General features: G+C 47.2%; 1 pseudogene; it reads left to right on the top strand.

Annotated features, from left to right (window-relative positions):
* The first annotated feature begins 28010 nt into the window (after positions 1-28010).
* On the top strand, positions 28011-68972 carry LOC123129567 (O-fucosyltransferase 9-like; annotated as a pseudogene).
* The last annotated feature ends 3117 nt before the right edge of the window (positions 68973-72089 follow it).

The raw sequence follows: 72089 nt of genomic DNA, 5'->3' as shown, positions 1-72089 counted from the left end.
TCACTTAGCCATAGAATTCTATAATTTTAAATTTCGGCGAAGCCCCTAGTATTCAGAAGGCCGAACTCGGAGCGCGATACACGCCTTAAGCCGGACAGGGCCAACTCCTCGCTCTAAGCGGCATAAGTCTTTAAGGACTCGAAAACCTCTCGAACAGCGACTAGTCTCTCGCCTTATCATGACAGTCAGTTTTAGCTTTCTCTACCGAGGTGCTTAGCCCAGCAGAACTGGGGTTCAATCGTAGTAGTTCTCCCAGTGCTACCTTAGCCAATATAGTGGAACGTAAGGTACTAAAACATGGGAGCCGGGCAAACCCAACTATTGACCCAAGACATGATTCGGAGCTGATGCATATAATGCTATAAGTTCAGAGTGCCGCACTTGTGAAAGTGTTCGGACTTCTCACGCCGTATTATGGGGTGCTTGAGCCCCTGGTGTATTGGCCGTACCAAAGTGTACGGGTGCTAAATGTCACGAATGAACATATGTATACAAGAAAGAAGAATGCAATAAAAGCCTTAATGCAATGCATTGTTTATTAAAAAATGTGTGTTAGAGCAGAATGATACAGGTAGTGCGATAAGCAAAAAAGTAGGACTATGTCCCCTCCGAGGGCAAGCTGAGGAATAATATTAAAGCAAGTATTTCACTCGTTATCGTAATCCACCTGGTAGTTCCGTGGTGTGATGTAGCTTTCTGCCTCCTTGGTTGCTGCATCATGTGTTCAGCAATCATGCTGCCGGACAGGGTCTCCAGAGATTAATGTCCTGAAAGAGAGAAAAATAACACAGCGGGAAGCCCCTAGTGTGGTTTAAGCCGCGTCTTGGGGCGCACCGTAGTCGTGCCCCCTTCCCTGCCTGTGCCCATGGTATTTTTAATGCGTGATTATGTACGCGTGGCACTGATTTTGCCATTTGGCTGGGACCGGGGTGGGGGCCACATTGCTATGCGAGCTCGGAATGTGCCAGGTGGTCCTGTTGCTGATTACTCTGGGCGCGCTTGAAGGTGTCCGGGTTCTTAAACACCGAACTAGTGGATTGCCTTGAGAGGCTGCTTTGCGCTTCCGCTATGAGGGCCGCAGTGTGCTCCTCTGTTTGGAGAGAGCGCTCTGTGTTTCCATTAACTGTAATGACCCCTTGAGGTCCTGGCATCTTGAGCTTGAGGTATGCATTATGCGGTACCGCATTGAATCTCGCAAATGCGGTTCGCCCGAGCAGTGCATGATAACCACTGCGGGAAAGGGACTATATCGAAGATTAACTCTTCGCTTCGGAAGTTATCCGGGGATCCGAAGACCACTTCCAGTGTGACTGAGGCTGTGTAGTGGGCCTCTACACCTGGTATGACGCCTTTAAAGGTCGTTTTTGTGGGTTTGATCCTTGAGGGGTCTATACCCATTTTGCGCACTGTGTCCTGATAAAGCAGGTTCAGGATGCAACCGCCATCCATAAGGACTCGAGTGAGGTGAAGTCCGTCAATGATTGGGTCTAGGACCAGTGCGGCAAATCCTCCATGACAGATACTAGTGGGGTGGTCCTTGCGATCGAAGGTGATCGGACAGGAGGACCATGGGTTGAACTTTGGGGCGACTGGCTCCAACGCATATACGTCCCTGAGCGCATGCTTCTGCTCCCTCTTGGGGATGTGGGTTGCATATATCATGTTTACCGTCCGCACTTGTGGGGGGGAACCTTTTCTATCCTCCGGTGTTCGGCTGCCGGGGCTCTTCCTCGTCATCACTATGTGGCCCCTTATCTTTGTTTTCGGCAATTAACTTGCCGGCCTGCTTGAACACCCAACAATCCCTATTGGTGTGGTTGGCTGGCTTGTCGGGGGTGCCGTGTATTTGACACGAGCGATCGAGTATACGGTCCAAACTGGACGGGCCCGGAGTGCTTCTTTTGAATGGCTTTTTTGCTGACCAGGTTTAGAGCCTTTGAATCCGGCATTGACTGCCATATCCTCGGTATTGTCGCTGTTAATGCGGCGCTTATGTTTGTTGCGACGTGACCTGCTATTGCCACCTTTGGTATCCGAAGTACCATGTTCCTGTGATATGTTATTACTGCGAGCCAGCCAGCTATCTTCTCCCGCACAAAAGTAGGTCATGAGTGTCATGAGGGCTGCCATAGATTTCGGCTTTTCCTGACCAAGGTGCCGGGCTAGCCACTAGTCGCGGATGTTGTTCTTGAAAGCTGCTAGGGCCTCTGCATCCGGACAGTCGACGATTTGATTTTTCTTTGTTAGGAACCGTGTCCAGAATTGTCTGGCCAATTCCTCTAGCTGCTGAATTATGTGGCTCAAGTCATCGGCATCTAGTGGTCGCACATAAGTGCCCTGAAAGTTGTCGAGGAATGCGGCTTCCAGATCTTCCCAGCAGCCAAAGGACTCTGCTGGCAAGCTATTGAGCCAATGCCGAGCTGGTCCTTTGAGTTTGAGTGGGAGATATTTAATGGCGTGCAGATCATCACCGCGTGCCATGTGAATATGGAGGAGGAAATCCTCGACCCATACCGCAGGATCTGTTGTGTCGTCGTATGATTCTATATTTATGGGTTTGAAACCCTCTGGGATTTGATGATCCATTACTTCGTCTGTGAAGCATAAGGGGTGTGTGGCACCTTTGTACTGGGTTATATTGCAACGCAGCTCCAATGGGTCTTGTGCGCTGCCCTCGGCCCGACCGGATTTATTTTTACTGTATCCGGCGTGACGATTATTGTCTCGCGTAGTGGCGCGCCCTCGTGATCCGTAGATCGATCTTGCATATTTTGCTTTGTCCTCCAATACATCTCACAGGTCTGGCGTATTTCCCCATGCCTTTTATTTGAATGGAGTCGGGGTGCAGGCTGAGCTTTTGGCTGGAATGCCTCTCTGTCGCGGCCACAGGGTGGCCGATCAGCCACATCATACGCTTCTTCCTCCAGTCGGGGTAGCGACCTGCATTTTGGGTAACTCTTGGAGGGGCGTTCGAGTTTATATTCCTCGGCCGCCAAGACTTCAGTCCATTTGTCAGCTAGCAGATCTTGATCAGCTTGAAGCTGCTGCTGCTTTTTCTTAAGGCTATTTGTCGTGGCTATAAGCCGGCGCTTAAAGTGCTCTTGTTCGATGGGATCCTCTGGCATGATGAATTCATCATCGTCGAGGCTTGCCTTGTCTTCGGAGGGAGGCATGTGATTATCATCCTCCTCGGCTGCCGCTCTCTCAGGAGGGCTGGCCTCTCCCTCCTCCTGCCCTAAATCGTGCTGGAGGGGATTATTGCCATCTTCGGCACTATCCGGAGTGCTATTATCTCCTGTGCCGGTATCACCACTTTTGCTTTGGTGGGACTTAGAACGGCGCCGTTGACGTCGACGCTTGGGTCGCTTCTTGGAGGGGTCATCCTCCGCTGTCTTGTCGTCATTGGCTTCTTTGGGTGTGTCCACCATGTATATATCGTATGATGGGGTGGGTGTCCAGTGCCCTGTGGGCAGTGGTTCCTCTTCGTCTCCCGCATCGTCGTCCATACCGTCGATGTCTTCGGAGTCGAAGTCGAGCATGTCGATTAAGTCATCGACAGTGGCTACTAAGTGGGTGGTGGGTGGGCAGCGAATTTCTTCGTCATCCGCATCCCAATCCTGCCGGACATAGTTCGGCCAGGATCCTCCTGACAAGGAGAGAGACCTTAATGAGTTCAGTATGTCGCCAAAGGGCGAGTGCTGAAAAATATCCGCAGAGGTAAACTCCATGATCGGCGCCCAATCGGATTCGCTAGGAGCGGGAGCAGGCGGTTCGGAGTCCGTGGCCGGAGAAGGATCCGGAAGTTTGACAACACGGCTCTCGTGCAGGGTAAGGTCGATGTTCGGCTCGATCGCCGCTGAGGATAAGGCCTCCGTGGCGGGGTCCATCCACCCGTCCATGGGCGGCGCAACTGGCTCCGAATTGAGGGTCGGAGCGGCTGCCGGTGCGATCTCCGGAACACTGTTCGATGGTAGAGCTAAATCATACTCATCGTGACCGTGTGACGCACAAGGCAAGGGCTCGAATCCGTTGAAGATCAAGTCTCCACGGATATCGACCGTGTAGTTTAAGCTTCCAAACCTGACCTGGTGTCCAGGGGCATAACTTTCGATCTACTCCAGATGGCCAAGCGAGTTGGCCCGCAGTGCGAAGTCGCCGAACACAAAGATCTGTCCGGGGAGAAAAGTCTCACCCTAGACTGCATTTCTATCGATGATCGTAGGAGCCATCAAGCCTAACGGCGACGACACAGAGGAACTCTCAATGAAAGCACCAATGTCGGTGTCAAAACCGGCGGATCTCGGGTAGGGGGTCCTGAACTATGAGTCTAGGCGGATGGTAACAGGAGCTAGGGGACATGATGTTTTACCCAGGTTCGGGCCCTCTTGATGGAGGTAAAACCCTACGTCCTGCTTGATTAATATTGATGATATGGGTAGTACAAGAGTTGATCTACCGCAAGATCGAAGAGGCTAAACCCTAGAAGCTAGCCTATGGTATGATTGTCTGTTGTCCTACGGCCTAAAACCCTCTGGTTTATATAGACACCGGAGGGGGCTAGGGTTACACAAGGTCGGTTACAAAGGAAGAGATATACATATCCGTATTACCTAGCTTGCCTTCCACGCCAAGGAGAGTCCCATCCGGACATGGGACGAAGTCTTCAATCTTGTATCTTCATAGTCCAACAGTCTGGCCAAAGGATATAGTCCGGCTGTCCGGAGACCCCCTAATCCAGGACTCCCTCAGGGATGTTACAAACCTACCCCCCTTAAGATGAATCTCGCCCTCGAGATTCAGGTTGGCTAGAAAATAGGTGAGGGTGGTCCTTCAGCAAATCTTCCTCTCATTCCCAGGTGGCTTCATCCTCCGTGTGGTGGCTCCACTGAACTTTGCAAAACTTAATAACCTTGCTATGGGTGACTCGGCTGGCATACTCAAGAATCTTGACTGGTTTCTCCTCATAGGTCAAATCACTGTCCAACTGAATCGCTTCCAGCGGCACTGTGTCTCTCAATGGTATATCAGCCATCTCTGTGTGGCACTTCTTCAACTGGGAAACATGGAACACGTCGTGAAGTCCTGACAAACCTTTGGGCAATTCCAACTTGTAGGCTACTTCTCCCATACGCTCCAAAACTTTGTATGGTCCTACAAAATGTGGCGCTAACTTTCCCTCAACACCAAAACGCTTAACTCCTCGAAGTGGAGATACTTGAAGATATACTCGGTCTCCGACTTCGTAAACTGTCGCCTTACGTTTAGAATCTGCGTAGCTCTTCTGCCTGGATTGGGCTACTTTGAGCCTATCGCGAATCAATTTTACTTTCTGTTCAGACTCCTTAATCAGATTCGGTCCAAACCCCTGGCGGTCTCCAACTTCCTCCCATGACAATGGTGTTCTGCACCTTCTTCCGTACAAGACTTTGAACGGGGCCATCTTCAAACTGGATGATAACTGTTGTTATAAGAGAACTCTGCATATGGCAAATTCTTGTCCCAACTAGATCCGTAATCTAGCGCACAAGCTCTCAGCATATCCTCCAAAATTTGATTGACTCTCTCGGTTTGTCCATCTGTCTGCGATGGAAAGCCGTACTAAACTCCATTCTGGTACCCAAAGTTTCATGCAACTGATTCCAGAACTTTGAGGTAAACTAGGTTCCTCTATCTGATACAATGCTCCTTGGCACTCCATGCAGACATACGATCCTGGTCATGTGTATCTTCGCTAACTTAGCACTAGTATAGGTAGTCTTCACTGGAATGAAATGAGCTACCTTTGTCAAACGATCGACTACAACCCAAATCGAGTCATAGCCTGAACGAGTTCTGGGCAATCCTGTAATAAAATCCATGCCTAACTTATCCCACTTCCATTCAGGTATCGACAATGGCTATAGCAATCCTTCTGGCTTCTGATGCTCTGCCTTTACTCTCTGACATACATCGCAAACTGCTACATACTCCGCAATATCCTTCTTCATTCCGGTCCACCAGAAAGTATCCTTCAAATCCAAACACATCTTGGTATTTCCTGGGTGAATCGAATATGGTGAATCATGGGCCTCTTGTAGAATTAACTTCCTGATCTCCGGATCATTAGGCACATAAACACGATCTTCAAACCATAAGGTATCATGCTCATCCTCACGAAATCCTTTAGCTTTTCCTTTGCTCATTTTCTCCTTAGTAGAAGCGATCTCCTTGTCAGTCTTCTGGGCTTCTCTGATCTTATCCATCAACGTAGACTGAATCTCCAATGCTGCTACATAGCCTCTCAGAACTATCTCCAAACATAGCTCATGAAGATTTTCGGCTAACTCCCTTGGTAAATCTCCCGTTATTACTGTGTTGACATGGCTCTTACGACTCAGCGCATCGGCTACTACGTTAGCCTTTCCGGGGTGATAATGCAATCTCATATCATAATCCTTGATGAGCTCCAACCATCTCCTTTGCCTGAGATTCAACTCCTTCTGCGTGAAAATATACTTCAAACTCTTGTGATCCGTGTACACCTCACAATGATTTCCAATGAGCAAATGTCTCCAAGTCTTCAATTCATGCACTACGGGTGCTAACTCCAAATCATGCGTGGCATAATTTAACTCATGTGGCTTAAGCTGTCGTGAGGCATAGGAAACAACTCTTCCTTCCTGCATAAGCACTGCTCCAAGTCCTCGACATGAAACGTCAAAATACACCTCATAATCCTTGGTCTGATCTGGCAAAATCAACACAGGTGATGTAACCAAACGTTTCTTCAACTCCTGGAAACTGGCCTCACATTCCTCGGTCCATATGAACTTGGTATCCTTCTTCAACAATGTGACGCCCCCGATTCAATCGTACACTAATCATACACGCAAATGTGTACGATCAAGATTAGGGACTCACGGGAAGATATCACAACACAACTCTACAAATAAAATAAGTCATACAAGCATCATATTACAAGCCAGGGGCCTCGAAGGCTTGAATACAAGAGCTCGATCATAGACGAGTCAGTGGAAGCAACAATATCTGAGCACAGACATGAGTTAAACAAGTTTTCCATAAGAAGGCTAGCACAAACTGGGATACATATCGAAAGAGGCGAATGCCTCCTCCCTGGGATCCTCCTAAACTACTCCTGGTCGTCGTCAGTGGGCTGCATGTAGTAGTAGGCACCTCCCGAGTAGTAGTAGTCTTCATCGACGGTGGCGTCTGGCTCCTGGGCTCCAACGTCTGGTCGCAACAATCGGGTATAGAAAAGGGGAAAAGAGGGAGCAAAGCAACCGTGAGTACTCATCCACAATACTCGCAAGCAAGGAGCTACACTACATATGTATGCATTGGTATCAAATGGAATAAGGGTATCATATGTGGACTGAACTACAGAATGCCGGAATAAGAGGGGGATAGCTAGTCCTTTCGAAGACTATGCTTCTAGTAACCTCCATCTTGCAGCCGGAGAAGAGAGTAGATGGTAAGTTCACCAAGTAACATCGTATAGCATAATCCTAACCGATGATCCTCCCCTCGTCGCCCTGTGAGAGAGCGATCATCGGTTGTATCTAGCACTTGGAAGGGTGTGTTTTATTAAGTATCCGGTTCTAGTTGTCATAAGGTCAAGGTACAACTCCGGGTCGTCCTTTTACCGAGGGACATGGCTATTTGAATAGATCAACTTCCCTGCAGGGGTGCACCACATTTCCCAACACGCTCGATCCCCTTTGTCCGGACACACTTTTCTGGGTCATGCACGGCCTCGGAAGATCGTCGCAGCCTTACCTAGGCACAACAGAGAGGTCAGCACGCCGGTCTAAATCCTATGGCGCAGGGGTCTGGGCCCATCGCCCATTGCACACCTACATGTTGCGTACGCGGTCGGAGAGCAGATCTACCAACCTCCATTACAAAGGAAGTTGCGTTACGCGGTCCAACCCGGCGTGCGCCGCTCAGTCGCTGACGTCACGAAGGCTTCGGCTGATACCACGACATCGAGTGCCCATAACTGTCCCCGCGTAGATGGTTAGTGCATATAGGCCAGTAGCCAGACTCAGATCAAATACCAAGATCTCGTTAAGCGTGTTATTTTGATATATCCACAGACACTGACCAGGGCCAGGCCCACCTCTCTCCTAGGTGGTCTCAACCTGCCCTATCGCTCCGCCACAAAGTAACCGTCGGGGGCCTTCGGGAACTTAGGCCCACCTCTACCGGGATGGAGCCACCTGCCCCTTCAGCCCCCAACATCGGAATCACTCGTGGGTACTCCTACGAGCCGACCCGACTTTAATCACCACAAGTATCATATATTATGTATAAGTATATACCCGTGACCACCTCCCAAGTGATCACCGCCCGATAGTATAGCATGGCAGACAGACAAGAATGTAGGGCCACTGATGGTAAACTAGCATCCTATACTAAGCATTTAGGATTGTAGGTAAGGTCTCAATAGCTGAAGCAACAATGACAGGCTATGCATCAAAATAGGATTAACGGAAAGCAGTAACATGCTACACTACTCTAATGCAAGCAGTAGAGAGAAGAGTAGGCGATATCTGGTGATCAAAGGAGGGGCTTGCCTGGTTGCTCTGGCAAGAGAGAGGGGTCGTCAACACCGTAGTCATACTGGGTAGCAGCGGCGCCGGTCTCGGTGTCTAGCGAGAGAAGAGGGGGAAGAAACAATAAATATAATGCAAACAAATGCATGACGATGCATGACAAGACAAAGTGTGGTGCTAGGTGTGCCCTAACACGGTACGAGACGGTACCGGTGAAGGGGGAAAACATCCGGGAAAGTATTCCCGGTGTTTCGCGTTTTCGGACAGATGAATCGGAGGGGCAAAGTTGTGTGTTTGCTATGCTAGGGATGCGTGGCGAACGAACGGGCTGCGTATCCGGATTCGTCTCGTCGTTCTGAGCAACTTTCATGTTGAAAATAATTTAATCCGAGTTTCGGATTAAAAGATATGATTTTCTAAAGATTTTATTAATTTCTGGAATTTAATTAATTATTTAGTTTAATTCGAAATTGGATTTATCACATCAGCATGATGTCATGCTGACGTCAGCAGTCAACAGGGGTTGACTGGGTCAAACTGACACGTGGGTCCAGTGGGACCCACCTGTCATACTCTATTAGGTTAATTAGGGTTTAGTTAAATGATTAGGTTAATCTAATCAGAATTAATTATTTTAATTAACTGTTTAGTTTAATTAATCAAGATTAATTAAGTTAATTAATTAATTATTCATTTTAAACCCTTTTTTAAACGTTCTGGGCATGGGGTCCCACTGTCATAGGCCCCAGGGGGGCTTGCGGGTTACGGGCGGCAGCGGGCGTCGGGCGCCGCCCGTATGGTGCAACGGGTGCCCGCCCGCTGCCACAGGCACGACCAACGGGGGGGAGGCACAGCGATGCTGGGGCGCGCGCTCGCCGGCGGGCGGTGACGTCGCATGGGGGTCCGGCGGCGGAGCAGAGGCTGGCGCAAGAGGAGGGGCGAGCCGCGGAGGTGCGGGGCGGAGCCGGGGCGGCTCGGCAGCAGGTGGACGCGGGGGGCATCGGGGCGACATTGCGGCCAGGGGGCGCCGTCGTGGGCGAGGTCGGCCATCCACAGTGGCCGAGCGTGGTAGTGGGCAGGGGCGGGCGAGGCGCTAGGCGTAGCCAGCGCGCGGGCTGCACACGGCCAGGGGCGGGATGGAGCGGGAGCAGATGTCGAGGCGCGCGGAGGCGGAGCAGCGGGCTCGGCAAGGCTGCGGGGAGCACGGTGGGGCAACAGGCGGTGCGCACGCGTGCGTGCGACGGGGCTGCGCAAGGTCAGGGGAGGAGTGGAGGCCGGCAGGCCGGCGAGGCCGCAGCAGAGCAGGGGAAGGGGATGCGGTGCGCGGGTGGCGCACGGGGCAAGGGCGGCAGGAGTGTGCAGGGCGCGGGGTGAGCGCGTGCGGGGGAGCGGGGGCGCGGTGAGCGGGCGCGGCGATGCGAGCCGCGGCGAGCGGCCAGCTTAGGGAGGCGGATCGCGGCGAGGGAGGCGTGGGTGGTGGCCGCGTCGGGCGCTGGCGCGTGCCTGCGCGGGACGTGGGCGCGATGAGTAAAGCGGCAGAGCGAGGCAAGCTTCGGGTGTGCGCGCGCGGGAGGGGGGAACGCCGGGCGGGATGGGGCGCGGCGATGCAGGGACGAGCGAGAGACTAGGAGAGGGGGGGGGCTCACGAGGGGAAGTAGGGAGCGGGGCAGTGGGGCGTGAGGAGGGCGATGGGGACGACGGTGTCGACGCGGAAGCAGGCCGACGAGGAGGAGGCGCCGGCGAGGTCGAGGACGAGGCGGCAGCGTCGGTGGTCTCCTCCCTCGATCCCGATCCAGTCGGAGGGAGAGGGGGAGATATTTTGGAGAGTGGGGGAGTGTCAGTGGGTTGTGGGGGAGAGTGGGGGGATAAGGGCGCGGCGGGGTGGGCCGGCCGAATCGGTTGTGGCCTGATGGGCCGAAGCCCAAGGGGCTGGGGCGGCTTTCTCCTCCTTTTTTTTCTTTTCTGTTTGTTTTTCCCTTTTGCATTTTCTTTCTTTTATTTATTTTCCTTCTCTTTTGTTTCATTTTAAGTCATTTAGGCATTTTATAAAAATGTGTTTTCTTTACGATAATTACCCTAGCAATGTTTGTCACACACCGAACATTTTTGTTTAATATTTTGAAAACTTTTGTCATTTGACTTATTTAGAATTTAAATTTGAAACGTTTTCGACTCATTGCAAGGTTAGCAACAGTAACCGAGGTGTCATGGCATGATTAGTGTGGGATTACTGTAGCATGATCATCCGGGCGTTACAAATCTCCTCCACTACAAGAAATCTCGTCCCGAGATTTAGGAGGTAGAAGGAAACAGTGTAGGGTATTCATCACGCAGGCGGTCCTCGCGTTCCCAAGTGGCTTCGTCTTCAGAGTGATGCGACCACTGGACTTTGAGGAACTTGATCACCTTCTGACGCGTGCGGCGTCCAGCTTGGTCGAGAATGCGGACCGGATGCTCTTTATAGGAGAGGTCCTGTTGCAATTTGAGCACTTCATGATCCACTGCTCGGATTGGATCCTTGAAGCAACGGTGGAGTTGTGACACGTGGAACACATCGTGAACCTGGGAAAGGTTTGGCGGAAGCTCCAGTTGATATGCCACTTTTCCACGCCTTTGGAGAATAGTGAATGGGCCAATATGGCGAGGAGCTAGCTTGCCCTTGATCCCGAAGCGGTGAGCACCCTTCATTGGTGTAACTCGAAGATAAGCCTTTTTGCCCGGTTGATAGACCATGTCTTTGTGATGACGGTCATACTGACTTTTCTGACGTGACTGAGCAGTCTTGAGATTCTCACGAATAATGCGAACTTGTTCTTCGGCCTGTTGGATAATATCCGGACCGAAGAGTGGACATTCCCCAGTTTCTGACCAGTTCAGAGGGGTTCGACACTTTCGTCCATATAGCACTTCGAAGGGGGACATCTTCAGACTAGCTTGATAGCTATTATTATAAGAGAACTCAGCATATGGAAGAGATTCCTCCCATTTCTTGCCGAAGGAAATTACACAAGCTCGAAGCATGTCTTCGAGAACTTGGTTGACACATTCAACATGTCCTTGCGACTGAGGATGAAACGCCATACTGAACGACAGGTGAGTTCCCATAGCTTCTTGGAAACTTACCCATAATCTTGAAGTGAATAAGCTGCCACGGTCTGAACTGGTAACCAGTGGAATACCGTGAAGTGAAACAATTCTGGACATGTAGAGAGTAGCAAGCTGACTAGCAGTGATTGTCTCTTTGACCGCAAGAAAATGTGCAACTTTAGAAAGCCGGTCAATGACAACAAGAATAGCATCATTACCTTTCTGCGATTTGGGAAATCCAGGGACGAAGTCCATTTCAACATGGTCCCATTTTCATTCAGGAATAGAGATAGGTTGCAGAGTTCCAGCAGGCCTTTGATGCTCTGCTTTGATACGGCGGCAAATGTCACACTCAGCAACATAACGAGCAATGTCGTGCTTCATATTAGACCACCAGAATCTTTGACAAATATCCTGGTACATCTTTGTACTACCAGGATGGATGGACAGAGGCATATCATGAGCTTCTTTCATAACCCTTTTAGTCTTATCCAGGTTTTTCTTCGAACATGGTACCACTAGGCGGCCTTCGAAGTACAAGGCACCATCATCGGCGATAGTGAAGAATGAGGGCTTTCCTTCTGCTAGATGGCGTTTAATCTTATGGACTTCAGAGTCATAACCTTGAATAGTCTTTATACCAGCTACGAGATCTGGTACGACAGCCAGAGTATTTAGATAACCCTTAGTAACAACAAGAAGATTCATCTTGCGGAACTCCGAGGGAGGGGGAGCGAGTGCTCCAGGAGGAACAATATGAAGGTTCAGCTTTCTAAATTCTTCGACAAGCGAGGGCTGAACTTTGTGAACCTGGAGGTGATTGCAGTAAGACTTGCGGCTCAAGGCATCAGCCATTACATTAGCCTTGCCAGGGGTATAGGATATGCCCATGTCAAAGTCTGCAATAGTCTCCATCCATCTCTGCTGACGGAGGTTCAGATCTGGCTGAGTAAACAGGTACTTCAGACTTTGGTGGTCGGTGAAGATTTCGCAACGATTATCGAGAAGGTAATGTCGCCACTGCTTCAGTGCATGAATGGCAGCAACAAGCTCGAGGTCGTGAACTGGGTAGTTTTCTTCATGAGGGCACAGTTAACGAGAGGCATAAGCAATCACTCTGCGCTCTTGCATTAGGATACAGCCTAATCCTTGATGGGAAGCGTCGCAGTAAATGATGAAGTCCTTCTTAGTATCAGGTGGAGCAAGCACTGGGGCAGAAGTCAACTTGTCTTTGAGTGCCTAGAAACATTCCTGACACTTGTCTATCCATTCGAACTTGACACCCTTATGCAACAGATTAGTCAGAGGCCTGGCAATCTTGGAGAAGTTCTCAACAAATCAACGGCAATAGCTGGTGTGACCGAGAAAACATCAGACTTTCTTGACATTCTTCGGAGGAGTCCAATCGAGAATAGCCTTAACTCGTTCAGGGTTGACGGCAATACCATCCTTGGAGATGACATGCCTGAGATAGGTTACTTCAGGGAGCCAGAATTCACACTTGGAATACTTAGCATACAGTTGATGCTCTCGAAGCTTTTTCAGCACAAGACGAAGATGTCCATCATGTTCTTCTTTGTTCTTGGAAAATACCAGGATATCATCCAGATAAACCACGACGAACTTGTCGAGGTAATCCATGAATATATAGTTCATCAGACGAGAGAAGGTGGCGGGAGCATTCGTTAAGCCGAATGACATGACGGTGTACTCGTATGACCCATACCGAGTCACGAAGGCGGTTTTTGGGATATCCTCTTCACGAACACGGATCTGGTGGTAACCCAACCTCAAGTCGAGTTTGGAGAACACTGATGAGCCAGCCAGTTGATCATAAAGATCATTGATCCGAGGAAGAGGATATTTATTCTGAATGGTAGCTTGGTTTATAGGACGGTAGTCTTGGACTAATCGGTTTGTCCCATCCTTCTTTTTAACAAAGAGAGAAGGTGCTCCCCAAGGAGAGCAACTGGGGCGAATGAAACCTTTGACAAGAGATTTGTCGATTTCCTCCTTAAGCTCAATGAGTTCATGTGGCGGCATCTTGTAGGGTCGTTTGGCTATAGGGGTGGTGTCGGGTTTCAAGTCGATGATGAATTCGACAGCCCTAGCAGGGGAAATCCCTGGAAGTTCTTCTAGGAAGACGTCTTGGAATTCAGGAACGACGGGAATGTTTTCAATGCCCTCGAGTGGTGCAGCGTTCAATGCATTCAAGGCATAAAGCCGTGCCTCGGTGTTCTGAACTAGATGAGCTTGGGAAGCAATTATTTCATCAGAAGAGTGTAGCAGATGGACGACCTTAGTGGCGCAAACTATAGAAGCAATATGCGCTTTCAACCAATCCATCCCCAGAATGAGGTCGATGTTAGACGACTTCAGGATAATGGGAGAGGCATAGAATTCCAGCCCTTCGATTTCCACGGGGACGTCGATGCCAACCAGTGAGGTTTGACATTGTCCTATGGGGGTTTTTACCAATACCGAAGTGTTCATCTCCTCACATTTAATGTCATGCTTGTATGCAAAATCTTCTAACATGAATGAATGCGATGCTCCTGAATCGAATAAAACAGATGCAGGTACTGAATTTATGAGGAGTGTACCCATCACGGTAGCAGGCTGGTCTAGAACTTCATTGAGATCAATGTGGTTGGCATGAACACGACCATAAGACTTGGCATTGTTGTTGCGAGGCTGGTTGCTTCCACGGCCAGCTGTGGGAAGGGCCAGTTTGATTCTGGTTCTGATTCTGATAGCAGTTCTTGGCAAGGTGACCAGGTTGGCCACACTTGTAGCACAGACCATTATTGGGAGTGGGGACAGGAGCTTGTGGTGGTGGAGCTGGAAGTCTTGGCTGCCTAGTTGGTGCGGGAGGCAGACACGGTGCAGCATGGGACTGCCTTGGAGCAGGTGCAGTTGGCTGGTACATGCTGTTGGGAATCCATATCCTACGCTTCTGCGAGGACGGGCCCGAAGATGAGCCCATGTCATGGTTGCGCCTATGAGAGCTCTGGTGTTCCTGCAGACCAATTTCGACATTGATGGCCTTGTTCACCAAGGTGGCGAAATCAGTAAAGTCATGCACTAGAAGTGCGAGCTTGATGTCAGCTTGAAGGCCATCACGGAACTTCTCCTGTCTGTGTGCATCAGTTGCAATGTCTTCTTCAGCATAGCGGGACAATCCAGAAACTCCCGTTGATAAGCTTCCACAGTTTTGTTGGCTTGGGTGAGGCTGCGGAACTCGCGCTTCTTACGGTCCATGACTCCCTGAGGAATGAAGCGAGCACGAAAAGCAGCTTGGAAGTCTGGCCAGGTGATGATTGTTCCAACTGGCAGAGTACGCTTGTGGCCGTCCCACCATTGAGCAGCGGGTCCTTTTAGGAAGAAAGAAGCAAAGGTGACATAGCTGGCAGGGGCTACATCAGCAGACTCCATCTCATAGGTGATGTCACGGAGCCAGTCATCAGCATCCAGAGGCTGAGTTGAGCTGCGGTACACAGTTGGGTTCAGGCGCATGAAATTCTGCAGAGTTACTGGGGTTGGCTGCTGGTTCATATTGGGGCGAGGAAACTGAGCCATTATATTCTCCATGAACTGGCGATTCATCTCAAGCTGTTGGATCATACCAGCCATGTACTCAGGCGGTGGTGGGGCGTTGCCACCACGACCACGACCACCTGGTCTAACCATCCTGCTAATATATAACAGGAGTAGTTCAGCATTGAGAATTTGCAAGGGCAAAAATCATTCATGATGAAACATGCATAATGAAAGGAACACGATAGATACTGCATAGTAGTTGGCATATCTTACAAAAGTGATCATGCATAGAGTTCGGCACACAGAGTTCAGTACACAGACTAAGAACAACATAGGCGGCACGCAGGCTCGCGGCGAATGCATCTAATCACTAACAAGCAAGCCTACATCAGTCCCAGGAGGAACTGTGGAGGTTGGTGTAGCCTGAGAGCTGGTAGTGACGCGAAGGGAAGACCTCCATGCGAGTAGCCTGGGGTCCGCGGATACTGTAGTGTGGAACTCGATGCGCAGGTGGCAGGAGAGGACCAAGTGCGAGAGGGTAGCCTCCCACATCTGGCCAGCCGACGCCCTGGGGCGTCACGGTCCTGGCAGGGTAGATCGTAGAATGCGACAGATCACCAGATCAGACAGAGGGGTGCAACAGCGTCAGGGCATGATACAGGTGCTGACGGGCGGTGTACAACTTGTGGCGAAGAGCTCGGTTAGCTCTATCCAGCCCATCAGCATGCAGAACCAGGTTTTGATGGTAGAAGGGCTCTCGGGTGACAGTGGAGTAGGCAGCAGTGTAGTATCCCTCCGCACCAACATCGGATGCGATAGCAATGTGCCTGAAGGGGGAGGTGTCCAACTCCTGATACTCTCCACGAAGACGTGTCAAAGCAGCATAAGAAGCATCATGGACCGCCATGTCGATAGTCACTCCAACACCATGAGCAATGTGCAGCACGGTAGTGGAGTCATACTCCCGAGAGTAGAGGTGGACGATGGCACAGTACTGCTCCTGGTTGAAGTCCTGGTACTCCTCATAGACGGTGTACTCAGGGTGCCAGCGATAACCCAGATAGGTCATCATCTCAACCAACACAACAGGTGATCCTGAGGCACCAATGGCCGTCGTGTGGCGCACGACCTGTCTCGTGGGTTCCATCTGAAAACAAAGATGTTACAAAGGAGTCAACTGACAGTGTGGATAATGTTCAATATACTACTCTAAAGAATAGCTAGGGCTTATCCAACTTTGGGGTGAACGTGGTCACAGGATCCTAATGTTAAAGTTAGTAAAATCATTTAACCTGAGTAGAAGAGAGTTCAGAGTCCGAGAGTAAGGATCGAGGAGTAAAAGATACCAATACCACCCAGATGGCGACGTGGGCCCGTAAGGCACACAACCATGTTAGTAAAAGTTTTAGTAATGTCTAGACTCAACTTCGGCCAAGGAGTGTGAAAGGGGGATTCCTACAGGCAGTCGGCTCTGATACCAACTTGTGACGCCCCCGATTCAATCGTACACTAATCATACACGCAACTGTGTACGATCAATATCAGGGACTCACGGGAAGATATCACAACACAACTCTACAAATAAAATAAGTCATACAAGCATCATATTACAAGCCAGGGGCCTCGAAGGCTCGAATACAAGAGCTCGATCATAGACGAGTCAGCGGAAGCAACAATATCTGAGCACAGACATAAGTTAAACAAGTTTTCTGTAAGAAGGCTAGCACAAACTGGGATACAGATCGAAAGAGGCGCAGGCCTCCTGCCTGGGATCCTCCTAAACTACTCCTGGTCGTCGTCAGCGGGCTGCACGTAGTAGTAGGAACCTCCCGAGTAGTAGTAGTCGTCGTCGACGGTGGCGTCTAGCTCCTGGGCTCCAACGTCTGGTCACAGCAATCGGGTATAGAAAAGGGGAAAAGAGGGAGCAAAGCAACCGTGAGTACTCATCCAAAGTACTCGCAAGCAAGGAGCTACACTACATATGTATGCATTGGTATCAAATGGAATAAGGGTATCATATGTGGACTGAACTGCAGAATGCCGGAATAAGAGGGGGATAGCTAGTCCTTTCGAAGACTACGCTTCTGGTAACCTCCATCTTGCAGCCGGAGAAGAGAGTAGATGGTAAGTTCACCAAGTAACATCACATAGCATAATCCTAACCGATGATCCTCCCCTCGTTGCCCTGTGAGAGAGCGATCATCGGTTGTATATGGCACTTGGAAGGGTGTGTTTTATTAAGTATCCGGTTCTAGTTGTCATAAGGTCAAGGTACAACTCCAGGTCGTCCTTTTACCGAGGGACACGGCTATTCGAATTGATTAACTTCCCTGTAGGGGTGCACCACATTTCCCAACACGCTCGATCCCCTTTGTCCGGACACACTTTTCTGGGTCATGCCCGGCCTCGGAAGATCAACACGTCGCAGCCCTACCTAGGCACAACAGAGAGGTCAGCACGCCGGTCTAAATCCTATGGCGCAGGGGTCTAGTCCCATCGCCCATTGCACACCTGCACGTTGCGTACGCGGCCAGAGAGCAGACCTAGCAACCTCCATTACAAAGGAAGTTGCGTTACGCGGTCCAACCCGGCACGCGCCGCTCAGTCGCTGACGTCACGAAGGCTTCGGCTGATACCACGACGTCGAGTGCCCATAATTGTCCCCGTGTAGATGGTTAGTGCGTATAGGCCAGTAGCCAGACTCAGATCAAATACCAAGATCTCGATAAGCATGTTATTTTGATATATCCACGGACGCCGACCAGGGCCAGGCCCACCTCTCTCCTAGGTGGTCACAACCTACCCTGTCGCTCAGCCACAAAGTAACCGTCGGGGGCCTTTGGGAACTTAGGCCCACCTCTACCAGGATGGAGCCACCTGCCCATTCAGCCCCCAACATCGGAATAACTCGCGGGTACTCCTACGAGCCGACCCGACTTTAATCACCACAAGTATCATATATTATGTATAAGTATATACCCGTGACCACCTCCCAAGTGATCACGGCCCAATAGTATAGCATGGCAGATAGACAAGAATGTAGGGCCACTGATGGTAAACTAGCATCCTACACTAAGCATTTAGGATTGCAGGTAAGGTATCAACAGCTGGAGCAACAATGACAGGCTATGCATCAGAATAGGATTAACGGAAAGCAGTAACATGCTACACTACTTTAATGCAAGCAGTAGAGAGAAGAGTAGGCGATATCTGGTGATCAAAGGGGGGGCTTGCCTGGTTGCTCTGGCAAGAGAGAGGGGTCGTCAACACTATAGTCGTACTGGGTAGCAGCAGCGTCGGTCTCGGTGTCTAGCGAGAGAAGAGGGGGAAGAAACAATAAATATAATGCAAACATATGCATGACGATGCATGACATGACAAAGCGTGGTGCTAGGTGTGCCCTAACGCGGTACGAGATGGTACCGGTGAAGGGGGGAAACATCCGGGAAAGTATTCCCGGTGTTTCACGTTTTCGGACAGATGAACCGGAGGGGGAAAGTTGCGTGTTTGCTATTGTCGGTGTCAAAACCGGCGGATCTCGGGTAGGGGGTCCTGAACTGTGCGTCTAGGCCGGATGGTAACAGGTGGCAAGGAACACGATGTTTTACCCAGGTTCGGGCCCTCTTGATGGAGGTAAAACCCTACGTCTTGCTTGATTAATATTGATGATATGGGTAGTACAAGAGTAGATCTACAACGAGATCAAGGAGGCTAAACCCTAAAAGCTAGCCTATGGTATGATTGTTGTATGATGAAGTTGTCCTACGGACTAAAACCATTCGGTTTATATAGACACCGGAGAGGGTTAGGGTTACACAAAGTCGGTTACAATGGTAGGAGATCTTGAATATCTGTATCGCCAAGATTGCCTTCCACGCCAAGGAAAGTCCCATCCGGACACGGGACGAAGTCTTCAATCTTGTATCTTCATAGTCCTGGAGTCCAGCTGAGGGTATAGTCCGGCTACCCGAACACCCCCTAATCCAGGACTCCCTCAGTAGCCCCTGAACCAGGCTTCTATGATGACGAGTCCGGCGCGTAGATTGTCTTCGGCATTGCAAGGCGGGTTCCTCCTCCAAATTCTTCATAAAAGCTTGTAAACACCAAGAGTAGTGTCCGGCTCTGCAAAATAAGTTTCCACGTATTGCCACAGAGAGAATAATATTAACACAAATCTAATCCGCTGACGTATTCCGTAGCGTGACATCACACTACGACCAAGCCTTTATTCGAATTGTTTTCACTTTTCCACCTCAGCGTGTTTTGCGAGGCGGTTTCCTTGGCACGTCTTGTCAAAGCAGAGATCGTGTCCCCTTTATTTACGGGATTCTCATCAATACGGACGTGGGTAACCCAATCGTGCCCGTTAGCATGTCTTCTCGATTAAAGGCGAGTCCCAAACGATTACGGGAAGAAGTTCGCCCATCGCCTCGAGTTCCAACACCCTAGGCTCCAGATTCCAGGCGCTTCGGATCTTCGACAATGTCCGGTTCCGACCTTCAAGGCCGATGGATGCCCTCCTCCGTCACGGAGGAGGACGTGCTAAAGTTGAGAGAGGCTAAGTTCTTGACCGCGAAATTTTGCATAGGTTGCCTGCTCAAAGGCAGGCTATTCCCAGTCCCCAGCCCGTTGAGAGCGTAGTGTTCATGTCTCACTTCCTTCGGGGGTTAGGCTTCCCGATGGATCCCTTCGTGAGGGGGCTGATGTTCTATTATGGGCTGGAATTTCATGACTTAGCTCCGGAGTCCATCCTCCACATTTCCTCATTCATCGTTGTGTGCGAAGCGTTCCTCCGTGTTACTCCTCACTTCAGATTATGGCTCAAGACTTTTGGAGTGGAGCTGAAGATGATCGAGGGACGGCACGCAGAGTGCGGAGGCACTATCATAAGTAAGAATGCTGATGCTCCATGGCCCGAGGGCTCCTTTCAAGAGGAGCTCGGCTTGTGGCAACGAGAGTGGTTCTATATCACTGCTCCCAGGAGCACCAAGTGGGTGGCGCCTCCTGCCTTTCGCTCGGGTCCCCCACCACGGCTAGCGTCATGAGTCAACAAAGGATTAGATTGGGGGTTATCCAAAGACGTGCCCTTGTTGCAGGGCCGCATTAGGGATCTCTTAGAAAGAGACCTCAACCTGGTCAAGGTGACGCAGGTCATGCTGATTTGCCGAACACTGCCCGGCAAACGTTGCTCCCTTCGTCTGTGGGAGTTTAATCCGGAGGGACCACGAGCTCTCCAGCATTTTATGGGCGCAACGCCCGTGGAGATGTATAAAATGTTCTTCGGATCACAAGCAATGTGTCCGGATTTGACCGAGGACGCAGGTTTAAGCTGCAATCGCCCGGATACTCAAGTAAGTAACCTTGTGCCCGGACTCGCTATCCAGAAAATTGTCATAAATTCGCCCCTAAAATAGTTGTCCTTTTAAACAGGAGTGGATAACGAAGGCAAAGCTGATCAGGTGTCCGGCTCCCCTTCCTGAGACCAGGCCCGATCCCGTGCTAGTCAGGATGTTGAAGATCGTGCCTTTGGAGGGAAGTGAGGGGGAGGACAAGGAAACTATGGCCTCCTCGAAGGAGGCTTCTCCGAAGGGAAGAACCGACAATTCCTCTGACGACCCGGAGACCATGGCCTCAAAGCGGGGGGAAAAGTCCTCGTCAGAGGGTCCAACGCCGGGGAGATCCTCGGCCGAACTACGCCCTCAAAGGGATCAGCCCTCCAGCGAGTCGTAAGTAGAGAAAGATTTTCCTTTAGAGGGATGAGAGAAATCCTTGCTTTTTATCTGAGAAGATTAACCGAAATTTTACTTTGTAGCTCGGACCTCAGCCCTTCTCAGCAGAGCTCGTCTTCGGGGGATCTTCTTCCGGAGATGATGGAGAGTGGAACACCTCCCCGCCTGGCGAGGCGGGCGACCCTGAGGTGTCGTCGCGGAGGGTTTCTCCGAATCCGGCAGGGGTGGAAGGTAGCCATATGTCCCCCCAAGGTTCTCCGTGTCCGGCCTTCGATGGAGGTCATAGAACGAGTCCGGCACCGTCCGATGCGCTGTCGGAGGAGCTGATGATTCTGCCGGGGCGAGCTTCTATCTCAGAGGAGCACCGTGCATTGATGGGTACGGTGATTGGAAGGATTTCGTCCGTGGAAAGCGGATTGCATGAGGCCGTCAGAAGTTTGCTGACAGGTTTTGAGGTATGTTTGATAATGTACTTCTTTGTCAGTTGCGCATAAACAAGATGCGCCCTGTGTAGATAGTAGCCCCTGAGACTCTGTGCGTTGTCAAAATTGACGGCGCGCAGAGGATCATAATCCCAGGTCTAAAATGTCGCCTTTGTATACAGGTGGCGAAGTGTCCGGAATTGAGCCGAACTGATGATTTTGCCAAACTAAAGCGGCAACTTGACGTGGCAGATGTCGACATCGCACTCGTCAACGAGCGGCTTGATGAGGCTCAAGGTATGCAACTCCTCGGGTGGCATCTGGTAAGAGGAGCTTTATGCCAGTATCTTACAATGTGTGTGCTTGACGCAGATGGTGCGGCCGTCGTGGAGAGTCTTCAGGCGGAACTTGCCCGAGCTAAGGAACAAGCCAGGAAAAGTGATGCGGCTGCCGAGAAGGCCCTTAAAGAGCTGAGAGCCGAACAGGCTGCTCACTGCCGAAGCAAGAAGGAGATGGCCGTGAAGTTAAAAAGTGCTACTGACCGTTGCAAGTTTCTTGAGAAAGAAGACCGGGCGAGACAGGCGGACTTGGAGAAGGCCGTTGCTGATGCCAAGGACGCTCGCTCTGCGATGAGAGCTGCGAAGGAGGATCTGCGTCAGGCCGGACAGATTGCGGCTGGAAAGCCCTTTATGCTGCGGAGGAATTTTTGCGATCCGAAGTTTGCTCCGTTGGACCGGATGTGGAGTGCGGAGGACACCTATCTGGATCTGGCAGCGAGTGCTGCTGATGCGACCGAATACTTTCGAGATCAAGAAGATCGCAAAGTGGAAAGGCTTTTCTGGTCGCAGTTCCAGAATCCAGAGCGTCCACTGGCAGTGGACGATTGTCTGGCTCAATGGGCCGAACTGAATAGATTGTCCGGACTCACCATGAAGTATGTCATGGGTCATCTGTGGCCGGGGAGATCGGAGCCGAAGAGTTATTTCAGCTTGGTGCAGCAATTCCTTGACGCGATGCCATGTATCAATGCGATGAAGAGGTCAGCATGCATAGAGGGCGCACGGATGGCTCTTGCCCATGTCAAGACATACTGGGCAGTGATGGAGACCACCGTTGTTGCATCCCGAGATTCAGACAAAAGCCGAGTACCCTCCGAGCACTATTTTCAGGAAGTCCTTGAAGGTGCTCGTGTAATAGAGACGCAGTGCTTGAAGGATGCTATGTTCTGATAGCATATGTAATTATAAAGCAATATTTTGATGAATTGTAGAAGCCTTTTATACTTGTGCCTTCAAGTATTTGGAACACCTCCTGTGCGGCCGTTTTAAGATATATATACAAAATATGAAAGATTGCAGTCGTTGGCTTCAGCCCCCACGCACATAGTGCGGGGGTGCTCACAGAAGGCGCATTTTCACACTTAATCCAACGTCTTGGTCCTACAAAGGAGGTGATAGCGCAGCGAGCTAGGCAACCGGACTATAATGCTTTAACACTTTCACTTAGCCATAGGAGCTTGACAATGGGACTATTTAGGTAGCCCCTGGTGGCGACTGCGCTCGCCCGAATTCGGGGCGCGTATGTGCCTGGCCGGGAAACGGCCCTTTGTTAATGCGGAGGAATCCTACAGATTCCGGAGAGTCATCGAGTGGTTGACCAGTCTCACGCCATATCATGACAGTCGGTTTTCGGCTTTCTCTACTGAGGTGCTCGCCTGGCCGAACCAGGGCACAATCGCAGTAGTTCTCCTGGTGCCGCCTTAGCCGATAGAGCGAAACATAAGGCGGCCGAACACAGGAGACGGGCAACCCAACATTTGACCAAAATCATGACTCGGAGCTGATGCATATAAGGCCAAACTCGCGACACCGAACACTCCCTAAGGTATTCGATCTTTATGAGAGCGGGCGAGGTAACGCTCTGAGGTATAAGCCCCTAGTGTCCAGGTACGCGCAAGAATTCTGACATGGCCACATGCCAAGACGCCAGCCTCCTCCTTGGTCATAGAACCAGGGGATGTGTATCAACAAGAGATAGTAAAAAAGGTTTACGCAGGGTCTTAATCTGAAAAGAATCCTTGGAACGGGTCCCTACTGCACGTCTGCGCCTGTGTCTCTGTTGTGCCGTATCCTGGACGGGCGCAGCACGACGTTCATGTGTGAAGCCCCTAGTGTAGGGGTATATGGCCACTAAGCCTTTATCAACGATACTTTTGTGCCGGACTCGTCTATCCGTGTCCGTGGTCTTAATGACCTGTTCCGATGTTCTGGCTGGTGAAGCCATTGTATTGTGGGGCCGTTAAAGCGGCCGCACAATCCTCCTCTTGGGGGAGGTGTTCTCACTGCTTCCCCTTTAAGGAGATGATGCCGCGTGGACCTGGCATCTTAAGCGTAAGAGTGCATAATGCGGTATTGCGTTAAAGCGAGCGAAAGCTTCGCATCCCAGTAGTGCTTGATAGCGACTTGAGAATGGGACGATGTGGAAAGTCAGCTTTTCGCGACGGAAGTTATCGGCAGAGCCGAAAATAACCTCGAGCCGGAGAAAACCCATGCAATGGGTGTCCGGACCTGGCGTTACTCCTTGAAAGGAGGTTTTGCTGTGGCGAATTCTTTTTGGGTCGATCCCCATGTGGCGGATTGAGTCCTGATATATCAGGTTGAGTCCGCTGCCACCGTCCATAAGGACATTTGAAAACTGGAGTCCGCCAATTATTGGATCGAGTACCAGGGCAGTCCAGCCTGGGTTCCTGACACTTCTAGAATAATCCAGATGATCGAAGATGATTGGTTTTGACAACCAGTGCAGGGATTCCTTTGGGATAGGCTGTGGGGCGCATACCTTTATGGGCGCCGTACGTTTTGTTATGTGGAGTAAGTTTACTGTTTTTACTTCTTGTGGGAAATTCTTTTGTTTCCTGGTACTCTGCTTTTGGGGTTCGTCCTCGTCTTCGCTTGGTGTGTCGAGCCCCTTGTGTTCGGCGTTGAGTCTACCGGATTGTTTGAAAACCCAACAATCTCTGTGGGTATGGTTAGTAGGCTTTCCGGGAGTGCTGCGTATTTGACATATCCTATCCAAGATTTTGTTTAGGTTGGATAGGTCGTCCCTGTTATCTTGGAGGGGCGGCTTTTTCTGATTCTGTCGTGAGCTTTTGAATCCGGCATTGACTGCCGTGCTCTTCGGACTTTTTTCCTTAGTCCGGCGACGGTCCTTATTGCGTCGCGGTTTTCCGTTCCATCCCTAGTTTGGATGTACTTGGGTCACTAGTGCTGCATCTTGCCAACCAACTGTCCTTTCCTGCGCAAAAGCGGGTCATGAGGCTTGTTAGTGCGGCCATTGTTCTTGGCTTTTCTTGGCCGAGGTGTCTGGCGAGCCATTCGTCTCGGACATTATGCCTGAAAGCCGCTAAGGCTTCAGCGTCCGGACAGTCGACTATCTGATTCTTTTTAGTAAGAAATCTATTCCAGAATTGCCGAGCTGACTCTCCGGGCTATTGAGTTATGTGACGAAGATCGTCTGCATCCAAAGGGCGGACATAGGTCCCTTGAAAATTTGCTCGGAAAGCGTCCTCGAGCTCTTCCCAACTTCCGATTGTGTTTTCAAGAAGGCTTTTGAGCCAATGCCGGGCTGGCCCTTTAAGCTTGAGGGGTAAGTATTTTATGGCGTGGAGGTCATCTCCTCTAGCCATATGTATGTGGAGGATATAATCCTCGATCCAGACTCCAGGGTCTATTGTTCCATCATATGCCTCTATGTTTACGGGTTTGAATCCCGCTGGAAATTCATAATCCAGGACCTCATTGGTGAAACATAGGGGGTGTGCGGCACCCCTGTATTTGGGTGTGCCGGATTCTGATAATGGCTTTATTGCATTGCTTACGAGAGCTTGCTTTCTTGGCCCGTAAATGGACCTGGCTGGGCCATGATGCGAATCCTTAAGTGGGTCGCATGCCGGCTTAAGTGCGGCGCTGCTTGCCGCTTTATGCTGGCCATGGGGTCGTCTATCCGACCGTGTGGCTTTCTCACTTTTGGAATGCGAGGGCTCTAAGGCCTCCTCGTCGAATTCAGGCAGTAGCTTTCTCTTCGGATAGCTTTTAGTGCGGCGACTGTCGCCGTATTTCTCTGCGGTATTGATTACTTTACTCCATCTGATCCTGAGTGCATCTTCCGCAGTTTTTAGCTTCCGCTTCTGCTTTTTCAGGCTGCGTGCGGTTGCAACGAGCCGTTTGTGGAGGTTCTTCTACTTCGTGGGCTTGTCCGGCATAGGGTCGTCCGGAATGCCATTTTCACCGGGGGAGGGATGTTCGGTTTCTCTATCCGGGTTGTCCTGTTGGGACGGTTGCTCTAAGGTATGCTCGTCGTCTACCGGCTCATCCTGCTCTATGGCTGGGTATTTATCGAGGCGGGGCTTGGGTCGGCGTTTACGCCGACGCTTTGATTGTTTTTCGAGAGATCGATCCCTCTTTCCATCCCCGTTTTCCTCATTGTTGCTTCCTTTAGGGGTATCCACCATGTACACATCGTGAGATGAGGTGGCTGTCAAATGCCCTATAGGCGTTGGTTCTTGGTTTTCTCCTGCATCGTCGTCCATACCGTCGATGTCTTCGGAGTCGAAGTCGAGCATGTCGGTTAAGTCGTCGACAGTGGCTATGACGTGGGTGGTGGGTGGGTTTTGAATTTCTTCATCATTTGAATCCCATCCTTGTTGACCGTAGTCCGGCCAGGGCTCTCCTGATAAAGAGAGAGACTTTAGCGAATTCAGGATGTCGCCGAAGGGCGAGTGCTGAAAGATGTCTGCGGCAGTGAACTCCATTATCGGCGCCCAATCGGATTCGAACGGCAGGGGCGCGGGGGGCTCGGAGTTTGGAAAGGAATCCGGCTCCTCAGAGTCACGGGCCATGCGGAGTGCGGGGCTCCTCGATCGCTTCTGAGATTGCAGCCCCTAAGGCAGCGTCCAACCGCTGATCCTCGATCAGTGTAGTAGGCTCCGAATCAATGGTCGGAACCGATGCGTGTGCGGCCTCCAAGGCGCTATTCGGCGGCAGAGCTATATCATGCCCATCGAGACAGTGCGGCGCGCTTGGCTGTGGCTCGAATCCGTCAAAGATCAAGTCCCCGCGGATGTCAGCCGTGTAGTTTAGGCTTCCAAACCTGACCTGATGGCCAGGGGCGTAGCTTTCGATCTGCTCAAGGTGGGCAAGCGACTTGGCCTGCAGTGCAAAGCCGCCGAAGACGAAGATCTGTCCGGGGAGAAAAGTCTCACCCTGGACTGCATCGTTGTTGATGATCGAAGGAGCCATCAGGCCTAAAGGCGACGACACAGAGGAACTCTCAATGAAAGCACCAATGTCGGTGTCAAAACCGGCGGATCTTGGGTAGGGGGTCCCGAACTGTGCGTCTAGGCCGGATGGTAACAGGAGGCAAGGAACACGATGTTTTACCCAGGTTCGGGCCCTCTTGATGGAGGTAAAACCCTACGTCCTGCTTGATTAATATTGATGATATGGGTAGTACAAGAGTAGATCTACCACGAGATCAAGGAGGCTAAACCCTAAAAGCTAGCCTATGGTATGATTGTTGTATGATGAAGTTGTCCTACGGACTAAAACCCTCCAGTTTATATAGACACCGGAGAGGGTTAGGGTTACACAAAGTCGGTTACAATGGTAGGAGATCTTGAATATCCGCATCGCCAAGCTTGCCTTCCACGCCAAGGAAAGTCCCATCCGGACACGGGACGAAGTCTTCAATCTTGTATCTTCATAGTCCTGGAGTCCGGCTGAAGGTATAGTCCGGCTACCCGAACACCCCCTAATCCAGGACTCCGTAAGCTATGCTAGGGATGTGTGGCGGACGAACGGGCTGCGTATCTGGATTCGTCTCGTCGTTCTGAGCAACTTTCATGTTGAAAATAATTTGACCCGAGTTTCGGATTAAAATATATGATTTTCTAAAGATTTTATCAATTTCTAGAATTTGATTAATTATTTAATTTTATTTGAAATTGGATTTATGATATCAGCATGATGTCATGCTGACGTCAGCAGTCAACAGGGGTTGATTGGGTCAAACTGACGCGTGGGTCCAGTGTGACCCACCTGTCATACTCTATTAGGTTAATTAGGGTTTAGTTAATTGATTAGGTTAATCTAATCACAATTAATTAGTTTAATTAACTGTTTAGTTTAATTAATCAAGATTAGTTAAGTTAATTAATTTATTTATTTATTATTCATTTTTAAACCTTTTTTTTAACATTCTGGGCATGGGGGCCGACTGTCATAGGCCCCAGGGGGGGCTTGCGGGTTATGGGCTGTAGCGGGCGTCGGGCGCCGCCCGTATGGCGTAACGGGTGCCCGCCCGCTGCCACAGGCGCGGCCAACGGGTGGAGGCACGGCGAGGCCAGGGCACGCGCTCGCCGGTGGGTGGTGATGATGCATGGGGGTTTGGCAGCGGAGTAGAGGCTGGCGCAAGAGGAGGGGCGAGCCGCGGAGGTGCGGGGGCGGAGCCGGGGAGGCTCGGCAGCAGGTGGAGGCAGGGGGCATCGGGGCGACATTGCGGCCAGGGGGCGCCGTTGTGGGCGAGGTCAGCCGGCCACAGTGGCCGAGCGCGGCAGTGGGCAGGGGCGGGCGACGCGCTGGGCGTAGCCAGCGCGCGGGCTGCACACGGCCAGGGGCGGAATGGAGCGGGAGCAGATGGTGAGGCGCGCGGAGGCGGAGCAGCGGGCTCGGCAAGGCTGCGGGGGAGCACGATGGGGTAGCAGGCGGTGCGCGCGCGTGCGTGCGACGGGGCCGCGCAAGGTCAGGGGAGGAGTGGAGGCTGGCGCAGGCCGGCGAGGCCGCAGCAAAGCAGGGGAAGGGGATGCGGTGCGCGGGCGGTGCACGTGGCAAGGGCGGCAGGAGTGTGCGGGGCGCGGGGTGAGCGCGTGGGAGGGAGCGGGGGCACGGTGAGCGGGCGCTAGGCGAGGCCGTGGCCGGTGCGGGCACGGCGATGCGAGCCGCGGCGAGCGGCCAGCGTAGGGAGGCGGATTGCGGCGAGGGAGGTGCGGGTGGTGGCCGCGTCGGACGCTAGCACGCGCCTGCGCGAGACGAGGCCGTGGCGAGTGAAGCGGTAGAGCGAGGCGAGGTTCGGGCGTGCACGCGCGGGGGGGCACGCCGGGCGGGACAGGGCGCGGCGATGCAGGGATGAGCGAGAGACTAGGAAAGGGGGGGCTCACGAGGGGAATTAGGGAGCAGGGCAGTGGGGCGTGAGGAGGGCGAGGAGGAGGCGTCGGCGAGGTCGAGGACTAGGCGGCGGCGTCGGTGGTCTCCTCCCTCGATCCCGATCCAGTCGGGGGGAGAGGGGGGAGATATTTTGGAGAGTGGGGGGAGTGTCGGTGGGTTGTGGGGGAGAGTGGGGGGATAAGGGCGTGGCGGGGTGGGTCGGCCGAATCGGTTGTGGCCTGATGGGCCGAAGCCCAAGGGGCCGGCGGGGCTTTCTCCTCCTTTTTTTTCTTTTCTGTTTGTTTTTCCCTTTTGCATTTTCTTTCTTTTATTTATTTTCCTTCTGTTTTATTTCATTTTAAGTCATTTAGGCATTTTATAAAAATGTGTTTTCTTTAGGATAATTACCCTAGCAATATTTGTCACACACCGAACATTTTTGTTTAATATTTTGAAAACTTTTGTCGTTTGACTTATTTAGAATTTAAATTTGAAACGTTTTCGAATCATTGCGAGGTTAGCAATAGTAACCGAGGTGTCATGGCATGATTAGCATGGGATTACTATAGCATGATCATCCGGGCATTACAAACAACTCCATCATAGGCTTTGCAATCTTCGAGAAATTTTCAATAAACTTCCGGTAGTATCCTGCGAGTCCAAGAAAACTCCGGATCTCTCCAACTGTTGTTGGCGCTACCCAATTTGTCACAGTGTCAACCTTGGTGGGATCTACTGCTATACCTTCTCCAGGTATAACGTGTCCGAGAAATCCAACTTCCTTCAATCAAAACTCACATTTGCTAAACTTGGCATATAACTGATGTTCTCTGAGCTTACCAAGTACCAAACGCAAATGCTCCTTATGCTCCTCTTCATTTTTCGAGTAAACCGGGATATCATCAATGAACACCACGACGAACTTATCCAAAAATTCCATAAACACTTTGTTCATCATGTTCATAAAATATGCAGGGGCATTAGTCAGGCCAAATGACATAACGATATACTCGTACAGCCCATACCTGGTGGTAAAAGCCGTCTTAGGTATATCCTGTTCTCGAATCTTCAGCTGATGGTATCCTGATCGCAGATCGATCTTGGAAAATATCTTAGCTCCTTGCAATCGATCAAACAGATCATTGATCATCGGTAGTGGGTACTTGTTCTTGATGGTTACTTCATTCAATCCTCGATAATCAACAACCATCCTTAATGATCCATCCTTCTTCTCCACTAGAAGTACTGGCGATCCCCAAGGTGAAGAACTTGGGTGAATATAACCTTTATCCAGTAACTCCTTAATCTGTTTATTAATCTCTACCAAATCTTTTGCGGGCATCCTGTATGGTCTCTTAGATATTGGCCCTGTGCCTGGCAAAAGCTCAATTAAAAACTCAATGTCTCTATCCGGTGGCATGCCTGGCAACTCTTCTGGAAATACATCAGGGAAATCCTTCACTGCTGGTACTTCCTCCTGAACAACTCCTGTTAAGAAATTTACTTGAGTCCTCTTCGGCACATGCCGGGATACATACTTGATCCTTCTTCCTTCTAGGGTGGTAAGCAAAATTGACTTACTGGTGCAATCGATGTTTCCTCCATACATCGACAGCCAATCCATACCCAGGATTACATCCAAACCTTGTGATTCCAAAATGATCAAATCCGAGGGAAACACATGCCTACCTATACTCAATGGCACTTGAAAACATCCTTGGCTAGCCATATACTCCGCTCCGGGTGAGCTTACTAACATAGGTGTTCTAAGAACTTTGGTGGGCAGGTTATACTTATCCACAAATCCCCTTGATATGTATGAATGCGATGCACCAGTATCGAAAAGAACGAGTGTAGTAAATGACTTAACCAAAAACTTACCGATTACTGCATCCGGCTGCTCTTCAACCTCCTCCACGTTAACGTGGTTCACTTGTCCCCTGTTGAAAGGGTTCAGCTTCTTCCCAGAGCTTACATTGCCATTTCCATTCTGGGATTCAGGACATTCATTGGCATAATGTCCGGTCTTCTAGCACTTAAAGCAAGTGACTTGGCTCAGGTCTCTCTTGTCTGGGGTTGATGGGTTGGTACGGTTCTGGCCGTTGCTTCCTCCATTCCCATTACCATTCTTGGTGCCATTGTGATTGTGCGAGCTACCTCCTCCATGGGTATGCTGAAAATGTCCCCCTGGTCTAGGGGTAAAACATGGCTTCTGCTGAGCTCCTGAATGGTACTTCCCTTCTCCATACTTCCTCTTGCGGTTCTCAATCTGCTGCTGCTTCCCTTCAATCATGAGAGCACGATCTACCAACTCCTGGTAGTTGTTGAAAGTTGCTACCATCAACTGCATGCTCAACTCATCATTCAGTCCTTCCAGAAACTTCTCCTGCTTAGCTGCATTCGTAGCAACGTCATCTGGGGCATAACGTGCTAGCTTACTAAAGTCCTCCACATACTGGCCAACTATCCGTCCTCCTTGGCGCAAGTTGCGAAACTCTCGCTTCTTCATGGCCATATCTCCTGTTGAAACATGGGCAGTACGGAAAGCCTGCTGAAACTGGTCCCATGTGATAGTGTCGACAGGGAAAGTGGCGGTGAAATTCTCCCACCATGATGCTGCGGGTCCTTCAAGCTGATGTACAGCAAACTTCACCTCTTCCGCATCTATGCATCCTACCGTGGTCAACTCCCTTGCTGTCTTGCAGAGCCAATCATCTTCTACTATCGGCTCGGTGCTACTGGAAAACACCGGCTGATTCAGCCTAAGTGATCAACAGGTGGTGGTGGTAGTGGGTTGTTTTTGTTATTCCCTTGATTCTGATTCTGGACTAGCAACTGCATCAATGTGTTCTGTTGTTGGATCAACTGAGTGAGCTCCGGTGGGAACGTAAATCTAGGGTCACGTCTCGGAGGCATCTGAGGGTTTAGAAAAGATGAGATTTAAGAATAGAGAGGGGTCTAAAGAGAAAACACTACCCATATGCACATGAGGCAAAAGCAAACAATTCACTTCATTCAATCAAACAAGGGCATACAATCGATCTAACTATCGCAAAAGTGCTCGGACTACTATATTTACATGGTGGACTACTACTACTGTTGGGGTGGTCTACTAGAAATATTCTTCGGTTGCAGACTACATGATATCTGCTCCAGCTTCATCAACATAGTCATCATCGCTATCATCTGGATCCGAGTCAGTGTCATCGATGATGATGTTGTCTTCCGGGCGAATCTCCTTGGGTTCTTTGTCTTCTTCGACTGGTGTAGGGCCTCCCATAAATATTCCAATCTTCTTGATCAGATCGTCGTTCTTCTCCACTAATACTTCGATTTCCTCTTCATAATCTTCACGTGTAGCCTTGAGTTCTTCCTCCAATTCCTTGATTCCTGTCCTCGCCTTCTTCAGATCTATCATGTCGGCGCACATCTGGTTCTCCTGACATTGAATGTGCTAGTTTAACTCCTAGATAAAAGCTGCAATTGACCTATCCTTCCTGGTGCTGATCATCTCCCAGTGCTCATCTCGGCACCCACAAATCTGGTAGATGGTATCCTTGAGATCATTGCGGTAAACATCTCCAATGCGTCCCATGGCGATGTGAGCTGCCATGCTCTTTCCTAGACTCCATGTTGGTGCATCAAAGGAAAACTCTATGGGCTCAGTGACTGGCATGAACGTCCTTCCTGGAACTGGAACTTGAATCATCCAGTGCTCCTATTCAAGTAAACTGGCGTTGTAGGTTCCGGTGAAGCTTGGTACTCCTATGTTCAGGTATCTAGTGACTTCCTTCAAGTGACGTCCAAAGGGCGTATCTTCATCCGGTTGCGTGAACTTGTTCCTTGCATCCACCATCCTAAAAGAGTAGAAAAGATGAGAAGTCAGAATGAGAAGATAGTGAGTAGTGATCTAGGGCTTTAGCTTAATGGTCGTGTCCTACAGTCAGCGTGTGCTTTGATACAATCTTGTAGCGACCAGACCTCAAACGGTCCAATCTCTGTGCTCAGGTGTCATCCCTGGATCAGTAATGCTGACACCACACAGTACTTGAAGGATTTATAACAGAGTAGCAATCACACACTTATTACACCGAGTGTCTCAAAAGAGAACTTATTACAATAAATATGGCTTAAGGCCATCTAACAGCGATAACAGTGGAAGGCTTGGAAGATAAGTGAGTCCATCAACTCCAACGGCATCACTGAGTATAGAACCATGACCTAAAAGCACCTTACTCGTGGTCTGAAAAGTCTACAACATGAACGTTGCAGCCTGAAACGGGTCAGCACATGGAATATGCTGGCAATGTAACACATAGAGAGCAATGAAGGAATAAGGCTATTCTATATGCATATTTGGCTGGTGGAAAGCTCTATGGTTACAGTTTTGCGTAAAGCCAATTTTTCCCTACTGCAAAGGAATAAATTTTATTTAACTATCATGGTAGTTGTTAAACATTGAGAGTGTAGACACGCTCTCAATCCCAATTATGCATCATCACTAAAACCCAACAAAATTAATTAGAGTAACATGATGAGATTCACATGATAAACCAAGTACTAGATACTCAAGATGTCCATAACCGGGGACACGGCTAATCATGATTAGTTTATACACTCTGCAGAGGTTTGCGCACTTTTCCCCACAAGACTCGATCTCCTCTGTTGGGATTCTCGCACTACAAGGTGTTTGAGAAATGGATGACCGAGACATAGTCTTTCAGAAGCGCTTGCACCTTACGAACGGGTAGACCGTTACACCTACTTTCCCCTACATCTGCTAGTCTACCACTGTAAGAGTTCACACAACTTAGTCAACTATGCTAGAGCCCATAGTAGCTTGTGGCTGCACACGGAAGTTTCTAGCATGAAATAATCTCATGATCCCTTTGAGCCTGGGTGGCGGTCCAAAAGAAAAACAGGCAATCGCTAGAATACCCAGGTGCCTCAATCCACCCAGATGTGTATTTAAGTTGCCACCTTAGATAAACCATTAATTTAGCAATCTCACATCTACCATGGATTTCACTCACCCAATCCACGTCTACTAGCATAGCATGGCATAATAAGCAAACGTAGAAGTAACTCCCAAAGGTTTGATAATAAACAGGTAATAGGTACTACCTCAACTACTTCCCAAACCCACAATTTAATTAGATCCTAATCATGCAATGTGCGAGGGTTGATCTAATGCAATAAAGACATGGGTAGTAGGAGGTATGATCAAAGTGTTACTTCCCTTGCTGATGATCCGGGAAACCTAGCGATTCGAAGTAGCAAGCGGCGCACTCCGGGTACTCCATCGCAAACAAACAAGCCTACAATAAGTACTCAAATAATGCACAGGTAAAACTCAAATAAGAGATCAAACCAGAAAGTTCAACTTAAGAACTCCGGTTGGCAAAAAGAACCAAATCGAACGAAGCAACGAAAGACAAACGGCAAAAGAAACAAGCTTCATTTACTATTCTGGATCTAGGGCAATTTTTACAGAGGCACAAACTTGTTTGAGTTGGTTAAACAGAAAGAGGGTTTCGAGACGAAACTCCAGACGCTTGAATCGCCTGATTTCGATAAACGAGCGAAAAGTTATACTAGAACAAAAATCAGATCAGGAATCGCGATCAGAAAAATCATGGATTTAATCCGAGAAAAAGAAAACGACGAACCGATTAACGAATGAACGTTCATTATCTAGATGTAAACGATGAATGCGTTCGTTAAAACGAAAGAACGAGCGAACGCTCGCTAAGTACATAAACCGGTAAAACCGATCTATTAAAAAATGAATCTAAAAAAACCGAACGAAAATCCGATGAAAAACCGAATGGTTTTCGAGAAAAACCGGCGGCGGGGCGGGGTCAACCTCCGGCGAGGCGAGGCGGCGGGTGGCGGCTCCAGCGATGGTGGCGGTGCGGTGGCGCGGCGAGGCAGCGGCGGCGGCGGGGCGGTGCGGCGGTGGCGGCAGATGCGGCGGGGCGAGGCGCTAGGGTTTGTGATGCGGAGCATCCTATGGACATCACCATGTTAAGAGTCAGTTCGGCGAGTGACACGTGCGACATCTACTTCACATACAGAAAGGTGAATCATCTCCTTTACACGTGCTCACTTGACCCCTTCGAGGATGGTATACTACTTGACACTTCTCCCGTGTGCATGCATAGGTATTGTAGGAACGCTACGGATGACGTGGAGGAGTGCAAGCGCCAAGGAACACCTACACCATCCGCGAGGGAAGCCTGGAAACGAAGACGCAAGAAGAAGTGTTGTCGAAGAAGCTCCAGCCACCGGACGACGGGTCGGGTCCGGACGTCCGGCGCCTGAAGATCCACCGGACGAACGGTCCAGACCGGACGACCGATGTCCCTGCACCCAAGCCAAACGAGCGGACGTCCAACGCCACCGGACGACCGGCGACCGGACGACCGGTCCAGACCGGAAATCCACTACACCAGCATCCGAGCCAGAACGAGCGGACGACCGGCCCCTACCGGACGTCCGGCCGTCCACGAGCCACCGGACGACCGGTCCCCAGCGGACGTCCGTTACCTGGCTGTGTCCAGTTGCGGGCTGAGGCCCATGTACCCCTTCACTTCACCCCCATTTGCACTAAGACTATAAATAGACCTCTCCCTCCTCCTTTCTAGGGTAGCGTTGTGTTAGCTCATTTGAGAGATAAAGCTACGCTCATCCATATTGGATCTACTCCACGAGAGAGACCGCGGCCTCTACGGAGAAGATCCCTTTGGATTCAAGGCCCCTTTCTAAGGGAAGATCCCCCCATGGATTCAAGACCTCCTTTGGAGAAAACCATCAAGACCTCCTCACGAAGAAGACCGGCTACCTATGTATCGTCCCTAGTTGATCATGTACCGTGTATCGTTCCATGTATCCGAGGATCTAGCACATGTGTGATCTATTCATGTTGGTTTGAGTGTTTTCTCTCGTTTTCCCCTTTGTGTTCCTCGTGTTCTTCGCGGGACTCCGCCCCTTTCGTGAAAGATCGGGCCATAGGGTTCCTACCCTACATCAGTTTGGGGGTGGCTCGGCTGGGCTCCCCAGCTTATAAGGCCGGCTGGGCCAGGTGTTCGGGTCGGACACGGCCCGATAGGTTGGTTCGTGTTTTTTTAAATAGTTACGCTCAGAAAAAAACAAAAGGAATACTAAACAGACTCCAAAAATCCCGAAATAAATTTTCCCCGGCTTCTAAAATCAAGCCGCACAGGATGAACATTTATTTGGTTTGAGTGTTTTCTCTCGTTTTCCCCTTTGTGTTCCTCGTGTTCTTTGCGGGATTCCGCCCATTTCGTGAAAGATCGGGCCATAGGGTTCCTACCCTAAATCATCTTGGTATCTAGAGCAAGGTTGATCATGATTTCGGAGCCTCCCCCACCGTTTTCTAGCCTTCTTTTGCTTGATTTCGTCGTAAATTCGAAAATCCCCACCAAAAATAGCCCCTTTTTTTTGTGATTTGTTGGTTTGATGATGTTTTGTTGATTTTGATCCATGGATTTGCTTGGTTTCAAGTGGATCTAGCATCTCCCCAAGTTTCCCCATCTTTCATCCATGAAATATCATCAATTTTGACCCCAAAATCTCCATTTTCCGCCCAAAATCGCGTCCCGGATCTGAAATTTTGCGTTGACCTCGACCACCGGACGACCGTCACTTTACCGGACGTCCGGAGCCGCAGGAACCACAGGATGTCCGACCTTACCGGACGACCGGAACCCCCTAACCCGAGCAGAATCAGCGGATTTCCGACCCGACCGGACGTCCGGTGACCGGACGACCGTTTTTTCCGGACGTCCGCTACCTGTAGATATCAACTTCGCTCAAATTTTGTTTCGGCCATAACTAATTCATCCGGAGTCCGATTTTGACGTTCTTTAGCTCGTTGAAAATCGCTTGACATCCTCCTTCCCACAAAAATACCACCAACATCTTTTGACTACATCAAATTTTGATAATTTTGGCATCTTTGCCTAGGGCTTCCACCACATCATCCGCTACACCACCACCGACTTCTGCAACCTAACCAATTTTGTTCCCCATCGCATTAGTGGTTGCTTGAGGAGTGATTTGAGTCTCTTAAGGTGTCTAGGATACTTAGGGACGGTTGCTTCTTCATCAACCACCACCACGACTTCCGCATAGGCTTGACCACTATACACTTCCGCCACCCCAACTTAACCCAATTTTGTTTGTGTTGTGAGTTGTGTCTCCTAAGGTGTTTCGGCTACTTAGGGACCGTGCTTCCAACTCTGACAACGTGTATAGTCCACCACCTTCCCTCCACTTCCGCATTGCGTACTCCACAACCCATCATTGCATTTCCGCAATCCCTTTGAGCTTCCGCAACCACCATCGCATCCCGCTACCACCATTTTGACATTTGACGTTTGAGATTTTGAGTTTGCGGTTTTTCCATTTCCTAAGGTGTTTTGGCTACTCAGGGACGAGTCTCCATCATCTTGGTATCTCCATCAAGATCACCGCAACTCATCATCGACACAGACGGTAACCTCCATATCATCTTGGTATCGTGGTATCCCTCCATTGTATATTCCCTTGCCATTGCATTGATAACCCCTAGCCCATTTTGCGTCACTTGCCTATCGAGACTAGCCATTTGAGTATTGCCGGCAACGTTACTTGTGCACAATAGTGGTCTACACCTTCCATTGCATACATACCATACCATATCATATTGGTATCATATCATCTCGTGTGCCTCAAGATTGTTCCCGTATATACCCAATTGCTATCTTGGTTTGTGCATTTCGCAAAGTGGCCATAAAAAAAGAATAAGCTTTTAAGCAAAAGAGAAAGAGCAAAGAATCTTGTAAGCAATAGCCATAGCATCCACCACATTGCATAAGATTGTCATATCCGATCATCTTGGATCAAACACCGGGAACCATACATACATAGCATACTTGGGATAGAAAGTTTATCCATTTTGCATCTTATAGGTTGTGCACAAGTGTCGTATCCGCCTATAGAGCAATCATGCTAGCGTCTCTCTTGAGTTGTGCAACACGAGCGTTTTCCGTGGATTCCACATTTTGTGCTCATCCTTGGTTGCACGACCCCATTTATCTATCCGTGTGTGTGTGTTTCTGTGTGCCACATATTGCTATTGTTCTACTTGTTTCACTTGCGAATTTGTGAATCTCTTTCAACATTATTGACTCTTGCTAACATTTTGCATTAAATTTTTGTGCCACTATCCTCACCGAGCTCCACCATAAGTCGTACTTGTGTAGGTGTGAGAAACCGACAAGAATTGGTACCAGTTGTGCTATTTCCTTGTCCACATTGGAGTGATCATTGATCCACTTTCAACTTCGGTCAAGGTACATTTGGTGTTCGTTCTTCTCTTTCTCCACTCATATTGGCTCGAATCTTGTGATGGATAGGCAAGGCATTTCATCTCTGGTCTTCCACAACAACAACGGCGTGTACAACTACATCACCAAAGCGTCAATCTTCGATCTACAAGGACAAATGCAAGGCACACAATCAAGATTGCGAGAGCGCATCGAGAACCTCTCCATCGACATTCGTCACTCCGAAGCGAGGAAAAGGGACTACATCGACAACAAGCTTTCCGCACAAATGGAGGAGCAAGATGCAAGGATGGAGGAGCTTCGGGCCTTGATCAAGTCTACTTCCCCTTCATCATCCTCAAGGTAGCGACATTCAAGTCACAAGTCTTTGGAGCGCAAACAAGATGCAAGCGCAAGTTGTCCACCTCCACATCTCCATGGCGACCACCATCACGTTCGTGATACACGTCGTCATGAAGGGCAATTCACCTCCAAGCAACATGTGCAAGACGACGACGAACAACATCTACTAAGAGCTCAAGCACGACAACGACACCATCATCATGATGATGCTCCACAAGCGCCTACCTACAAGTCCCAACAAGCCCTACTTCACGCTAAGTCCAAACTTCATGACCATAAGAGAAGACCGCGAGACAAGCACCACCAAGAGCATGCTACGGCTACAACAACAACTTCGACATCTTTGCCAAGTGCTATCAAGGCATCTTCGCCTTTGGACGTATGGCATCTTCGCCTACTTCCCGTGAGTTTGCCTACATCGACATCTTCAACTACAAGGCGACCAACTACGAGCGAGGGCGACACTTCCATCTTCGGAAGCCCCTCAAGGAAGCTGGCCGAGCATGGGAATTTCCCTTCGGTCATGGAGACGAGCTATGAGGTGCCACATCATTTGGGCCTCCAACAACAAGACGGCGACAAGAAGGTCGAGCAAGGGCCATCCCCTTCGACCATGGCGACGAGCACGAACCTCTTCAACAACATGAAGACGGCGCCAATATTGGACTCATACTCCGAGTCAAGCTACGAGACCGCTCATGAGACCTTATCTTTGGTCTTCGAGGAGAGTGATGATGTGCCATCTTCGGCCTTCATCCATGGCTACGACCACGACATGATTGAGCATGGAGACATTTGCACCAACATCTCTCCGACAACGACATGTGACGAGATGCCCCAATTGCCATGTGAGGAGAGCCACCACCACATGAGTGACATGAGTGACTCCACCACACGTGACATTGAGAGCATTTCCTATGAGAGGATGAGTGTGACCACCACTAGCCCCACACTTGAGAGCATGCCACACATCCTATGTGAGGTTGAGAGCCATTTGAGTGACTCCACCAACCATATGAGTGATAGCATTCGAGAGGGAGTGAGTGAGCCACAACACTTAGTGAGCGAGGTAGTTGACACGGCATGTGAGGCCACTTTGATTTCTAACGATTTAACCTCTACTCCTAGTGTGTTTTCTTCTTTGGTGCTAGGTCTCCTACATGACGACACGCCTATCCTCGACAAGTCCATACCTCCAATGGAGACAACAATGGCCATGATGGACAATGATGCACCCCCACATGGTTCCATCAAGATGAAGATGACCACGACTCGCTCTTCGACACCTCACCTACAACACATGAGCGATGCTCCAAAGGTAACATAGGTGATCGTGCTTCTCTTGTCCCACTAGTGGACTATTTTACAAATGATTGCTTGCATGATGTTGATCCACCTATTCCCATGCTTCATGCTAGTGCGACTTCTTCATGTCATGACTTACCTATTTATGATGAATATGATGACGAGCATGTCGAGTTGCCTAGTTGTGATGCTATGCTCCATAGGATATCATGTGAAAATTCTTTTGGTCACATCATGTTTGACAATCCATTAACCTTGTCATATGCTATGAGTGAGATATCCCATATTGCATCATTTCAATATCAACATAGTGACTATGCATGCCCCATTCAAATAAATACCATTTGCACTTATGGCATAGATGACAAGCCCATGGTTATCGACATTTGTTTTTCTTGTGATGATATTAATATGCTTCCTTTGCATCATTTATCTCATATGCCATTCCATGACCACCTAGCTTCGGATATGCATTGTTTTGGGTGTTGCCCATTTTCTCCATATGATGTTTCCAATATTGCTCATGAGGAGACCCCCATAGTTTCCTCATACATTTTAGGAGATTTTGATCACTCCCATCCATTGCATGATCCTCATACTTATGTGCACAATATGCTCCCCATGAATAAACATGATATTGATGTGCCATATATTTGTATGCTCAATTTGCATCCCCATCGTGTTATACACAATAACTATTCTTTCATGATGGATGACATGTTCTTATACCATGCATCAAATTTCTTTGAGCAACGCTTATCTTGTGCTAACTTTCACGTGCACATACACATCATGATGGATGATGTGTACAATTACCACACACACAATTTCTTTCATTTGTGTTTCTTTTGTGTAGGTACCCATGAATACTTGTCAACCTCGCAATCCCACGAGTTGACAAAACGAGCTCTAGAGAGCAACAATGACTTGGGATCCCATGGATTGTCTTTCCCACCGCTCTCTTCGCGCAATTCTTCTACATGACCCTCACTCGGCTATGGGTTATTGTCCACTACATATTCTATGTCCATCTTGCCATGTTCACTTTGCGTGATATGCTCATTACTATGCTTTTGCCATGCATTCATGACCCATGCTTTGCATTACACATGATGATTGATTCTCATACTTGTATGTGTATTTGCAAGCTTGGTGGAGACATTGCTTGTTATTGCCATGTTTGCTTTGTGCCCCATGCCTATGATGATACTATGATCTTGCTTTCTGTTCGTGCTTGCGATATGTCATGTACATTGCCTATGACTATTATTTGCTCACATGACATGATTGCCATGCTTTCCTCTAGTATGTTGCATCTTTGCACTACTAGCTTGCACGACTTGATTCCTATGATTGCTTGCCTTGTTGCATCACCAATGATTCATACTAGCTCACTTCATGCGGTTGATGACAACCATTTACATGCTTGTCCCCATGATATCTTTGCTTGTGCTCAATTTATGCGCCTATATGCCATGTCACAATCCTTTATCACACCGTATGATTTGCATGATGATGACACTTGTTTGGTGAATCGCCTCTTGAATGCTTGGTTTTGCACTGACGCTAACCACATTCATTTTTCCAAGTGTTTGTTGTCCTTGCTCATTTTGAAGGAATCCCAAGATGGTGCGACGTTGGAGAGTGCCCACTTCAAGCTTGAAGATGGCGACTACTTGGTGAACGTCCACTCCTACACGGCGAAGCCATCTCTTTCCCATGGTGATTTGGATTTTGATCCGAGGTCGGATCTTCCCCAAGGGAGGGGAGATGATGCGGAGCATCCTATGGACATCACCATGTTAAGAGTCAGTTCGGCGAGTGACACGTGCGACATCTACTTCACATACACAAAGGTGAATCATACATGTGCTCACTTGACCCCTTCGAGGATGGTATACTACTTGACACTTCTCCCGTGTGCATGCATAGGTATTGTCGGAACGCTACGAACAACGTGGAGGAGTGCAAGCGCCAAGGAACACCTACACCATCCGCGAGGGAAGCCCGGAAACGAAGACACAAGAAGAAGTGTTGTCGAAGAAGCTCCAGCCACCGGACGACCGGTCGGGTCCGGACATCCGACGCCTGAAGATCTACCGGACGAATGGTCCAGACCGGACGACCTGTGTCCCTGCACCCGAGCCAAACGAGCGGACGTCCGACGCCACCGGACGACCGGCGATCGGACGACCGGTCCAGACCGGAAATCCACTACACCAGCATCCGAGCCAGAACGAGTGGACGACCGGCCCCTATCGGACGTCCGGCCGCCCACGAGCCACCGGACGACCGGTCCCCAGCGGACGTCCGGTACCTGGCTGTGTCCAGTTGTGGGCTGAGGCCCATGTACCCCTTCACTTCACCCCCATTTGCACTAAGACTATAAATAGACCTCTCCCTCCTCCTTTCTAGGGTAGCGTTGTGTTAGCTCATTTGAGAGATAGATCTATGCTCATCCATATCGGATCTACTCCATGAGAGAGACCGCGGCCTCTACGGAGAAGATCCCTTTGGATTCAAGCCCCCTTTCTAAGGGAAGACCCCCCCGTGGATTCAAGACCTCCTTTGGAGAAAACCATCAAGACCTCCTCACGAAGAAGACCGGCTACCTATGTATCGTCCCTAGTTGATCATGTACCGTGTATTGTTCCATGTATCCGAGGATCTAGCACATGTGTGATCTATTCATGTTGGTTTGAGTGTTTTCTCTCGTTTTCCCCTTTGTGTTCCTCGTGTTCTTCGCGGGACTCTGCCCCTTTCGTGAAAGATCGGGCCATAGGGTTCCTACCCTACATCAGTTTGGGGGTGGCTCAGCTGGGCTCCCCAGCTTATAAGGCCGGCTGGGCCAGGTGTCCGGGTCGGACACGGCCCGATAGGTCGGTTCGCGTTTTTTTAAATAGTTACGCTCAGAAAAAAAGCAAAAGGAATACTAAACAGACTCCAAAAATCCCGAAATAAATTTTCCCCGGCTTCTAAAATCAAGCCGCACAGGATGAACATTTATTTGGGGCCTAAATGCAATTTTGAAAAACGCGCATTTTTCCTAAATTCAAATAAATAGCAAATAAAACCAAAATAAAATCTTATTTGATTTTTTTATTAAATCCTCAATATTTCTTTATTTTGGGAAAGTCATGTTATTCCCTCTCTCATATTTTTGTAATAGAAATAATTGAAGATAAAATAAACAAATCAAATGATCCTATTTTTCAAAATTTGAGAGAACTCAAATATGAAAATAACGAAATCCCTAACTCTCTCCGAGGGTCCTTGAGTTGTGTGAAATTTATAGGATCAACCAAAATGCAATAAAATATGATATGCAATGATGATCTAGTGTATAACATTCCAAATTGAAAATTTGGGATGTTACAACATACATCTGTATGTATGATTTCCAACAAATCTATTGCTCGCTCCATAGTTCCGGAGAACGGTGTTTTAGTCATCTTGCCCATGAGGCACGGTTCGCAAGTACCAAGTGATTCATAATCAAGTGGTTCCAAAGTCCATCAGTATGGAGTTTCTTCATGCGCTTTAGACCAATATGACCTAAACGACAGTGCCACAAATAAGTTGCACTATCATTATCAACTCTGCATCTTTTGGCTTCAATATTATGAACATGTGTATCACTACTATTGAGATTCAACAAGAATAGACCACTCTTCAAGGGTGCATGACCATAATTACTCATATAAATAGAACAACCATTATTCTCTGATTTAAATGAATAACCGTCTCGCATCAAACAAGATCCAGATATAATGTTCATGCTCAATGCTGGCACCAAATAACAATTATTCAGGTCTAAAACTAATCCTGAAGGTAGATGTAGAGGTAGCGTGCCGACCGCGATCACATCGACTTTGGAACCATTTCCCAGGAGCATCGTCACCTCGTCGTTAGCCAATCTTCGCTTAATCCGTAGTCCCTGTTTCGAGTTGCAAATAATAGCAACAGAACCAGTATCAAATACCCAGGTGCTACTTCGAGCATTAGTAAGGTACACATCAATAACATGTATATCACATATACCTTTGTTCACCTTGTCGTCCTTCTTATCCGCCAAATACTTGGGGAAGTTCCGCTTCGAGTGACTAGTCTGTTTGTAGTTAAAGCACTCAGTTTCAGGCTTAGGTCCAGACTTGGGTTTTTTCTCTTGAGCAGCAACTTGTTTGCCGTTCTTCTTGAAGTTCCCCTTCTTCATCCCTTTACCCTTTTTCTTGAAACTAGTGGTCTTGTTGACCATCAACACTTGATGCTCCTTTTTTATTTCTACCTCTGCAACCTTTAGCATCGCGAAGAGCTCGGGTATTGTCTTATTCATCCCTTGCATATTATAGTTCATCATGAAGCTTTTGTAGCTTGGTGGCAGTGATTGAAGTGTTGGGGAACGTAGCAGAAATTCAAAATTTTCCTACGTGTCACCAAGATCTATCTATGGAGAAACCAGCAACGAGGGGAAGGAGAGTGCATCTACATACCCTTGTAGATCGCTAAGCGGAAGCGTTCAAGAGAACGGGGTTGAAGGAGTCGTACTCGTCGTGATTCAAATCACCGGAGATCCTAGTGCCGAACGGACGGCACCTCCGCGTTCAACACACGTACAGCCCGGTGACGTCTCCCACGCCTTGATCCAGCAAGGAGAGAGGGAGAGGTTGAGGAAGACTCCATCCAACAGCAGCACAACGGCGTGGTGGTGGTGGAGGAGCGTGGCAATCCAGCAGGGCTTCGCCAAGCACCACGGGAGAGGAGGAGTAGGGAGAGAGGTAGGGCTGCACCAAGAGGAGAAGTTCTCATGTGTTGGCAGCCCCAAAACCTCAAGTATATATAGGGGAGAAGGGGGCTGCGCCCCCTTTAGGGTTTCCCACCCCAAGGGGTGCGTCCAAGGGGGGAGGAGTGCCTCCCAAGTCAAGTGGAGGCCTCCCATCTAGGGTTTTACCCTTCCCATGCGCATGGGCCTTGGGGGGGCTGGTTCCCCTGGCCCATTAAGGCTAGGGCGCCCCCTTACAGCCCATGCTACTGTATTGGACGTGGTGGAACAATTTCCGGACCTCCGGACCCCTCCGGAATCCTCCGGAACCTTCTGGAAGCTTCCCGGTACAATACCGAAAAAACCCGAACTTTTTCCGGAACCCGAACAACAACTTTCATATATAAATCTTTACCTCCGGACCATTCCGGAACTCCTCGTGACGTCCGGGATCTCATCCGGGACTCCGAACAACATTCGGTAACCACATACAAGCTTCCTTTATAACCCTAGCGTCATCGAACCTTAAGTGTGTAGACCCTACGGGTTCGGGAGACATGTAGACATGACCGAGACGTTCTCCGGTCAATAACCAACAGCGGGATCTGGATAACCATGTTGGCTCCCACATGTTCCACGATGATCTCATCGGATGAACCACGATGTCAAGGACTCAATCGATCCCGTATACAATTCCCTTTGTCTAGTGGTATTGTACTTGCCCGAGATTCGATCGTCGGTATACCGATACCTTGTTCAATCTCGTTACCGGCAAGTCTCTTTACTCGTTCCGTAACACATCATCCCGTGATCAACCCCTTGGTCACATTGTGCACATTATGATGATGTCCTACCGAGTGGGCCCAGAGATACCTCTCCGTTTACACGGAGTGACAAATCCCAGTCTCGATTCGTGCCAACCCAACAGACACTTTCGGAGATACCTGTAATGCACCTTTATAGCCACCCAGTTACGTTGTGACGTTTGGTACACCCAAAGCATTCCTACGGTATCCGGGAGTTGCACAATCTCATGGTCTAAGGAAAAGATACTTGACATTAGAAAAGCTTTAGCATACGAACTACACGATCTTTGTGCTAGGCTTAGGATTGGGTCTTGTCCATCACATCATTCTCCTAATGATGTGATCCCGTTATCAACGACATCCAATGTCCATAGCCAGGAAACCATGACTATCTGTTGATCACAACGAGCTAGTCAACTAGAGGCTCACTAGGGACATATTGTGGTCTATGTATTCACACGTGTATTACGATTTCCGGATAATACAGTTATAGCATGAATAAAAGACTATTATCATGAACAAAGAAATATAATAATAACTATTTATTATTGCCTCTAGGGCATATTTCCAACAGTCTCCCACTTGCACTAGAGTCAATAATCTAGTTCACATCGCCATGTGATTAACACTCACAGGTCACATCGCCATGTAACCAACATCCAAAGAGTTTACTAGAGTCAATAATCTAGTTCACATCACTATGTGATTAACACTCAATGAGTTCTGGGTTTGATCATGTTGCTTGTGAGAGAGGTTTTAGTCAACGGGTCTGAACCTTTCAGATCCGTGTGCTTTACAAATCTTTATGTCATCTCCTAGATGCAGCTACCACGCTCTATTTGGAGCTATTCCAAATAACTGTTCTACTTGGAGCTATTCTAAATTGTTGCTCCATTATACGTATCCGGTATCTCTACTCAGAGCTATCCGGATAGGTGTTAAGCTTGCATCGTCGTAACTCTTTACGTCGAACTCTTTATCACCTCCATAACCGAGAAAATTCCTTAGTCCACTAGTTACTAAGGATAACTTTGACCGCTGTACTGTGATCCATTCTTGGATCACTCTTGTACCCCTTGACTGACTCATGGCAAGGCACACTTCAGGTGCGGTACACAGCATAGCATACTGTAGAGCCTATGTCTTAAGCATAGGGGACGACCTTCGTCCTTTCTCTCTTTTCTGCCGAGGTCGAGCTTTAAGTCTTAACTTCGTACCTTACAACTCAGGCAAGAACTTCTTCTTGACTGATCCATCTTGAACACCTTCAAGATCATGTCAAGGTATGTGCTCATTTGAAAGTATTATTAAGCATTTTGATCTATCCTTATAGATCTTGATGCTCAATGTTCAAGTAGCTTAATCCAGGTTTTCTATTGAAAAACACCTTTCAAATAACCCTATATGCTTTCTAGAAAATCTACGTCATTTCTAATCAACAATATGTCAACAACATATACTCATCAGAAATTCTATAGTGCTCCCACTCACTTCTTTGGAAATACAAGTTTCTCATAAACTTTGTATAAACCCAAAATCTTTGATCATCTCATCAAAGCGTACATTCCAACTCCGAGATGCTTACTCCAGTCCTTAGAAGGATCGCTGGAGCCAGCATACCTTTTAGCATCCTTAGGATCGACAAAACCTTTCTGATTGTATCGCATACAACCTTTCCTTACGACTGGTAAGGAAACTCGTTTTGACATCCATCTGCCAGATTTCATAAATGCAGCTAATGCTAACATGATTCCGACGGACTTAAGCATCGCTACGGATGAGAAAATCTCATCGTAGTCAACTCCTTGAACTTGTGAAAAACTCTTCGCCACAAGTCGAGCTTCATAGACGGTGACATTACCGTCCACGTCCATCTTCTTCATAAAGATCCATTTATTTCAATGGCTTGCCGATCATCGGGCAAGTCCATCAAAGTCCATGCTTTGTTCTTATATATGGATACTATCTCGGATTTCATGGCTTATAACCATTTGTCAGAATCTGGGCCCACCATCGCTTCTCCATAGCTCGTAGGTTCATTGTTGTCTAGCAACATGACCTTCAAGACATGATTACTGTACCACTCTGAAGTAGTACGCATCCTTGTCATCCCTACGAGGTTTGGGAGTGACTTGATCCGAAGTCTCATGATCAATATCATAAGCTTCTACTTCAATTGGTGTAGGTGCCATAGGAACAACTTCCTGTGCCCTGCTACACACTAGTTGAAGTGACGGTTCAGTAACCTCATCAAGTCTCCACCATCCTCCCACTCAACTTTCCGAGACAAACTTTTCCTCGAGAAAGGACCCGATTCAAGAAACAATCCATATTGCTTTCGGATCTGAATTAGGAGGTATACCCAACTGTTTTGGGTGTCCTATGAAGATGCATTTTATCCGCTTTGGGTTCGAGCTTATCAATCCTGAAACTTTTTCACATAAGCGTCGCAGCCCCAAACCTTTAAGAAATGACAGCTTAGGTTTCTCTAAACCATAGTTCATACGGTGTCATCTCAACGGAATTACGTGGTGCCCTATTAAAGTGAGTGCGGTTGTCTCTAATGCCTAACCCATGAACAATAGTGGTAATTCGATGAGAGACATCATGGTACGCACCATATCCAATAGGGTGCAACTATGATGTTCGGACACACCATCACACTATGGTGTTCCAGGCGGTATTAATTGTGAAACAATTTCCACAATGTCTTAATTGTGTGCCAAAACTCGTAACTCAGATATTCATCTCTATGATCATATCATAGACATTTTATCCTCTTGTCACAATGATCTTCTACTTCACTCTGAAATTACTTGAACCATTCAATAATTCAGACTTGTGTTTCATCAAGTAAATATTCTCAACATCTACTCGAATCATCTGTGAAGTAAGAACATAACGATATTCACTGCATGCCTCAGCACTCATTGGACTGCACACATCAAAATGTGTTACTTCCAACAAGTTGCTATCTTGTTCCATCTTACTGAAAACGAGGCTTTTCAGTCATCTTGCCCATGTGGTATGATTTGCATATCTCAAGTGATTCAAAATCAAGTGAGTCCAAACGATCCATCTGCATGGAGTTTCTTCATGCGTATACACCAATAGACATGGTTCGCATGTCTCAAACTTTTCAAAAATGAGTGAGTCCAAAGATCCATCAACATGGAGCTTCTTCATGCGTTTTATACCATTATGACTTACATGGCAGTGCCACAAGTAAGTGGTACTATCATTACTATCTTATATCTTTTGGCATGAAAATGTGTATCACTACGATCGAGATTCAACAAACCATTCCTTTAGGTCCAAGACCATTGAAGGTATTATTCAAATAAATAGAGTAACCATTATTCTCTTTAAATGAATAACCGTATTGCGATAGACATAATCCAATCATGTCTATGCTCAACGCAAACACCAATCTCGATGGTAGAGGGAGCGTGCGATGCTTGATCATATCAACATTGGAAACACTTCCAACACATATCGTCTGCTCACCTTTAGCTAGTCTCCATTTATTCCGTAGCCTTTTATTTCGAGTTACTAACACTTAGCAACCGAACCGGTATCTAATACCCTGGTGCTACTAGGAGTACTAGTAAAGTACACATTAACATAATGTATATCCAATATACTTCTATCGACCTTGCCAGCCTTCTCATCTACCAAGTATCTAGGGTAATTCTGCTCCAGTGGTTGTTCCCCTTATTACAGAAGCACTTAGTCTCGGGTTTGGGTTCAACCTTGGGTTTCTTCACTAGAGCAGCAGCTGATTTGCTGTTTCATGAAGTATCCCTTCTTGCCCTTGCCCTTCTTGAAACTAGTGGTTTCACCAACCATCAACAATTGATGCTCCTTCTTGATTTCTACTTTCGCGGTGTCAAACATCACGAATATCTCAAGGATCATCATATCTATCCCTGATATGTTATAGTTCATCACGAAGCTCTAGCAGCTTGGTGGCAATGACTTTGGGGAAACATCACTATCTCATCTGGAAGATCAACTCCCACTCGATTCAAGTGATTGTTGTGCTCAGACAATCTGAGCACAAGCTCAACGATTGAGCTTTTCTCCCTTAGTTTGTAGGCTAAGAAAATCGTCGGAGGTCTCATACCTCTTGACGTGGGCACGAGCCTGAAATCCCAATTTCAGCCCTCGAAACATCTCATATGTTCCGCGATGTTTCGAAAAACGTCTTTGGTGCCTCTACTTAAACCATTTAACTGAACTATCACGTAGTTATCAAAACGTGTATGTCCGATGTTCGCAACATCCACAAACGACGTTTGGGGTTCAGCACACTGAGCGGTGCATTAAGGACATAAGCTTTCTACTGATCGCATAATTGCTACTATCAACTTTCAACTATATTTTCTCTAGGAACATATCTAAACAGTGGAACTAAAGCGCGAGCTACGACATAATTTGCAAAAGGTCTTTTGACTATGTTCAGGATAATTAAGTTCATCTTATGAACTCCCACTCAGATAGACATCCCTCTGGTCATCTAAGTGATTACATGATCCGAGTCAACTAGGCCGTGTCCGATCATCACGTGAGACGGACTAGTCATCATCGGTGAACATCTTCATGTTGATCGTATCTACTATACGACTCATGCTCGACCTTTCGGTCTCCGTGTTCCGAGGCCATGTCTGTACATGCTAGGCTCGTCAAGTTAACCCTAAGTGTTTTCGCTGTGTAAAACTGTCTTACACCCGTTGTATGTGAACGTAAGAATCCATCACACCCGATCACGTGGTGCTTAGAAGCGACGAACTGTAGCAACGGTGCACAGTTAGGGGAGAACACTTCTTGAAATTTTGTAAGGGATCATCTTATTTACTACCGTCGTCCTAAGTAAACAAGATGCATAAACATGATAAACATCACATGCAATCAAATAGTGACATGATATGGCCAATATCATTTTGCTCCTTTTGATCTTCATCTTCGGGGCTCCATGATCATCATCGTCACCGGCATGACACCATGATCTCCATCATCATGATCTCCATCATCGTGTCTTCATGAAGTTGTCACGCCAACGACTACTTCTACTTCTATGGCTAACGCGTTTAGCAATAAAGTAAAGTAATTTACATGGCGTTGTTCAATGACACGCAGGTCATACAATAAATAAAGACAACTCCTATGGCTCCTGCCGGTTGTCATACTCATCGACATGCAAGTCGTGAATCCTATTACAAGAACATGATCAATCTCATACATCACATATCATTCATCACATTCTTCTTGGCCATATCACATCACATAGCATACCCTGCAAAAACAAGTTAGACGTCCTCTAATTGTTGTTTGCATGTTTTACGTGGCTGCTATGGGTTTCTAGCAAGAACGTTTCTTACCTACGCAAAACCACAACGTGATATGCCAATTGCTATTTACCCTTCATAAGGACCCTTTTCATCGAATCCGTTCCGACTAAAGTGGGAGAGACTGGCACCCGCTAGCCACCTTATGCACCAAGTGCATGTCAATCGGTGGAACCTGTCTCACGTAAGAGTACGTGTAAGGTCGGTCCGGGCCGCTTCATCCCACAATACCGTCGAAACAAGATTGGACTAGTAACGGTAAGCATATTGAACAAAATCAACGCCCACAACTACTTTGTGTTCTACTCGTGCAAAGAATCTACGCAATAGACCTAGCTCATGATGCCACTGTTGGGGAACGTAGCAGAAATTCAAAATTTTCCTACGTGTCACCAAGATCTATCTATGGAGAAACCAGCAACGAGGGGAAGGAGAGTGCATCTACATACCCTTGTAGATCGCTAAGCGGAAGCGTTCAAGAGAACGGGGTTGAAGGAGTCGTACTCGTCGTGATTCAAATCACCGGAGATCCTAGTGCCGAACGGACGGCACCTCCGCGTTCAACACACGTACAGCCCGGTGACGTCTCCCACGCCTTGATCCAGCAAGGAGAGAGGGAGAGGTTGAGGAAGACTCCATCCAACAGCAGCACAACGGCGTGGTGGTGGTGGAGGAGCGTGGCAATCCAGCAGGGCTTCGCCAAGCACCACGGGAGAGGAGGAGTAGGGAGAGAGGTAGGGCTGCACCAAGAGGAGAAGTTCTCATGTGTTGGCAGCCCCAAAACCTCAAGTATATATAGGGGGAAGGGGGGCTGCGCCCCCTTTAGGGTTTCCCACCCCAAGGGGTGCGGCCAAGGGGGGAGGAGTGCCTCCCAAGTCAAGTGGAGGCCTCCCCCTTAGGGTTTCCCCTTCCCATGCGCATGGGCCTTGGGGGGGCTGGTTCCCCTGGCCCATTAAGGCTAGGGCGCCCCCTTACAGCCCATGCTACTGTATTGGACGTGGTGGAACAATTTCCGGACCTCCGGACCCCTCCGGAATCCTCCGGAACCTTCTGGAAGCTTCCCGGTACAATACCGAAAAAACCCGAACTTTTTCCGGAACCCGAACAACAACTTTCCATATATAAATCTTTACCTCCGGACCATTCCGGAACTCCTCGTGACGTCCGGGATCTCATCCGGGACTCCGAACAACATTCGGTAACCACATACAAGCTTCCTTTATAACCCTAGCGTCACCGAACCTTAAGTGTGTAGACCCTACGGGTTCGGGAGACATGTAGACATGACCGAGACGTTCTCCGGTCAATAACCAACAGCGGGATCTGGATACCCATGTTGGCTCCCACATGTTCCACGATGATCTCATCGGATGAACCACGATGTCAAGGACTCAATCGATCCCGTATACAATTCCCTTTGTCTAGCGGTATTGTACTTGCCCGAGATTCGATCGTCGGTATACCGATACCTTGTTCAATCTCGTTACCGGCAAGTCTCTTTACTCGTTCCGTAACACATCATCCCGTGATCAACCCCTTGGTCACATTGTGCACATTATGATGATGTCCTACCGAGTGGGCCCAGAGATACCTCTCCGTTTACACGGAGTGACAAATCCCAGTCTCGATTCGTGCCAACCCAACAGACACTTTCGGAGATACCTGTAATGCACCTTTATAGCCACCCAGTTACGTTGTGACGTTTGGTACACCCAAAGCATTCCTACGGTATCCGGGAGTTGCACAATCTCATGGTCTAAGGAAAAGATACTTGACATTAGAAAAGCTTTAGCATACGAACTACACGATCTTTGTGCTAGGCTTAGGATTGGGTCTTGTCCATCACATCATTCTCCTAATGATGTGATCCCGTTATCAACGACATCCAATGTCCATAGCCAGGAAACCATGACTATCTGTTGATCACAACGAGCTAGTCAACTAGAGGCTCACTAGGGACATATTGTGGTCTATGTATTCACACGTGTATTACGATTTCCGGATAATACAGTTATAGCATGAATAAAAGACTATTATCATGAACAAAGAAATATAATAATAACTTATTTATTATTGCCTCTAGGGCATATTTCCAACATGAAGAACTCTATCAATGACACTATCAACACGAAGATTAACTCCCAGTTGAGTCAAATGATTATGATACCCAGACATTTTGAGTATATGTTCACTGACAGAACTATTCTCCTCCATCTTGCAGCTATAGAACTTATTGGAGACTTCATATCTCTCAATCTGGGCATTTGCTTGAAATATTAACTTTAACTCCTAGAACATCTCATATGCTCCATGACGTTCAAAACGTCGTAGAAGTCCTGGTTCTAAGCCGTAAAGCATGGCACACTGAACTATCGAGTAGTCATCAGCTTTACTCTGCGAGACGTTCTTAACATCATCAACAACATCTGCAGCAGGCCTGGCACCCAGCGGTGCTTCCAGGACGTAATTCTTTTGTGCAGCAATGAGCATAATCCTCAAGTTACAGACCCAGTCCATGTATTTGCTACCATCATCTTTCAACTTTGCTTTCTCAAGGAACGCATTAAAATTTAACGGAACAACAACACAGGCCATCTATCTACAAACAACATAGACAAGAAAAATACTATTAGGTACGAAAAATACTATCAGGTACTAAGTTCATGATAAATTTAAGTTCAATTAATCATATTACTTAAGAACTCCCACTTAGATAGACATCTCTCTAATCCTCTAAGTGATCACGCGATCCAAATCAACCAAACCATGTCCGATCATCACGTGAGATGGAGTAGTTTCAATGGTGAACATCACTATGTTGATCATATCTACTATATGATTCACGCTCGACCTTTCGATCTTAGTGTTCCGAGGCCATATCTGCATATGCTAGGCTCGTCAAGTTTAACCTGAGTATTCCGCGTGTGCAACCGTTTTGCACCCGTTGTATTTGAACGTAGAGCCTATCACACCCGATCATCACGTGGTGTCTCAGCATGAAGAACTTTCGCAACGGTGCATACTCAGGGAGAACACTTATACCTTGATAATTGAGTAAGAGATCATCTTATAATGCTACCGTCAATCAAAGCAAGATAAGATGCATAAAAGATAAACATCACATGCAATCAATATAAGTGATATGATATGGCCATCATCATCTTGTGCTTGTGATATTCATCTCCGAAGCACCGTCATGATCACCATTGTCACCGACGCGACACATTGATCTCCATCGTAGCATCGTTGTCGTATTGCCAACTTATGCTTCTACGACTACCGTTACCTCTTAGTGATAAAGTAAAGCATTACAAGGCGATTGCATTGCATACAATAAAGCGGCAACCATATGGCTCCTGCCAGTTGCCGATAACTCGGTTACAAAACATGATCATCTCATACAATAAAATATAGCATCATGCCTTGACCATAGCACATCACAACATGCCCTGCAAAAACAAGTTAGACGTCCTCTACTTTGTTGTTGCAAGTTTTACGTGGCTGCTATGGGCTGAGCAAGAACCGTTCTTACCTATGCATCAAAACCACAATGATAGTTTTTCAAGTTAGTGCTGTTTTAACCTTCTCAAGGACCGGGCGTAGCCACACTTGGTTTAACTAAAGTTGGAGAAACTGACACCCGCCAGCCACCTATGTGCAAAGCACGTCAGTAGAACCAGTCTCGCGTAAGCGTACGCGTAATGTCGGTCCGGGCCGCTTCATCCAACAATACCGCTGAACCAAAGTATGACATGCTGGTAAGCAGTATGACTTATATCACCCACAACTCACTTGTGTTCTACTCGTGCATATAACATCTACACATAAAACCTGGCTCTGATACCACTATTGGGGAACGTAGTAATTTCAAAAAAATTCCTACGCACACACAGGATCATGGTGATGCATAGCAATGAGAGGGGAGAGATTTGTCCACGTACCCTCGTAGATCGAAAGCAGAAGCGTTTACACAACACGGTTAATGTAGTCATACGTCTTCATGATCCGACCGATCAAGTACCAAACGTACGACACCTTCGAGTTCAGCACATGTTCAGCTCGATGAAGTCCCTCGAACTCTGATCTAGCGGAGCTTTGAGGGAGAGTTCCATCAGCACGACGGTGTGATGATGATGATGATGATGATGTTCTACCGACGTAGGGCTTCGCCTAAGCATCGCTATGATATTATCGAGGTGGACTATGGTGGAGGGGGCACCACACACGGCTAAGAGATCCAAGAGATCAATTGTTGTCTTTAGAGGTGCCCCCTTGCCCCCGTATATAAAGTATCAAGGGGGGAGAGGCGGCCGGCCAGGAGGAGGCGCGCCAGGGAGGAGTCCTACTCCCACTGGGAGTAGGACTCCCTCCTTTCCTAGTTGGAGTAGGAGAAGGGGGAAGGAGGAGGGAGAGAGGAAGGAAAGGGGGGCGCCGCCCCCCTCCTTGTCCAATTTGGACTAGAGGGAGAGGGGGCGCGCGGCCTGCCATGGCCGCCCCTCCTCCTCTCCACTAGGGCCCATCTTGGCCCATTAAACCCCCGGGGGGTTCCGGTAACCCCCGGTACTCCGGTAAAATCCCGATTTCACCCGGAACACTTCCGATATCCAAATATAGGCTTCCAATATATCAATATTTATGTCTCGACCATTTCGAGACTCCTCGTCATGTCCGTGATCACATCCGGGACTCCAAACTTCCTTAGGTACATCAAAACACATAAACTCATAATATAACCGTCATCGAACTTTAAGCGTGCGGACCCTACGGGTTCGGGAACTATGTAGACATGACCGAGACATGTCTCGGGTCAATAACCAATAGCGGAACCTAGATGCTCATATTGGCTCCTACATATTCTACGAAGATCTTTATCGGTCAAATAGCATAACAACATACGTTGTTCCCTTTGTCATTGGTATGTTACTTGCCCGAGATTCGATCGTCGGTATCTTAATACATAATTCATTCTCGTTACCGGCAAGTCTCTTTACTCGTTCTGTAATAAATTATCCCGCAACTAACTCATCAGTTGCAATGCTTGCAAGGCTTATAGTGTTGTGTATTACCGAGTGGGCCCAGAGATACCTCTCTGACAATCGGAGTGACAAATCCTAATCTCGAAATACGCCAACCCAACAAGTACCTTCGGAGACACATGTAGAGCAACTTTGTAATCACCCAGTTACGTTGTGATGTTTGGTAGCACACAAAGTGTTACTCCGGTAAACGGGAGTTGCATAATCTCATAGTCATAGGAACATGTATAAGTCATGAAGAAAGCAATAGCAGAATACTAAATGATCGTGTGCTAAGCTAACAGAATGGGTCAAGTCAATCACATCATTCTCCTAATGATGTTATCCCATTAATCAAATGACAACTCATGTCAATGGCTAGGAAACATAACCATCTTTGATCAACGAGCTAGTCAAGTAGAGGCATACTAGTGACACTCTGTTTGTTTATGTATTCACACAAGTATTATGTTTCCGGTTAATACAATTCTAGCATGAATAATAAACATTTATCATGATATAAGGAAATAAATAATAACTTTATTATTGCCTCTAGGGTATATTGTAACACCCCGGATATGATTTACCTAATATGTAATCCAACTCTTACCGTTTCCGGCGTTAAGTTATATTATTTTCTCGGGTTCGGGTTTTTGTCTCCGTGTGTTGTTATCGTTATCATGCATCTCATATCATGTCATCATGTGCATTACATTTGCATACATGTTCGTCTTATGCATCCGAGCATTTTCCCCGTTGTCCGTTTTGCATTCCGGCGCTCCGTTCTCCTCCGGTGGTCATTTCTACCTTTCTTTCATGTGTGGGAATTAAAAATTTCCGGATTGGACTGAGACTTGCCAAGCGGCCTTGGTTTACTACCCGTAGTCCGCCTGTCAAGTTTCGTACCATTTGGACTTCGTTTGATGCTCCAACGGTTAACCGAGGGACCGAAAAGGCCTCATGTGTGATGCAGCCCAACACCCCTCCATTTTGGCCCAAAACCCACCAAAACCCTCTCCATCATCTAGAGCGTTTGATCACGATCGCGTGGCCGAAAACCGCACCTCATTTGGACTCTCCTAGCACCTCCTATGCCTATTTAAAGACCCCCTCCGAAAATTCTCCTTCTCCTTCCCCCGAAACCCTAGATCCGCCATCTCATGCCGCGCCGGACACGTCCGGTCCGGCCGGACACGTCCGCCGCTGGCCCGCGCCAGTCGCAGCACGCCACATGGCACCCGCGCGCCCCACATCGCCGCTCCAGCCGCCGGCCCGTTCGGCCCGTGGAGGGCCCCCGAGGCCCGCGCCTCGCCGCCACCCACCCGGCTTGCCCCGCCGCCTTCTCCTTCGTCGCCGGCGCCCGGAGCCCGCGCCGGCCACCGTCACCATCGTCGGTGGCTCACCGCGTCCCGGCGCCCCTCGTCGCCGGTCGCCGCGCCGCCCATCCGCCTCGTCGTCGGTCGGGTGCCGGCCACCGTCACCACCGCGGCGCCCCTCGACGGCCCCGACTACCTCGGGAGCTCCTTCCTCCGGCAACCTCGGCTTCTTCTCCGGCGAACAGCTCCGGTGACCTCGGGAAGCATGCAGATCTCAGATCCAAAATATCTCGGTTGACTTTTTGCCCTGAAACCCTAACTAAATTGCTATGTTCGTCATGCTGTAACTCCGCATCCGTAGCTCCGTTTTGGGCATATAGCATATCAAAATGTTCGTCTCAGAGAGCACATCATTTCATCTCATTGCATCATTTTCATTTCAGTTCATCTTGATGCCCGAATTGCTGTTGGAAGAATGCTATTTGAGATAATTGTCAGATCTGCTGCTCCATTTAGATATTTGTCATGTTTGCCATGATTAATGTGTGCATGATATGCCCCTGAGCTCTACATGAGTTTTGTTATATGTTTTGCCATCTTTCCAGAGGTGCAACCCATGTATTTTTGTGATGTGTGTGGTGACTAGCACAAGCTTGCAAAGTGGTGTATTCGTTAATGCTGATTTCAGGGACTTAGCAATTCCACTAAGTCCTTGATCTGTTTATCTCAATATGCCATATGTTCATATTGTTTCCTAATGATCCGTTCCTCTTTTGAGGATGATCAGTAAGGATGATTTGTTAATCTTGTAGTTCTCTATCCATACATGTCTTTGTTTGCAATTATGGAGCAACCTAGCTTGAGTCAATCGAGCTCTACTTTTGCTATTTCGTGAATCTGGGCAGATTGTCTACTTGTTAGCGATTTTGCCGAGGATGTTGTAGTTGATCCGTGCATGCTATGTTATTGTTCTTGCCATGTCTAGCTGGTATAATGTGTATTCTTGATGGGTGTATGCTTATATTGTCATGACTTTCTCTGTAGTGAGTGCATCGGGCTCGTAAACATGCCTACTTGATATCTGATTTCGCATGCTCCAGTTTTTCACTAAGTCTGAGAACTGATTATGTTTTTGCCATGCTCACATGCTTGCAAATGTATTTTCTGATCCCTTTTGGCTCAAGGTCACTAAGGGACTTTTGTTAAGCTCTTTGGGTAGCTCCATGCCATGCTTTACTTTGATATGTTCAGGCTTTGTAGCATATAGTTTTCATACTCCAAAGTGTGCTACCTGATCTAAAATTCCAGACAAGTGTTAATTTCACTAAGTCTGAAATCTGTTTACCAAATGCATTTTTGCCATGCTTGTTTGAACCTGTTAATGGATGAATTGGCCATAGCTTAGTGTTCATCTTTTGTTAAGCATCATGAATGGATCCCTGCCATGTATTTTTTTCCATGTTTGAGTGTTGTAGCATGTTCATCTTGTTGCATTTAGATGGCTACTTGCTGTATATTGCAGACCGGTGCCATATTTGAATTGCTTGCCATTTCCAAACCGTGACTCCGATTCCGATGATCTTTATATCGTTTTCAAGATATTTCATCTCACCATTCCAGTGGCACACTTGGATTTCCAAGTAGAGGCCAGGTTCATTCATTCCTTGTCAAATCTTGCATATGCATCGCATATCGCATCCCGCATAGCCTACCATATTTGCATCATGTTGTTTGAGCTTTGCACATGGTTGATTGTGTTCTGTTTGCTTGTTTGTCTTGTTTGGGTAGATCCGGGAGACGAGTTCGCTAACGAGGAGCCCGTTGAGTTTGCTTTCGAGGATCCAGTCAACTCTGACAACTGTGCAGGCAAGATGATCATACCCTCGAAATCACTACTATCTTTGCTTTGCTAGATGCTCGCTCTTTTGCTATGCCTATGCTACGATGCCTACCACTTGCTTATCATGCCTCCAAAAATGCCATGTCAAACCTCTAACCCACCATGTCCTAGCAAACTGTTGATTGGCTATGTTACCGCTTGCTCAGCCCCTCTTATAATGTTGCTAGTTGTAGGTGAAGATTGGAGGCCGTTCCTTGTTGGAACATTATTTACTTGTTGGGATATCATTATATTATCTTGTTATCTTAATGCATCTATATACTTGGTAAAGGGTGGAAGGCTCGGCCTCTCGCCTAGTGTTTTGTTCCACTCTTGCCACCCTAGTTTTCGTCATATCGGTGTTATGTTCCCGGGTTTTGCGTTCCTTACACGGTTGGGTGATAATGGGAACCCCTTGATAGTTCGCCTTGAATAAAGCTTTTCCAGCAATGCCCAACCTTGGTTTTACCATTTGCCACCTAACCTCTTTTTTCCTTGGGTTTCCGGAGCCCGAGGGTCATCTTATTTTAAACCCCCCCCCCCCCTCCCGGGCCAGTGCTCCTCTGAGTGTTGGTCCGAACTAGAGTCCTGTGCAGCGCCCCCTCGAGGAAACCCGAGGTTTGGTTTTAGTTGTATGGAGCGCTCATCTGAGTGTGCCCTGAGAACGAGATATGTGCAGCTCCTATCGGGATTTGTCGGCACATTCGGGTGGTGTTGCTGGATTTGTTTTAACTTGTCGAAGTGTATTGTAGAACCGGGATACCGAGTCTGATCGGAATGTCTCAGGAGGAGGTCTATTCCTTCGTTGACTGTGAGAGCTTGTCATGGGCTAAGTTGGGACTCCCCTGCAGGGATTTGAACTTTCGAAAGCCGTGCCCGCGGTTATGGGCAGATGAGAATTTGTTAATGTCCGGTTGTAGATAACTTGAACCTTAACTTAATTAAAATGAATCAACTGTGTGAGTTACCATGATGGTCTCTTCTCGGCGGAGTCCTGGAAGTGAACACAGTGTTGGAGTAATGCTTGCCACAGGTTGTTCTCTATAGATTATTCGTTCGCGCTTTGCCTTCTCTTCTCGCTCTCTTTTGCGAACAGGTTAGACACCATATATGCTAGTCGCTTGCTGCCGGTCCACATATTTTACCTTACCTTGCCTATAAGCTTAAATAGTCTTGATCGCGAGGGTGCGAGATTGCTGAGTCCCTGTGGCTCACAGTTTACTTCCAAACCAGATGCAGGGCCTGATGACTCCGTTCCATATGACGTGCTTGAGCTCAAGTGGGAGTTCGACGAGGACTCATGCCATTACTATGTGTCTTTCCCTGATGATCAGTAGTGGTGCCCAGTTGGGGCGATCGGGACCGTGTCGCATGTTGGGTTGATCTTTTATTTTGGCGCCGTAGTCCGGCCATGAGTGTTTGAATGCTGTAATGCTATTTATGTACTTTGATTGACGTGGCGAGTGTAAGCCAACTATGTATCTCCCCTTTTATTATCTATATATTACATGGGATGTTGTGAAGATTACCTAACTTGCGACAATGCTTTCAATGCGGTTATGCCTCTAAGTCGTGCTTCGACACGTAGGAGATATAGCCGCATTGAGGGCGTTACACATATTTCCTTCAGTGATCCTGTTAATCAAATGACAACTCATATCTATGGCTAGGAAACTTAACCATCTTTGATTCAACGAGCAAGTCAAGTAGAGGCATACTAGTGACACTCTATTTGTCTATGTATTCACACATGCACTAAGTTTCCGGTTAATACAATTCTAGCATGAATAATAAACATTTATCATGATATAAGGAAATAAATAATAACTTTATTATTGCCTCTAGGGCATATTTCCTTCAATAAAAACATAGATCTGATCATAAACTCGAAGTTCATCGATCCCAACAAACACACCGCAAAAGAGTTACATCATATGGATCTCCAAGAGACCATTGTATTGAGGATCAAGAGAGAGAGATGAAGCCATCTAGCTACTAACTACGGACCCCGAAGGTCTACAAACAACTACTCACGCATCATCGGAGAGGCACCAATGGAAGTGGTGAACCCCTCCGTGATGGTGTCTAGATTGGATCTGGTGATTCTGGACTCTGCGGCGATTGGAAGAATATTTCGTCGACTCCCCTAGGGTTCTGGGATTTTTGGGGTATTTATAGAGCAAAGAGGCGGTCCGGGGGGTACCCGAGGTGGGTACAACTCACCAGGGCACGCCAGGAGGCCCTGGCGTGCCCTGGTGAGTTGTGCCCCCCTCGGGGCACCCCCAGGTGCAACCAGGGCCCATCTGCTTCCTTTTGGCCCATAAAAAATCATCGTAAAGTTTCGTGCCATTTGGACTCCGTTTGATATTGGTTTACTGTGATGTAAAAAACATGGAAAAAACAGGAACTGACACTGGGCACTATGTTAATAGGTTAGTACCAAAAAATGATATAAAATGATTATAAAACATCCAAGATTGATAATAAAACAACATGGAACAATAAAAAATTATAGATACGTTGGAGACGTATCAGTACACACATAGAGAATAAGGTATTATGCACGGGGATACCAGAATAGGGACAGAGAAAAGAGTACAGACCAGTATCGATGATAACTAGGAATAGTGATCAAGGTGTTGATCACGAAGATACCGTAAAAATCCCACCTCGGGGTTTGTAATGTATCATGAGGCAAAGGGAATTATATGTAATAATATAATGTTCGCTAGATAATGATCTTCGTTTATACGTCGGAATTATTATAGGTGTCCATATCCTGCTAATAACTATTGACTGGAAGGTGGTCCGAACATGTCCACATATTGTCAAACCTATAGTGTCACACACTTAACAAGTAGTGGTATATAGAAGTACTATGAGATTATGAGAATGAGAGAGAAGGTCTCTAGAAGTGTTCCAGATTCTCCCCGAAGCGTCCCAGTGATGCCTCGGAAAGTCCCGGTATGTTCCAGAAGGCCACAAAAGCTTTTGAAAGAGTCCAAAACCTTATAGACTATTCTAGAGGGTCCCTAGTGGGCCAAAACCCCTGCCTTGGTGGTCAAGGCGCTACAGGAGCCCAAGTCATCCGCCCCCTTATTACTTGGGGGGGGGGAGGGAAAGACAACCAAGGAGGAGTCTTGGGAGGATTTTACTCCTAGGTCGGCCAACCCCCTTGCCCTCCACCTATATATAGGTGCGAGGGGGCGCACCATAAGCTTGCACGGGTGAATCCCTTGCTAGCCACGCCCTCTCCATCTAGACTTGATCTAGACCGCGAGATGCCGCTGGGCTTCCTCTCTATGTAGTTCTACCGAGAGTTTCTTCTTGCTAGTTCCACGAAGTGTTGCGGTACTACTAGATAGGTATACGCGGACACCTCAGAAGTTCCGTCAACTTCAACAATAGACCCACTGTTCATCCCAAAAAATACTCTCATGGTTGGGAGGTATAACTTAGATGCGGGAATTGGAAAGCCTCGCCAACTCTTCTTACTCTTCTACATTGTAGATTGTTGGTGAGATCATCATTTCCTGTAATCCCATAGTGTTCCTGGGCATGTTTGTGCGTGTATTTCTTATTACGTAGCATGTTCTTCTCCACCACCCCTCCCATGCCGACCTGTCTTGGTCGATGGCGTGGACGGACTAGATCTGTCGCTGCACTTGCGTGGATGGCTAGATCTGCTACTGCGTGACAGTGGATGGGCCTACCTATAACGCGTCACCCCCATTCGGTTGATTACTAAGTCTACAATGGTCTCTAGCAAACAAGTGTATAAGATCTGGTGTGCTCGACGTGGTGAAAGTTGCGGTTGTGGTGCTATGGTTTGTCTATGGTTTGGTCATGGATCAGAGAAGGGGAAGGGAAATGCACGGGAAATGAAAGGGGTGGTGCCTGATAGGTGATAACCCACAAGTATAGGGGATCACAACAGTTTTCGTGGGTAGAGTATTCAACCCAAATTTATTGATTCGGCACAAGGGGAGCCAAAGAATATTCTCAAGTATTAGCAGCTGAGTTATCAATTCAACCACACCTGGAAACTTAATATCTGCAGTAAAGTATTTAGTAGCAAAGTAATATGATAGTAGTGGTAACGGTAGAAGAAGTAATATTTTTGGTTTTATAGTGATTGTAACAGTAACAACGGAAAAGTAAATAAGCGAAGAACAATATATGAAAAGCTCGTAGGCATTGGATCGGTGATGGAGAATTATGTCGGATGCGATCAATCATGCAACAGTTATAACATAGGGTGACACAGAACTAGCTCCAGTTCATCAATGTAATGTAGGCATGTATTCCGAATATAGTCATACGTGCTTATGGAAAAGAACTTGCATGACATCTTTTGTCCTACCCTCCCGTAGCAGCGGGGTCCTATTGGAAATTAAGGGATATTAAGGCCTCCTTTTAATAAAGTACCGGACCAAAGCATTAACACATAGTGAATACATGAACTCCTCAAACTACGACCATCACCGGTAAGTATGCCGACTATTGTCACTTCGGGGTTAACGGATCATAACACATAATAGGTGACTATAGACTTGCAAGATAGGATCAAAAACTCACATATTTAAAAGGTAAAAGAGGCTAGCCAACTCCCCTCCAGAAGGCTCCCCCGATTGGGCCTTCGTGGGCCGTCGGATCTGGCTCTCGGACACGTCTAAGCCATTAGATCTTCAAAACAGTCAAACTCGATTTTCACCTCATGGTTGTTTCCATTGGCCAATGACTGGTGGGCTCGTCTTGCATGCTTGTTGGCTGGGTAAACTTTGTTCATGTCCCAAGGGAATTTGCCAATCCGCTCCGCCCGCGCGTCAAAACCCTAGCTGCCAGCCCTGCTCGTCCCCTCCTCCCCGCTCCCTCCATCCTCTCCCATGTCGCCGCCCCTCTTCTCCCCGCTCGCCTCGGCCGCCTCCTCTCCTCCGCCGTGTCGTCGGCCCCCTCCCTCCTCCTACCTCCTCCTCCCTCCTCTCAGTCCTATGCCAGCCGCCGCCCAAACCCGAGCCCCCGTTTCCCTCGATCCCCGCAGTAACCGCATCCACAGCCACCCGCTCCTTCTCACAGCCGTCGCACCATTCCTCCCTTCCGCCCCCTCCTCCTTCCCGGATCCCCACCACGGTGCCGACCTGCAGGCAAAGGGCGATGAAGAGTGGCAGACGAGGACAACGAGGGAGAGAAAGAAGGGAGATAAAAAGGAGGCCGGCGGCGAGGCCCATCACCGCCACCAGATCCACCTCGCAATCTCTCTTACTCCCCTGTCTGACTGTTGCATGGTCGCGTCAGGCCCATGTCGGCGCCGCCGCCACCGCTGGATGGCTCTGTCGGTCCCTCCCGCTCCAAATCGAAAACTGAGAGAGCGACGGGAGTGAAGAAGGGGATCGGGGGAGGGGAGATCATGGGAGAGAAGGCGAGCTCGCGGCTGACTGGATTCAATTGCATGCTCTGTTGTTTGTGTTTGGGAAGCAAATGTACGTGGGTGAGTTATTTCTTTTGTGTGAAGGTCTCTTCCATGCTGGTCTATCTATTCCTTTGCATGTTCTGTTCATGACTGACTCTGTTCTTGTTTTATCTTTTTTTACCCTTGCAGGAGTTGTCCTATTCTATCCCTCGAGGTAAATTTGCTGGGCAATGGCTTACTCCTCTCGTGTTCTGTTAGTTTGACGGAGGAATTACCAGCTCTGCTTACAATTTGGTGTGCCTGTTATTTGGCAAACTTTCAGGTGATCTGTAGTACTTTGTAAATCTATCGTGTGTTTTGTTACATTGGCTCTTAGCTTGTCTCCATAGGTACACTATTAAATTGCTACATGCATTATTCAGTTCCAAATTTGGCCTGACTGCCTAAATGCCTCAAGGATTAGAGGAATGATAAACAGATAATTTGCTAGCTTCTTTCCAGCATGCTTATACAATTATATTATTAAATGAGGAAGGATCACACAGTGTAGAGTTCAGCGGCGCTGCCTAATTGAGGCTCATAATTCAGCGGCGCTGCCGATTGGCTATCTGTTCTCATCTAGCTTACGAAGTTAAGTGATATCCTTGGAATACCAGAGACTGAACTAAAGTTCATACCTGAAGCTTGGTCATAGGCTAAATATCTTATGATGCCCATAAACTGGTTCTATGCTTTTAATATAGCCTTCCTTTTTCTGACACGCCTACCCTATCATCCTTAACTACGACAGATCATAGAATGCATACAAGTGCTGCAATGCACATATGCGTATGGGTATTATCTCGATGATAAAGGACCACAAGATGGTGCAGACGAACATGCTTGCTGCAGGTTTTGCCTTTTTATTTCAAAAATCTAATATGGCTTGCCTATTTTTCATGGGAAAACTAATGGTACATTATTTAGTCTGACTACATCAGATGTTGAGCCCGATTATTAATATTCCATACTATAAAGGTTATGATTAAATGAATTACGATCTGACACAGGAGAAGAAGAACAAATATAACCATGTATTAAGGGGAGAAGGTGCTTATTTCCATAGTATAAAGGTGTTTTCATGATATTCTGTGCTCCAATGGTCTTGAACTCTTGATGGTACCAATTTTATCTTTCTGGAAGAAATGCATTTGATCAAGAGTCTTTACAGAAATAGAACTTCCACACTTGCTAATTCCCAAACCATTGTAGAAATGGTAACTGAATGGGTGTTCTTTTTTATCACCTCTGAATTTAAGGAATATATTTGCTAATATATCAATGCTCATTGGTGCCATGTCTGGTTCTTAGGTGCATGCCTGGAAGCTTAAATCTGTAATCAAGTTATGAAATAGAGTGCTGTAAGAGACACTTCTATAAGCAGAGGTATGTGCCTGCATTTAGACCTTAATTATTCCTTGCTTAGTATTGTTTGGTTTGTGTGATTCATGCTTCAATGATTTCTTCACTTAGTAATTAGACGGCGCGGTACTACGGCAGTAGTATACTTTGGTGTAGAAATAAATGATGACATGCTTTACGTTGCAGATATTTCTTTGTGCCTTGACTCTGGCTCTATGCTTATTAATCATCTTAGCGAGCTTTAGGACTTCGAAAGTTGTCATTTCGAGGATCATGATTTCCTATGTTTTTGGCCAAGATGGCACACATGAATAGTTTGTCAAGGATGTACCAAATCTTATGTTTTTCCTTCCGTTTATTGCATTTATGGCTGCAAACTGTATTATCAGATTCTAGGTTGGGTGTATAAACATATATTCCGCACACTGAATTCAATTTTTTTTACTTCTTATCGTGGCCTTTCATTTGTTTTGTTCGTCTGATGTTTCCTTTGGTGATGCTTATAGATTACACCTTCTTTGGAGAAATAGGGTCACACTTCAATCGATTAGAAAAGTTTCTTTTCTTGCAAAAGTTTTTTTTTCTTACATTGCCAAGGTTTGTTCACTTCGTCACCATTGTGGTGATGTCAGTATCTTTGTGAAATAGGAAAAGTAGATACCCATAATCTTTACTTGCTGTAAACACTAATATGAAATTGTACCTTATCCCTACGAGAGATAAAAACCATGTTTGAATTTATGTGTGCCCCACATAGGCGGACAATTCTTTAAATGATGGACACAATAATGTACCCACCAACATGACAACTGTGTTAACTTAATCCATATAATCTACATATCTTTAACCTTGGCTATGCCAATCATCAATTGATGTGGGAGTGTGCCTGATGATGCGCGTCTATGTTACAAACTCAGTGTTTCTTTTTCTTTTTACCATAACTGATTCGCTGAATTCAATAGTGCACTGGTTTCTGCAAGATCAACTATACGTATGTACATTGGTTCTCTTTAATACATCACAGATAACCTGGCGAGGACAAATATTTCACTAGCAGTCCAGCAGGGGAGGACGTTGATGAATCCTGCATGCATGCATGGTTTATTTTTATGCTTTAGTTGTTGATGTTCATAAAGTGATGACAGATGGCTTCATTTACGTTTGTTTATACACAGCAAAGACCACCAAGATCCGAAATCTGTGCATTCAGGCTACGAGTCAAAAATACATCACGTATTGGTTGAGTGTCATTGGAACAATCAAGAAGATTGCATGCTTGCTTGAGTTCATGTGTTTTTTGGTGGACTATATATCCAAGTATTTCTTACAAAGAATTAAAAATTAAGGCCAAAAGATGTTATCATTCAGAACCAAACTTAGAATGGCACTAAGCTGTTATCATCAGAATTCGACAGTGCAGTGCCAAAAAAACTCCGAGTAAACAAAGAACATACCCAATTCTGTCTTCCAAAGAAAGATCATTAGTTTACCGCCCCCTGCTTGCTTAGAAACTTTACTTTGTAATTTCCCTTGGTATGAGACAATTTTCACATCGGTCGGAAAATCAAGAGTATGAGCAACCTGTGTGTACCAAGCTCTAGGAACTTCAGAAATAAAGAAGCAGAAGCTTTTACACACAAGACACTTCTTTTTCACATTTCTTTAGCATAATTGGTACACGATCCGTGGCCATGTTTCGCATCCTGCTACAAGATTGAGTTTGTGGTGGCTTCCATTTATATTTGAGCCAGGTTTATAATTTCTCATCGGGCTTTACCTCCGTGACCATTTATAGCCACCTGGGTTTTATATATTTAATTTCTGTTTCTTAGCATTCAAATGGTATATACTAATCAACTTATATCTTTCTGTTCACTACTAACAGATGTCACTAGAAGCATCAATTTTCACTGGTGCTGACATTTTCTGTTATACTAGAATTGATGTTTGTTGCTTAGTTTGTGATGCTTCAGGTCAATAATAATAACCTTTAAGTTCAGTTCCATCAGTTGCGTCTCTTTAGTAGAATTCAGAACAAATTTAGAAGCTTTCAAATATGTAAATATACTCACTAGAGCTAATATGTTAACTGACTGAATTTGAGCAGGTTGGTATGATGCTGCGAGGCATGGGGTTTGACGATACAACCTTCCTCTACGTTGTCTCCGGTAAAATATACAATGCTGCAAAATACATGGTCCCCCTTCGCCAGATGTTCCCTCTTTTACAAACCAAGGACACTCTTGCATTGTCTGAAGAGCTTGCTGAGTTTGAGGTATTGTTTCCGCCAGCCAGCCCATCAGCCTAGCTGGATGTCGTTTTGAATGTCAGATGAATATGCATGCATTGAACTGTTCATCAATTCACATTGAATCTTCATACCGTTACTCACCAACCTATTCTCTGTAGGGGTACTCCTCTTGGTTAGTAGCATTAGATTACACCGTCTGTGTTCAGAGCGAAGTGTTTGTGACGACTCAAGGGGGAACTTCCCTCACTTTTTGATGGGACACAGGCGTTACCTGTTAGGAGGGAATGCAAAGACAATAAAACCCGACAAACGGAAGCTGGTCTTATCTTTTGACGACCCAAATATCAGGTCAGTTTGAGCTGCCATTATATCGTCAACAAAGTATTACAAATCACACCGAATCAGTTTCAGTTTTGAGTATATGCTGGAATCTTTCACCAAATCAAACTGCTGAAGCAGTTCACTGCCCTTGTTATTCCTTCACCATCCAAGACTGTAGCTATTGCCTACTTTTCGAAATGCATTATCCATGTTAACAAATTGAAATACATCTCCGAGTTGACCTTCACATACATGCTCTAAATGTTTGTCCATCTTTGCTTAACATGTAAATGGATATAGTGGTATATGAAACTCAAATTGTTTCTTTGAACTGCAGATGGAGTCGATTCAAGCACCACATGCTGGAAATACTGCACCATAGTGACATAAGGGGCATCGCATTCAGGAAACCTAATGATTCCAGATACACCTTACCAATGCCTGATTGCATGTGCCAACAAGATGGAACATGATCTAGGCGTTAGCATACATAACTGAGGGATGCATATCCTCTGCCTTTGTGCAACAAAGGCACCAAAGGCATGGCATTGTTGACTGCATGATCAGGATTTGATGGTCATGATGAAAACTGGAGTGAAATAAAGCATTTGGTGCTTCTCAAGAGATTCTGAAACCCTCTGGCATACCCCAAACCGTTCGATTCTTGATATAATGGTCAAAAGGTGCCTAATGACAATGAATTCCATAGGATCAGAAATTGAGAGGATGCAAGGGATTTTGTAAAGTTAGTAATCTGTAGGTAGTCCACCATATAGCAATCTCCATTTGTTCAATCTGTCTGTAGGTTGTAAAGAGAAAAGAGCTACGGGATTGGGTTGTAGATATGAGTACAACCTGAGTGCCTCCGATGTATATTCGAAAAACAAGGGCTAAGAACAACAAAGAGAGGAAATTTTCAGTATATCATTACTCATCAGTGCTTGTTCTCGCATTTCATCTTGCCCATGACAATTCATATTTATGAGCACGTTCTTACAGTTCAGACCTAACCTTCTTTTTTCTTTCCTTGGGCACTTCCTCACGAATCTTGTTGAGGTGTTTGTTTCCCCTCTTTGTGCCATGAATGATTGTGATGGCTGCAGGGTCTTCGCAAGGAGTTGAACGCATATAAAAACCATGGATCCTTTGCTCCCCAGGCCGTAAAATGATCATAGTGATGTCTATGACCTTTTCCTAGATGTATTAATCTCAATTCCATGTTTGGTTTTATTACCTTTTCTCTTATAATGATGTAATTTATTTTACTAAGATAACACCATGTATCCCTTTTCTACTTTGAATGAATTTACTGTATATATTTCTTATTTAGTTTAGTTCATCATTCAAAGACGATGGAATATTTTTGTCCTTCACGCATTGCGTAGTCCTTCACAGGTTAAATGAGGTTTTATTCCCTTTTCTCTTCTAATGATGTAATTTATTTTACTAAGATAACACCATGTATCCCTTTTCTACTTTGAATGAATTTACCGTATATATTTCTTATTTAGTTTAGTTCATCATTCAAAGACGATGGAATATTTTTGTCCTTCACGCATTGCGTAGTCCTTCACAGGTTAAATGAGCATTGCGTAAAAGTATGTCTAAGTTCTCTTTCTTCAAGTGCTTCAAGTAAATGAAATTGTCTATTTTGAATTTAATACCTTTTAGTAATAATCATAATGAGAGAGGGGTATGCTTCTGACTCTCTCTCTGGAAATGTGTTTGAATCGCACAAAAAGAGTTCGTAGTTTTTATTCATACTTGAAACACGTGAGGCTCTGCAAATTAAACCATGTTTTTTTTCAAGGCGCATATGGATTTAGCAGAACACAACTAAACCGACTGTATATACATGACCTGTCCTTAATAAAGGAAACTATTTTCATCGCGAACATGGCTTTAGTTGAAGGTTCTTGCAGCATGAAACTATTTTCATCGACAACATGTTTTCAGCAGGTCTATGCGCCATTTGGCGCAACGGGTCAACTAGTATTCATGAAAACATAATAGGTTCAGATCTGAAATCATAGCACTCGGGCCCTAGTGACAAGCATTAAGCATAGCAAAGTCATAGCAACATCAATCTCAGAACATAGTGGATACCAGGGATCAAACCCTAACAAAACTAACTCGATTACATGATAAATCTCATCCAACCCATCACCGTCCAGCAAGCCTACGATGGAATTACTCACGCACGGCGGTGAACATCATGAAATTGGTGATGGAGGAAGGTTGATGATGACGGATTCCCCTCTCCGGAGCCCCGAACGGACTCCAGACTAGCCCTCCTGAGAGAGTTTAGGGCTTGGCGGCGGCTCCGTATCATAAAACGCGATGAATCCTTCTCTCTGATTTTTTTCTCCCTGAACACGAATATATGGAGTTGGATTGAGGTCGGTGGAGCGTCAGGGGGCCCACGAGGCAGGCGGTGCGCCTAGGGGGTAGGCGCGCCCCCATCCTCGTGGACAGGGTGTGGGCCTCCTGACGTGGATCTTTTTGCCAGTATTTTTTATATATTCCGAAAATAATCTCCGTTGATTTTCAGGTCATTCCGAGAACTTCTATTTCTGCATAAAAATAACACCATGACAATTCTGCTGAAAACAGCGTCAGTCCAGGTTAGTTCCATTCAAATCATGGAAGTTAGAGTCCAAAACAAGGGCAAAAGTGTTTGGAAAAGTAGATACGACGGAGACGTGTCAACTCCCCCAAGCTTAAACCTTTGCTTGTCCTCAAGAAATTCAGTTGATAAATTGGAAGTGATAAAGAAAAACTTTTACAAACTCTGTTTGCTCTGGTTGTTGTAAATATGTAAAGCCAGCATTCAAGTTTTTAGCAAAGATTATGAACTAACCATATTCACAATAACATTTAGGTCTCATGTTTACTCATATCAATGGCATAATCAACTAGCGAGCAATAATAATAAATCTCGGATGACAACACTTTCTCAAAACAATCATAATATGATATAACAAGATGGTATCTCGCTCGCCCTTTCTGAGACCGCAAAACATAAATGCAGAGCACCCCTGAAGATCAAGGACTGACTAGACATTGTAATTCATGGTAAAAGAGATCCAGTCAAGTCATACTCAATGTAAACTAACAATAATACATGCAAATGATAGTGGTGCTCTCCAACTCGTGCTTTTTAATACGAGGATGATGACTCAACATAAAAGTAAATAGATATGCCCTTCGCAGAGGGAAGCAGGGATTTGTAGAGGTGCCAGAGCTCGGTTATGAAACAGAGATGAATAATATTTTGAGCGGTATACTTCCATTGTCAACATAACAACCGAGAGATCTCGATATCTTCCATGCTACACACATTAGAGGCGGTTCCCAAGAAGAATGGTAAAGTTTATACTCCCCCACCACCAACAAGCATCAATCCATGGCTTGCCCGAAACAATGGGTGCCTCTAACTAACAACAATCCCAGGGGAGTTCTGTTTGCAATTATTTTGATTTGATTTGAGCATGGGACCGGGCATCCCGGTGACCAGCCATTTTCTCGTGAGGAGCAGAGTCCACTCCCCTTGAGAATAACCCGCCTAGCATGGAAGATACAGACAACCCTAGTTGATACATGAGCTATTCGAGCATACAAAACAAAATGTTTATTTGAAGGTTTAGAGTTTGGCACATACAAATTTACTTGGAATGGCAGGTAGATACCATATATAGGAAGGTATGGTGGACTCATATGAAATAACTTTGGGGTTTATGGAGTTGGATGCACAAGCAGTATTTCCGCTTAGTACAAGTGAAGGCTAGAAAAAGACTGGGAAGCGACCAGCTAGAGAGCGACAACAGTCATGAACATGCATTAAAATTAATCAACACTGAATGCAAGCATGAGTAGGATATAATTTATCATGAACATAAATATCGTAGAGGCTATGTTGATTTTGTTTCAACTACATGCGTGAACATGTGCCATGTCAAGCCACTCGAATCGTTCAAAGGAGGATACCACCCTATCATACCACATCACAACCATTTTACTAGCATGTTGGCACGCAAGGTAAACCATTATA

Source organism: Triticum aestivum, chromosome 6A (genome assembly GCF_018294505.1).
Source record: "Triticum aestivum cultivar Chinese Spring chromosome 6A, IWGSC CS RefSeq v2.1, whole genome shotgun sequence".
Lineage (NCBI taxonomy): Eukaryota > Viridiplantae > Streptophyta > Magnoliopsida > Poales > Poaceae > Triticum > Triticum aestivum.
The sequence above is the reverse complement of the archived record's forward strand: the minus strand, read 5'-3'. Positions and strand labels throughout refer to the sequence as shown.